The sequence below is a fragment of the Nilaparvata lugens genome, chromosome 6 (genome assembly GCF_014356525.2).
Source record: "Nilaparvata lugens isolate BPH chromosome 6, ASM1435652v1, whole genome shotgun sequence".
Taxonomy (NCBI): Eukaryota; Metazoa; Arthropoda; class Insecta; order Hemiptera; family Delphacidae; genus Nilaparvata; species Nilaparvata lugens.
In genome coordinates, this window is record NC_052509.1 from 33648694 (window position 1) to 33720782 (window position 72089).

Below are 72089 nucleotides of genomic sequence, written 5' to 3' on the forward strand. Positions count from 1 at the left end.
ATCTCTAATCCCTTCCAGCATATTGCAATTTCAAAGCAAAATCCTAACCTATCTTTCCACCTTTGAAATACCAAAAAGCATAATTCTACCTGGACCCTAGCCCCTTCTAGCATATTGCAATTTTAAAGCAAAAACCGAACCTATCCTTATAAAAAATTATTAAATATAACCTAAATAAAAACCAATCCCCAACTCTTTCACATTTGTTGAACGATAGACAAGGATAGCAACACCATTGCAAATCGTACACTACCATTATAACGTGGACCTCACTATAGATACTCAAAGAATACTTTTGAAAAACTATGTTATAACTGTGACTGTTGCTGGCCGTTACTCTGTTTCTGAGACAAAGAGAAGCTGCTCTCAGCCACTCTATAGTTTACTATATTCTAGCTCGTTGCTTCAACTTCAAAATACATAACCTCAAACAAAAATAAACATATTGAATTTTAATTTCTTCATAAATTCAGTTCAATTGGGGTTTAGTCTTTTTTACTTAGTAATTCATTCAGAATACTAACTTATACATGTAAATGTTTTTACAAAACTAATTTTACAATGACTGGTGGAGACTGTTTGAATTTATTGATAGAATTCGGGTAAGATTATTTACTGTATTTTACAATGTTTGATGTCAAATTTTAAATTATGATGTGATGAAACGTCAGGGCTTTAGACTTCTATCATAGTACTGTTCTGATAATATTCTCCAAAAGACGGGTAAAAACATGTAGGTATAAAGTTGTGACAATTTTCATAGTCACTATCATTTTCTGACGATTTTGTCATTATTTTTCCAAATCCAGCTCAAGCACTAGTAGAGTCCAACGTTTTTTTTTTGAAAAATCATGAATGGCTGGAAGCAAACAAATTGGGATCCAACGTCGACATACCGGTAGCGTAGTAGGCTGATCAAATATGCCTACACAAAAACACTCGAACGCGTCATGGATTCACAACCTGATTCCAGGAGCTGTTGAAATAATAATATTAATAAACTTTCTGCCCATAAAGTGACCATGCAGGGCATGCTCACAAGAGACAAGTCAGGAGAAAAACATGAAAGGCAAAAACCACCAGCGGACATCACAGTGCCAAAATTAGTCAAAAATATCTACTCACCAGTGCACTGTCACATTCAAAGAATTCGTTAAGTGAGTAGAAAGGATTCTCCTGCAAGAAGTGCTTCAACCTTCGCTTTAGGGCAGCCACAGGTAGACTCCTCACTGAAATGGGCAGCTTATTTATAATCTTTCATGGCAGGTAGACCACACTGGATTGCGTCCTCCCCAACCTGCAGTATGGGAGATCCAGCCTTAATCTGTTTCGAGTGCCGTACTCATGGGAGTCTCCCCTGACAGGCTGGACCTCCAGGTCACCAAATGCATTCACAGCAGATCTGAAAATATACTGGCCATAAACAGTTAGAAGACCCTCTTGTATAAACAGTGGGCGGCAATGGGCAAGGTGTCCAGCATTGCACAAGATTCCAAGTGCCCTCTTCTGCAAAAGCAGGACCCTCCTCACATGGGTAGAACTGCCCCAAAGCGTGATACCATAAGCCATCACACTCTGGAAGAAAGCAAAATAGCACATGCGTAGATAGGCCGCGGGAACGCACCTCTTCAGACCCTTCAGTAGGAACAGGATCCTGCTCAGCCTGCAACAGACACCTTGAATATGCTTCTCCCAGGAAAGTCTCCTATCCAACATAAAACCCAGGAGCTTTACTGGAGGACAATCATGCTGCTTACCATTCTTGAGGCTGAAAACAATCGTCTGTGTCTTTCCTGAATTTAGGATACACCTGTTTGCAGAGAACCAGTCAGCCGCTACCTCCATGGACGCCTGCATTAGTGTGCTCACATCATCCAGACTCCTGCCAACATACAGGAGGGAGGTGTCATCCGCATAACACCACCATTCTGTCCCTAGAAAGAGCTACGTCATTGATCATGAGCAAGAAAAGCAGAGGACCCAGAATTGAGCCCTGCGGCAATCCACACACCTCACCCGTGACAGGGCCCCGTTCGCCAAAACGGCCTGTCTGCGGCCCTCCAGGTAGGAACGGAGAAGCTGCAGGGGACCACCAGTAATACCATACATGGAAAGCTTTGTTAGTAAAATCTCATGGTTGAGGGTATCAAAAGCCTTGCTGAGATCACAGAGGGTCAACCCAGCAAAGTCACCGCTCTCAAAGCTTTCAAAAATTTTTTGAAACCAAACTGGGTGGCGGCAAACAGACCGTTCAGCTCATAGAACTCATACAATTGGCTAGCCATAACAATTTCCAGAATCTTACTCAGTATAGGCAATATTGAGATGGGCCTTTAATTATTGGGGTCCATTTTGCAACCCTTTTTGAGAATTGGCACAACTTCTGCCAGTTTCAGCTCCTCAGGAAAAATATTTTGAGCCAGACACTCGTTTATACACTGAGTCAAGGGAACTAAAATAAGCTTAATAATACCTTTTAAAAACCTACTCGACATAAAGTAAATGTCTTTGCTTGTAGAACTTCTGATCCCAGATGCAATCCGCAGGATGTCCTCGCCTGTCACGCTGCGCCAGATCAGTGTAGCTGGTGGCGGCTGCCTGGACTCCAGAAGAAGCTGCACAGGTGATGCTGATGTTGTCTGCGATGCAATTCTGTCTCCAATCTGCTGGATGGAGTCAATCCAGTGGTCATTGAGAGTATCCGCAGTCAGTGGAACACTTCTTGGAGCTGCAGAAGCCGTCTCAGTGCGAATGACCCTCCATGCCGCCAAACATCTATTTGCTGCTCCATTTATAAGGCTTGCATTATAGGAAAGCTTTGCCCTAACAGCCTCCCTACGATATTGATCTCTCAAATTCAGATAAGTTGCTTTGGAGAGTGTGGAGCCATCAACACGAAATCTATCATAGGACATTAGAACCAAGTCCCTGAGGTTTAGCAGGTCCTGGCTTAACCAGGGTGATGCACATTTTTTCTTCTTTGGCTGCGTCCTAAGTGAGAAGCACTCGTTAAACTCATTCAGTAGAAGATAGAAGAAAAAGAAATTTGAGCCTGCATTCTGGAGGCTCAACTAATCCTTGAACTTTCTGTTCAACTAATCCTTGAACAGAACCTCTCGAAATTGTTGCTCGAAATATGCCGTGTCATTGTTGGACTAAAGGCTGATAGATTGGCTGGTAAGTCACACAGACTGGAGGGGGTGGATACCTTGCAACTGATTGCCTCATGATCACTGAGAGCATAATGTCTTACTTCAGAGAAAACACCTTCACCTTGTTTTAAACTTGATGCTACATTGTCCAAACATTCCTCCAACCTTGTAGGGCAATGAACTGTGAGATATAAGTTGAGTGATCTCAGTAAATTTTCAAATTCAAGTGTCTTGTTGTCTTCCACCAGTGTATTAATATTGAAGTCCCCTCCAAGTATATAGTCAAAGCTTGGGTTTAGGGTTTCCAGAAAAGCAAATAACCCAAGCAAAGCATCATGAAAGCCGCCAAGGTTACCAGATGGTGGTCTGTACACCACAATAATATTAAGTCTTTCATGCAATAACACAATACATGCAAATTCATACACTCCCTCCATGCAGAAGCGCTCCACATTTATATAATCAGCATTAATGCCCTCTTCAATAAAAATTGCTACACCTCCATTCTTGAGCACAGCTCGAGAGAAATCTGCCACAAGATGGAATCCATGTATTCTTATCATATTTAAGTCTCCTTTTCTCAGCCAGTGCTCTGAGAGACATAAGATATTGTATCCATCCATTTGAGATATAGCTTCTATTTCACAAATCTTATTGCTGAGACACTGAATGTTGCAAAAAAGCATTTCAAGAGGCCTACTCCGGTTTGTAGTCATGCTCACATTCTACAGTGCTGACCGTTTCGGCTTGCCTAAAAAAGGCCTTTGAGCTTTGTTTTTATCACTAGTGTTGTTATTACGTCTGTCAGGAACAAAGCTTTTTACCAACACACCCTCAGACCAGAAATCAGAATTTGAAACACATGCAAAAAATCGTTCAGCTATTGTGACCTTGAAAGAGGAATAAGTTTCATACCTTGATTTCAGCTTCACACACTCAAACTCTGATCTCTCAATTCCTGATGCTTTCAAATATGTAATCAGATCCTCTTCCTTCACCTCCGGATGCAGTCGAGATATAAATAGTTACTTCCTTTTATCTACCGTTCTGAGCACATTTCTTTTAACAGGTTGCGTTGGCTGCTTATTGACCCTTGCCACTCCACTAGTTGTAATCGCAGCAACTTGACTAAAAAGTAGCTGTGATGAAGTCTTTTCAGTGGATACTGGTACGCAAGTAGTAGGAGTCAAAACTTTCTCAGCAGTTGGTTTGTCACTTGGTAAAATTTTTGATGAATTGTCACAAGTTATTGCATTCCTAACCTTCAAATTACACGTATCGCAGTACCACATAATCTTGCTGCCAAGATCCTGTATCTTTCGGTAATCGATTGAAGATATCTTTACACATTTTATATGGTACCAATTGGCGCAAAACCCATCACAAATAATAGCATTATTACTATTTTTTTACTACTTTTGAGCACACACCACAATTCGATTCGTTAACTTCATCCGCTGTCATCTTGATCTTCTCACTCTTGATCATCTCACAGTGAAAGATTCACTCCTTCCACAGCATCAAGACGCTACCATGAGTATCATAAGCATTTGATCAACCATCTAAGTTTTTACCTGCTAGGTCTATTTAGACCAGTTAGAACAAATTCTCTCGTAATTTGTACACACTTTAAAAAAATACTTGGCAAGAGTAAGAGTGTGGAAGCAATATAAGGCGTTGCAACCGTTATCTGCTGCCTAGTCGTGAGTTTAAATCCCAACGGTGAGCATTGATTTCTAGAACTTCTTATTTACGATAACTTCACCACAGTCTGAGGATTGGGGAATTGTCCAACAAGGATCGGGGAGATTTGATGATCTTATCAATCACCCATACACCAAGTCCATTACCCACTGACAAGCGAAAATATTATGTAGGCTTTACTCGCAATAAAAAATTGATTACGGCTCTCTTCCTAACCTAACCTAACCCTTTTTTATTATTATTATTCTTTGCCAGCAGCCTGTGCTGTGGACTGCAGCTGAGGTTCATGCATCCTTTAATTGCAAAGCTTTTGAAATTTAAGAGATGTTGCATCATCAACTCCAGATGTTACCTTGAAAACTGTTGACCACTTTTCAATATACGGCGGTATTTCAATCTACACTTAATTGTTAATATAATTTTTTGGCAAGTCAAATTTGGGTTCATCCAATGTGAAGTGTGACTTCATAGTCAATAAACGAGAAATGTTGAACACCGATGGCTCCACCCTACTCCGGCATTAAATATGTTAAATAGGTTGCCAAGAGATCTAACAGCCATTTATACTCAGGTTATCATAGTGAAGCTTCCGTTTTGTCCCAAGGGAATTCCTCCTTAGGAGGCTCTTAAGCTTTTCAAAGATAACGAACATGTAGCGTGGTTTCCAGAGCATTGGAGATGTGATCACTTTTAATCTTTGAGCAAACTTCCATCATTTTTCCCTTATGCAATAAGGCTCTACTTGTCCTAATGAATGTAATGTGTTTCCCTGATTACCACAATCACTTCATGGACTTAACTATCAAATAACTATCCATTCTTGCCAAGCAGGTCGTATCATCATCTAGAATATTTAAAAAGATAGCTTACAATTATCAAATTATTCTCATATTATGCAAACTACTATATTCATACCTAGCGCATACCTAGTGAGGGGCACTGGGCAATTATATTTAACTATATAATCTCCCGTCATGCTTTGGATATATACTCACTTGTTTGTGTCTTACTTTCTTATGACTCGTCTTCTGCAGTCCAATGACCGCGGAATTTTTTTTTTTTTGACTGTACACAAATGTGTGGATTTCATTTTTGACTGTACACAAATGTGTGTATTTTGTATTCAATCGATGTATTTCTAACCGAGCCTTAACATGTTTTTCCCAAGTATTGTTTTCGACTACTCATTGCAGAGATGCCATACACATAATAATAACCGCGGAATTGTCAACATTTATTTCCTTCTTTAGGGATTTACGAAAGATCTTCCGGCAACCGTTAACAGTCATCCTGCAATGCGGACGAAACACTTCCAAGCCAGACACCCATCTCAAATGACAACAACCCCAAGCTGTGAGAAACCATTCTGCACTGCGGCGCTAGGTTTGAGGTTTTTGGCAGCAGGTTGAGAGAGTACGCTCCAGCAAAGGCTGGAAAATCCTCCAATTATTATTTTGAAAATGTGAGAACCGTATGAATAATAGTGTTTTAGGGGATTACAGTTCCACAATTCACTATTCATATCAAATCAACAATGCTCGATATTCCTGTTCAACAAAACAAGTAGCACATGTCACAATTTAATAAAGAACATTATTATAATATTATTCAGTCGTATTGGAAAAAATATTTGCCTCAGTATGTACACAGAGAACTCTCCATTTTGTCTTAATTATAATAAATTTCAATATGACAAATGCCTATTAAAGTAATATATATCATTCTAGACCCAACACATTCAATTATGATATTTCCTAGATTGAGGAACTGTCTATTTAAAAAAAATAATCTCGAATATTTCTCTGTTTTCAGTGGTGGAGCAGAACTTTTATTTAATAAAATCAAGAAGCACAACGTTTCACTACCAAAAAATGACGTTCCCTGTGAGTATATTTGTATTTTTCTATAATAAAAACTATATCATCGCAAGCTTGAAAAAGAACTTGAACATGGCTTGGATGGAATCGAAAGAAATTTCCAATATACCAAATTTAGTTTAGTTTAATTTTCGTCATATAACACTACAGAATCAAGCAAAGCTTGGAAGTATATGACACGTCAAAAGAATTGAGTATAGTATTAAAAAAAAGTAATTATAAAAAAGAAGAAAATCAGAGCATCCAAAGGAGTTAAAAATAGGCTTGCAAAAAAAATGCTTACAGTTGAAGCTTTCCTCTAAACTATACGGAGATGCATCGATCAATTTAGCTTTTATTGCATACGTAAACCTTTTTGAGCTCTCAATACATTTTATTTCAGTAGGAAGAGAGTTATAAGCTCTTAGTCCGCTATAATGTGGCACTCTCTCCACATCAAATGCAATAAGTCAACCGAATGAGAAAACAAATAAGCTATACTGTTTTTATGTCTTTACCACTGTCCAAGGATCGGGGAATTGTTCATGTTTTCTATTGATATTCTTATCAGTGTCGTCAGTAGTCGGTTAGGCAGATTAGCCGTGGGTGTATCTTGCACCACTACCCTCAAGGTGGTGGTATTTGTGGTCCTCAATAAACTCCGTCACTGACTAGTATGGTCTTGAAGTGAGATACTTTTTCAGTTTCTTGTAGAATGTTGATCGGGAGTTTTTCAAAATGCTTGGGCTATCTGGCAGAATAAAAAAGGAAAATGAGCCTACATAAATTGGTGTGCGTTCGAATTTGTTGAGCCTGTCCTTTGGTAGGCCAATGTTTATCTTTGTTGTTTTATTGTATCCATGTTGACCATTTCTCAAATTTTAGTCTGAATGTTTAGAGTTCTCTATTGAACTTCTGTGAGATTTGCTTTTCTTATCATCAGTCTGTAATCAATTTTTTTCTCAACGCCTTTATTCAAAGACATATTAACTGCATGTATTTTCATATTGCCGATACAGCATTGATAAAACTGTAGACGTTTATTTAGCACTTTGTCTCAAAAAACTGTTCTAGCTGAAAAATTAATAATCCATGCCACATGTAGGCCTAAAAATTGCATCAGGAGAACGAAGTTTCAAAACTATGTTTTTTCTAAACAGATGTTTTTGAGATAATTTCTTTGATGCAGCTGTTTCACATTCGCCATATTGTTATACAGAGTTTGTGAAAATGAAAATATTTTATAATTATCAAAACAATAATACTATTATTATATCTATACTAGTAGTTCTTTGAACAGTAGACCTCACGCAGTATTCTCATCCACAAGTAGGCCTACCTGATTGAAACTATAGACCTTATGGAAATACAGCAATAGACTGGCTTCTCCACACATTTGTGTAATCACTTGTCAGCTGATTTATGATGAAAAATTCTATAGTCTGATTTTTACTCTAATATTGGCTTATGAAGAAAGTTCCTTTTTCCTTTTATAATATCCTTGAAATTCAAAATTTCCAAAAACCTTGTAGATAGGACTACGCGCAATTGAAAAAGGAACATACCTGTCAAATTTCATGAAAATCTATTACCTCGTTTCGCCGTAAGTGTGCAACATATAAACATTTAAACATTCAAACATTTAAACATTAAGAGAAATGCCAAATCGTCGACTTCAATCTTAGACCTCACTTAGCTCGGTCAATAAATAAAAATCGAGCCTCAAATTTTGACATTCAATAACTTTTTTATGTGTGCACCGAATTTGATGATTTTTTTTAGTTGTGTTTGTTATGTTCAGGAGCAGGTCTATGGCCTATCAAATCAAGATCTATAAAATACAGGTCATGACACTATTGTTGTGAGCAGCCATTTTATGGGGTCCTAGTTCACCAATGTTCAAATTTATCAGCTGTTATCATTATGGATTGAACAACATAATGTGTTATTTTGTAATATTGTTCAAAATGAATTGTTTCGACAGATAATTAATAAATTGGATTCCAACTAGGAACTGAATTGTTGATTTTTAGATTCAATTGATCGGGAACTTGAAACTCGTTTTGAAATTGGCCTCGCATATTTCTGTCTTGTCCCAATGCCTTTTGAATCATAATCCTTGATTTACAAGAATAAGAAAAGTTTTTAAAAATAAATAAATGAATAATTAAAACATTTTATTATTGAAATTTCATAATTAAAAAATTGAAAACCTGAATTCACATATTATCTGAACTAGAATATTGTTTTTAAAATGCATAATTTTGTTAGGAGCAAATTGAATTGGATTGGATTTTCAAATGTACCGCCATAAAGACTCCATAAAATGGCTCCTTACAACAATAGTGTCATGACCTGTATTTTATAGACCTTGATCAAATTTATGATCCGACTTCAGGACTCTTTCCTACAGTCTTTCAAAGTTTACATGTAATCCTTATGGGAGAATATTATTTGTGAGCTGGCCACACACAGAAATAAAAATCAGCTGTTATAATCATTGCATCATCCAACAGCTGTCGGTGGATCTGTTTTTCTATTTTCTTTCTACTGATTTACAAAATTTTAATTCTAATAATAAAGCCGCTGTACGAACGACGTCGAAACTTGGGTCGTAGGCCTATAACTCAAATGCTGTGAATTTTGAATATGTAGCCTACAGGAAAATCAGCAGCATGTACCATCCAATTCCCAGCAAGCTGCATTCAACTTTATCTAAAAATACAAACTGCTGCAATACAAACTAAACAAAATACAAACTAACTAAGCACATAAGAAGTCCATATTAAGATATGAATGTAAATACTGATTGTTGGATAATTTTCATAAAAATATAGTGCATCAGATTAAGCTAAGACTAAGAACACCTGACGAGGCACGGCTTGGTGATACAACAAAGTGTTGATCTTATGGAGATTGCCTTATCCTTAGACCAGGTATAGAATAGACATGCTGGGAAGTCTAGCCTCTGAAGCCAACATCTACTGCCATATCTCCATATCATGATGTCAGCATCGGATAAAAAACTTTTCTGTAGATTTTGTTTACATTGTTTTCCATAGCTGATAGTGTCTATTTCAGATGGAAGTAAATTATTATTCATGAAAATGGTAAACTCCCTCTGAAATAGAAATAGAAAACAAAGTAAACAAACTCTGCAGAATAGTTATTTGTGCAACTAGTGTGCAAAGTGACAGTTTGCTGCATCGAAAGAAACGTTTACGCCCGAGCCGTAGGCTCGGGCGGAATGGCTTCTTGAGTGCAGCAGAGGAACTTTGTGCACGTATTTCACATTAAATTTTTCCTACAGTTACCATTGAATATGAAAAGTGGGTAATTATGGGTAAAATGATGGCTGAAATCCATCAAATGTTTGTGTGTGTGATGCTGTTATTAATAACAACCTTAATTCATTTAAAAATTAATAATACAATTAAAGTTGAAAATTCTCAGCCAAAGTTCTCATTTTTATCCATTCAAGAATCAGAAAAAATACAGTTAGAACAAAAAATTCACATTCAAAATACACGCCAATGGCTGATGGCATCAAGATGGCTGAACCAACAAGCGCGCGACCTAGCGGGAAGACCTAAGTTTGTTTCATCCATCCAGCTAAAAACTTCAGAAACAGGATTCAGAAATTTAGACTTTTCCTCAAATTACCAAGAAAAATGCTCAAAGTAAACTGAAAAATATTTATAAAAATAACATAGACAACAGAGAATATTTATTGTAGTATTCTTATGTTTTTTTTATTTATATGGATATTGAACGGTAATCATTTAACCTCAAAATTCGAATTTTATAATGTATATTTGCTACTTTTCTCATTGCTTGCAGTTGAAATAATAATTATCAATAGAAAAGAACTATTATTTATTATTAAATGATGAGAATTGATAAACGATGATTATTTAATTATGATTCAGATGAACATTATTCTTGTTTTGGATTTCTAGATTGGGATTTTATCATAAATGTAGGGTAGCCATTGAAATGATTCTTATCTAAATCTATCCACAGTCATTGTTACCAACTTAATTTTTGTTTTCGTGCACTAATCCTCCATATAACCCACAAACTATTTTGTGTTGCCATGTTCCAAATCTGGAGTGCAGAAAAAAAATTTCCCACACTAGAGCAGAAAAGTGATTCTTTGCGTTCTGTAATCAGTGCAGGAATGGCCACTTTTCAAGGTAACTGTAGGAAAATGTATTTTATCCGATGCTGACGTCACGATATGGCGATATGGCAGTAGATGTTGGCTTCATCGACTTCCAGTACTAATATACAGGGTGATTCTTAATTATGTTAAAATAATTTAATACGTGATAGTAGAGCTAAAAATAAGAAAAAAAAGTTCTTATAAACATATATATCCATAAACGATGATTCATTAGCGAGCTGTAGGCCTACAGGGTGAAAGATTTCGCCCGGAATCCAGTTACTCTGATGAAATACACCGATGCTGAATTGTTTGGGGACTAGTTTTTGAAAAACTTATGCTAGATTCATATGGAAAAATATCTGAAAAATTGCATAAAACATAAAACTAGTCTGGAAGCTGTAGTGTGAGTAGTTTTTGAGAAAAAAGTTGAAATATGCAAAAAATCCAAGTAGAAAAACACAGACTTCTACGTTTGATGCTCAATAACTTTCTTTAATGACCAGTGAACAAATAATTTTTCGGAATAAAAATTGTAGAGAATTTAATTCTGAAAAGAATGATGTAAGCTGTGTGAACTAAATTTGAATAATAGTTGAATGAAATGTATTCTTATGTAGTACATTACACCACAAAAATTTGCTGTTTTATGAAGAGAGAACTAATAACTCATAGGTTGTAGCTGATTGCAAATAAAACATGGATGTAAATAACAGCTGTTCCAAAAACAGCTGATTTATTTTGTTTGAAATAAATAATTTTAAAGATATTATCAGCTGAAAATTATTGAAATTGAAATTGAAATTTATTCATAACACTGACAATTTACAAACAAAAGTAAATGAACTTAACAAATCAGTACAATAATTTTGAAAAAATAAAAACTAAAATACATAATATAATATTATCTTCTAATTCTATTTATATAAATGAAAATAATTAAAAACTAACAAAAACATTATGTAGCGTCAGAGTTATGATTAAGGTACTTCATAAGCTATTAGCTGAGTTGAAGTTACCTACTCTGAAAATTAAACTATTTGACCTTTGCAAGAGACAGAAGCCTCGAAAAAAAATTAACAGAAAATCTTTGTCTATTCAGTGAACATTAGGATTCAGTGGATTCAGTGAACAGGAGTGAACATTACAGAAGTTATTTATAGAAACCAAAAGGTATAATACAATCCTAGGAAAATAAATTAAGAAGAATTTGAGGACATATACATTTTTATATTAATGTATGAACTAAAGTCATAATATATTAATGAAAAAAATAGATAAATAAAAATCCTGAGACAGAAAAATTGTTAGAACCCTAGGAAGCAATAGTAGAAATTCCCAAAAGAATGTAAAAAAATAACTCATGTGAAAAAGAACTCCTCAATCTCATCAAAATCAAAATTAAATAAAAAGTGCTTCAATTTCTTCAAAAATGTTATCAGTGAGCCTGTGGATGTAATATGTAGAGGTAACTTATTAAAGGAATTTGGAGCACTGTAATCGTAAAACCGTTTGAAGGCTTCACATGAAGGGTTTGCAAGAACAACCAAATTTCTGTCTCTCAATCTGTTTGAGAAAACTAAGGCATACCCTGTAATCTGACCACTTCTTAAAAAGAATATTCTCAAGACCCTGAAAATATATAAATGCCTTAAAGGCAATATATCCAAGGCCTGGAAGTAGGGAAATGAATGAGCTCTCCTATGTAATGATGTCATCATTCTAATCAATCTTTTTTGTGCAATAAGTATAGAGTTTAAATTAGTTTTATATGCACCCCCCCCAACAGCTTAGCCCATATTGAAGCTTGCTATTTGCAATAGCGAAATAAACAGATCTCAGAATTTTTCTAGGGCAAATGAATTTCAATAAATAAAACTTACGAAGCATCATATTCATGTGCTTTTTGAGTGATTGGATGTGAACCTTCCAATTGCAGTTCTCATCAAGCTCTAAACCAAGATATTTGATATTTTGCACTTGATCTATCCTTACACAAGATGTACAGAATTCATTATGATTAGATAGGCAGACACCACACTTGAATAGTAAGGGAACCTGCAAGATGGGCTTTGATCTCAAAGAGAAACGAACAAATTTGGTTTTAGTACTCAGAGCCAACCTATGCACTGAGAACCAAATTTTTATCCAATCTAAGTCACTTTGCATCTTAGAAGTTGCCGTATCAATTTCTTTTTCACAATATAGCAGAGCCGTATCATCCGCAAAACAAGTAACTGTTCCACTCAGATTACTTGCGCATAATTTATTTATATACACCAGGAATAAAATTGGTCCTAATACCGAGCCCTGGGGTACCCCACATGGGATGGTCAAATAAGAGCTCAGAACATTCTTAACCCGAACACACTGGCTTCTGCCCACCAAGAAACTTTTGAACCAGTTTAAAGCAATGCCTCTTATTCCAGCCTCCCTCAATCTATGCAAAAGAATGTTATGGTCCACAGAGTCAAGAGCTTTAGTTATATCAATGAACAGGCCCAAGACATTTAAGTTTTTGTTTAGCCCATTGAAAATTCCTGAACAGAAAGATAACAATGCATCCTCTGTACATTTCTTCTCAATAAAGCCATATTGGTTCTCACTCAGAAAATTATTTAAATTGAAGAATTTTTGAATTCTTGCTTTAACTATTTTTTCTATAATTTTCGAGAACACAGATAATAGTGAAATAGGCCTATAATTATTCAAATCCATGCAATCACCTTTTTAAATAATGGGATGACTACCGCCCTCTTCAAGCATGCGGGAAATTCACCACTTTCAAAACTTAGATTGATCAAATGAGCTAGCACAGGACTTATGAATTCACTGGAAAGTTTAACGATAAACGCTGATATACCATCAATTCCAGATGCTTTATTTTGATTCAATTGAGAAATTATTCGTTTTACCTCATCTACACAAGTTGGGAAAAAGAAAAAGGAGTTTTGCACAGAAAGTGGAGGAAACATTTTATTAAAATCAGAAGGGTTCATATTGCTAGAGTCATCGATTTGATCGATAAGCTTTTCTACAATTGTGACGAAAAATTTATTAAACTCCTCAGCCACTTCAAGCGGTTGCTGAACAGTCAAATGTGGATTGTCAAATGTCCTAATTGAATCAAGGGCATTTTTCTTATTATTCGCTGTACCCAAAACTTTATTAATTGTATCCCATTGTTTTCGTGGGTTATTTTTATTCATATCAAACAAATTATGGTATATAACAATATATTTACTACTCTCAATGGTGGCTTTATTTACTATTTCGTGAAAAGTTTTTAAAAATATATCAAATTATTTTCAGAAATATTTTAGCTCACTGTTGAACAAAACAACAAACTGTAAGTTAGGCCTACTGTAACTGCGCTGTGTTTTTTGTTTAATCTATTAACCAGTTATTTGTAACCATTTTGTAGCCTACTGAAGCAAGACTTTTGTATCAAGAGAACTTTCCTAACCGAGTATATCCAAGTTCAAGGTTTTTTGCCACTATTCATCAACGTCTGTCTGAAACAGGTTCTTTGATGTCCAAAGGCACATTTATGGAGGCAGACCCCGATCTACTAAGACTGTTGAGTTAGAAGAACAAGCTCTTAATGAAATTTATGAACATCCAGAGAAGAACACGTGAGAATTGTCAGTGCAGTTTAATGTCAATCAATCTATTATTTGGAGGATACTAAAAGAGCAACAATTACATCCATACCACCTCCAGAAAGTTCATACTCTATTGCCACAAGACTGTATTCCCCGTGCTGGTATTTGCCGATGGTTTTTACAAGATTATTTAACAAGTTTTTCTAAAATGATTTGGTGATTTTTTAATTTTTCATGAAATCGTATGTAGCCTTCCTTTATTGAAATTTGAACATTAATTCTGATTAATCTAGAAGGAAAATTGAAATTTGGGCTTCCAGGTGCATGAGATTGATATTTTTAGAATCTATGTGCAAAATTTAGAGTTCTAAATCATTCTCGTTTTTCCGGTATGCAATCCACAAGTTTACATGTTTTGATGCGAACAAACGAACACAAACAGCCCTACTCTCTCTTATTATATAGATTGGTGCTTGCAATATTGTAGCTCTGATTTTCTGATATATTTTGGAAACATGAGAGAAGTCCATGACCAATTTTTGCATGCAAAATTTCCTTGTGCTAGATACAGAGTGCCCTAAAAAACTCGTATTTTCGGTTCATTTCCCAGTTTTCAGCTATTTCCGCCAAATCCAGTCATCGGACAGAAAAATCATCACCCTCTCTTTTTTTAAATTATAAAATTCTGAATGAAATGAAATTATTCAGAGCTTTCTATCTTCAGTACTGAGTTAAAATTTTTCAAAAATTATTAAAATTTCAAGAAAAAAATCAATTCTGATGAATTTTAGTGTTTAATCAGCAATATCCACTGATTTTCACAATAATTCAAATACATAATTCAAAATCCTGATGGGCGTAATCTTGTGCTCTACAGCCCCTACAACCTGAGATCAGGTAGAGCGCTCTATCTCATATAGATTTCCAGGTATACCTACTAACAATTCTCCTTGTATTTTGAAAAATACCTCATTTTTAGCTTCAACCATCATCACCATCTTCATTTTCCTCACATTGAAATTTCGCACAATGATATAAGTTCATAAGATTATGTTCTATGAGGATCACATAGACGCAATTAATTTAGTCCAGAGGCGCACATAAGGATACCTCAAGGATGAAAATTTCAAACTGATCTAAATTTTGATAATGATCGGATCTCCTCGTACTACAGCTCATTCTTCCCTCAACCGGCTCGTCAAGGCGGTTCAAAAGCATGTATCATAAGTCAAATTCATAAGAAAGATGGGCAATTTATTGTTGAGTGTACTTCAACCCTTATTTCCATACACAAAATAATATTGCCAAACTGCAAATGACCATAAATACTAATTTTAGGTACACTATTTTTTGACCGAACGAAGTGAGATCTAAGATTCAAGTCGATGATTTGGCATTTCTCTTAATGTTTAAATGTTTATATGTTGCACACTTACGGCGAAACGCGGTAATAGATTTTCATGAAATTTGACAGGTATGTTCCTTTTTAAATTGCGCGTCAACGTATATACAAGGTTTTTGGAAATTTTGCATTTCAAGGATAATATAAAAGGAAAAAGGAGCCTCCTTCATACGCCAATATTAGAGTAAAAATCAGTCTATAGAATTATTCATCATAAATCAGCTGACAAGTGATTACACAGATGTGTGGAGAAGCCAATCTTTTACTGTATTTGTATAAGGTCTATATTTTCAATCAAAGACATTAATTAAAGATGTATGCATATTTAAGCTGTGTTTACACCAAAGCTATTAACAAAATGGTTATCTTAATCCTTATAGATTCTATTAGATTGAACGGAAGTTGACAAACACATATGTTCATCATGTGTATGATAAGTTATGTTCAATCTAATATAATCTAAAAGGATTGAGTTATTAACATTTTTTTAATAAATTTGGTCTAATCGCAGCTTTAAGGTATTTGGTTTCAATATTTTGTTTTGCAGTCATGGTATTATTATGCGTGCCCATCAGTATCAATATTCTCACATTCGAAAAAACTAATTTAATAGGTGAATAAAAATAAACAAATGAACTAAATAATGCTGGAGAAATTATAATATTTTTGATTCTAAAAAATTAATATTTATTTTCATCAGATAGAAAGATCATCACGGAACTGGATGAATTATATCATATGGAATACAAATTCAAACGTGAACTGAGTTTGTTAACATTTAAAATAGTTGACATCTGGTACTTGTGGATGAGAATACTGCTTGAGGTCTACTGTTCACAAAACTACTAGTATAAAACTAAGCAATCGATCATTTCCAAACTTATCGACTGTCGGCTGACACACAGAATTGCTGATTGAATTTCTTCGATTGCTAAAAATCAGCTGTTGATGAGAATAAATTAATGGATCATAGAACAATAAGTGCCAAGCCACATGAGGCGTTTTCCAGACGAGTGGGCAGGGCAGGAAGCTCTCCGATTGGCTGATTATCAGCTGATTCCCGAATGCCAACTCATTCAGCCAATCGGAGAGCTCCCTGCCCTGCCCACTCGTCTGAAAAATGCCTCATGTAACTTGGCCCTAATTCTGAGTGTCGGATCTAGGATGATAAATGTCGGCTAACAATCGTTGAGTGTGAAAACGACTAATTTTGTTAAGACTGGAGTAACTCAAACTCACGATTACCTAAACTTGCAAAAACCGAGCTTTAGATTGTATTTATTCAATGTGAACTCTGTTTATTTTTCAATAAAAAGTATTGATTGATTGATTCAAATTCATGACAATTGGGTGGCACTGTCACTTCATCTTGAAGATTGAAAATGTATGATTGATCATTGTTCAACACTTATTTTGATTTTAGGGACCATTAAAAAGCTTTTGGTGTGGATAAGAGATAATTTACTTGCTGAGAAACCAGAAATGTTCATCCAAGATGATAGTGTGTGAGTATTTTTGAAATATTCTCCCTCTAATTTGTTATATTCAATATTATTCAAAGTACAGTACATATAATTATATTGCAAATATATGTATTCATATAGTATATACAACAGTGACACCCTGGAGAACTCGCGCAAGAACTGTTGTATTGTAATCTTTGAAACCCGCAACTTTTAATTATACAGAGTTGATTAAAATTATGGAACAGCTAAATATTTATTTTACAGTAGGTTTCATTGGGTATCCTATTTGAAATGAAAAATCACTCTGTCTCTTCAAAATTTTTCCCACATATGAATCCAAATTCATTTTTTCAAATGAAAAGTTGGTCATGTGATACACGATTCCGATACAGAGTTCCAAGAAAAAATGAATGGCAGAAAGCGCACATTGATATTTCAACCCTTATCAGTTGTAATTGCATGCAATGAATTCTTCTGCTGACTAAATGATAAATCAAAACAATTTTTTTTCTTATGTACTTTCAATTTTATTTTTTACTAGCAGGTAACCCGTGCTTTGCAAGGGTCTATTTTAAAACTTGACGTAATGAAATCTAGAAGAATTGAAAATAGGCCTATCAGAATCCTTGGTTGATTAAGAATTTATATGCAACATTTTAAGTAAATCAGTCCAGTAGTTCAGATGTGATGATGCGTCAAACATAATTTTCCTATCCTTCACACGTGTATACGTGTTTAAGGCAGTTTTATTCTATAATAAAGGAAATGAATGAGAATAAAATTTGAAAGGTAAAATTTGAGATATCGATGTGCGGTTTTCACCATACCTTTTCTCTGGAAATCCTGTATCGGAATCATGTATCATATGCCCACCTTTCAATTAAAAAAAAAGAAGTTGGATTCAAAATGGCGGAAAAATTTGGTTGTGACGGAAAACCTGTTTTTATCATTCGAAAAGGATCCCTAATCATACAGTCTATCTTCTAATTTCTTTTTTAAGAGAAATGTTCAGCTGCTTCCATACAACAAATGGAAGCATGCCAAATAATTGAAAACTTGATGTAATCAAATCTTGAAGAATTGAAAATAGGTCTATAACCATCCTCGGTTAAGCAAGAATCTTTTTCAAGTTAATCAGTCCAGTAGTTCAGACGTGATGATGCGTCAAACATAATTTTCTTATACTTTACACGTGTATACGTGCATAATCCAGTTCTTTCATTTATTATTCAATTCAATTTCTTTATTCCAATATAAAGCACTGTACAAATTAAAATAGAATAATCATGGAATAATTATTTCCCCGCATGGACTGCTGATCTGTGCGCGGGGAAAGAGTACCCAATCTATACAGGTAACACTAGTGTAAAAACTACAATCAATTACTTAAGATTAGATAAGAAATAAAATATTAAATCAAGTTTAGCCTATAAAAAATATGTTCGATAGTCAGACTGTATCAACGACGATTCACATAGCACAAATACTCGACTCAGAATACTTCATCTTCTGGTGAGCTATCTGAACTAACGATTTACAACATTAAATAGAAAGTAGAATCTAAAAGCAGAAGATAAATAATAATTATCTATATAATAAAAGAGAGTAGGGTTATGTTTGTTCGCATCAAAACATGTTAAATTGTGGATTGCATACCGGAAAAGTGGTAATTATTTAGATCTCCAAATTTTGCACATAGATTCTAAAAATATCAAAATTGTGCACCTCGAAGCCCAAATTTCAATTTTCTTTCTTGATTTTTCAGAATTAATGTTTAAATTTGATTCATGAAACATCATACGGCATACCTACATTGTTGTAATGTGTTTGTATAAAGGAAGCTCATAGAGAAATTGAGATGCTGGTAACAATGTGTTGCAATATGTGTTTCGATACAGGAAGCTCATGTTTTGATACCAGAGTTTTGATACAAATGCTGGCAGCTTATAGCGATTGTGATAATATTATATTATTGTGAGTTGTTAAGTTTTGAATAACATTTTATTGATTCTCAATCTTTCAAATTCTCAAAAAGCTGTTTTTGTCATTTTTAAATACGATATTGAACACTAAAAATCATCTACCATACAACACTCCGCCGCCGGTACGAGCGGTGAGTTAAATTATGTAAGAGTTTTGATTTTAAATGAAATCAATACAACAATATAGTCAACATACTATATTGTTCCGCTGACAAATTCCTAAATCGGTTAAATATTGACAACTTTTTCTTAACATAAGAGATGTATTTCAAGTATGATGAAGGTTAGGTATGGTACCGTATGTAGCCTACTGAAATCCCTGTATCAGAAACGAAAATTTGTTGAACCCAATTGAAGAGCTATATTATTCAGATTTTTGAACAAACATTTTAAATAAAACGTGTCGGATTATTTTGAGCAAAGTGCTATAAATAATCATTTTCTAGCTATTTTGGGGGCGAATTCAATTGCAGTCCAAAATTTAACAGCATATTTGACACAAAGCAATTGGCACATATCATCCACAAACCTCACTAGATTGTGATTTTGTGTTTCAAGTCCTTCATGCCTCACCTGAGTTTCTTTTATTTATTATAATTACTAGCAGGTAACCTGTGCTTCGCAAGGGTCTATTTTAAAACTTTTCAAACTGAAAACTTGACGTAATAAAATATTCGAAATTTGAAAATAGGCCTATAACCATCTTCGGTTAATGAAGAATCTTTATGCAAAATTTCAAATTGATGCGTCAAACATAATTTTCCTACATAATTTCCCGTACGTAAATGAGCCAGCTCTTTCCATTATTGTAGTATAGATGATGGATAGATAGATGATCTTTGAATGAGAATAACTTTTGAACGGTTTGAGAAATCGGTGTGGTGTCACCAATCATTTTCTCTTGTATTTCTGTATCGAAATACTTGATTTCACACACATGATTTCATGACACAATCTAGTGAGGTTTGTGGATGATATGTGCCAATTGCTTTGTGTCACCTATATGGCGATTCCAGCAGCGCCGCGGCGGCCGCCGGCCGGCCGACCGGCCGAAGATAAAGAGCTGAGGAAAAATGGACAAGGTGTAGAAAGATTCTAAAGTCACCATCAATTCGGCTGTGTTTATCAATCATTTTAAAGCATCAGACATTATTAAAGAAGACAAGTTTTTGTGTGAGGATGGTTCTTATGTGACTGTTCCAAGAAAAAAGTAAAACTATGTGATGGTGCCTTCCCTACAATTTTTCCAAATCAACCTTCTTACAACACAATGAAATCGTGTGTAAAGGTATTGGGCAATATATTTCTGAAAAATTACTGCAACATGTAGAATAATAATCAGTTGCCACAGCAAGCAAAGTCGCGAAAATTGAGAACATTGAATTCTTAGGCTAGAATAAAATAACGATAATTATAAGCTATGTACATGTGAATTGCACTTGAATGCTATGTGCATGAGAATAAATGAAGTCCAGTTACCCTATCAAATAATTACTTCTTTAATAAACCTTAATTAAATTAATTAAACTAAACCTTATTAAAATTCTTAAAAATGATTTTGAACCTATAAGTTATTAGAGAGAGCTGGAACCTAGCTGATGGCAGTAAGTTAGTCCACCAAACATGGCGACCATCTTGTTTGTATGCTCAGGTCCGGTATTTAGGAGGTCCTAGTATAGGCATGGATTATTATTTTTTCAGCTAGAACAGTTTTTTGAAACAAAGTGCTAAATAAACGTCTAAAGTTTCATCAATGCTGTATTGGCAATATGAAGAAGCATGCAGTTAATATGTCTTTGAATAAAGGTGTTGACATATTTACATGAAGAAATTATTCCCTTCCATTTTTATTTAATTAAAATTTCAAAATTATTCGAGCCCTGATAGAATGACTGACTCACTGTACAGTTAGTCGAAAATTTTAATATTGGAATGAGGGGTATTTTGGCAAGCTGAGCAAAAAAATAAGGTCCTATGCACCTTTTCGTTATATCTTCAAATGAAAAATGAGTTTTGTGGGTTGTCAAAACTCCCTCTGAAAGCGAAACTATTAAACTTATTCTATCTTTTAGTAAAATAACAATAATCATCTATCCTCTTCTATAATATTCGTCAGACCAGCTCTTTTCCGATTTCCAGGTCCTAGATATCCGCCAGCTTTACTTGAAATCCATCCTCACATTTATAAAAACAAATTAAACTAATATCTTTACAAACTTACAACATGATAATCCAACCAGACACCGGATAAATTACGGATATAACTTTCCCAGATCAACCTTAACATCACTAAACAGTAACCCCTTTCTACTTGCCGATTTGATTTATCGAAACCTCCCACAAACAATCATAGATGCAGAAGAACTTGGTGCTGCCGCCTACAAAAAGAGAGTAGGTTTTTGGCTCCGCTCAATCGGCCGGGTGGCCGCCGCGGCGCTGCTGGAATCGCCATATAGGTGACACAAAGCAATTGGCACATATCATCCACAAACCTCACTAGATTGTGATTTTGTGTTTCAAGCCCTTCATGCCTCACCTGAGTTTCTTTTATTTATTATAATTACTAGCAGGTAACCCGTGCTTCGCAAGGGTCTATTTTAAAACTTTTCAAACTGAAAACTTGACGTAATAAAATATTCGAAATTTGAAAATAGGCCTATAACCATCTTCGGTTAATGAAGAATCTTTATGCAAAATTTCAAATTGATGCGTCAAACATAATATTCCTACATAATTTCCCGTACGTAAATGAGCCAGCTCTTTCCATTATTGTGATGCTATAAATTATAATGGCATTTCCTGCAATATTATAAATCTATATTTTGTTCTTTATTGTCGTTTCCTTATTCCTCTACTAATTATTGTATCATTTTTAGATTTTCATCACCATTGAAGAATGATAATAAAAATTTCCTCAGTTCAATTTAACTGAAATCGTATTGACTTCTATCTAAATTCGGGCCTTTCTCGTTGATAATTTCTTTTTGGGTACCGTACCTACTGTTCATGTTCTAATCTTCTAATTTCTTTTTGGGTACCGTACCGTACCTACTGTTCATGTTCTAATCTTCAATAGAAACAAAACCTGTAAATGCGCTAGAGATAATACCGTATGTTGAGCTGTAAATATTAATAGCTTACTGAAAATGTAATAATGCTGATTACAAAATATCAGTTTATGAAAAGGTAGGTAGTAGAAAAATGGAACTATAGCAAGCCTACTACATAATTATGAACAATAAAAAGTAAATTCGTATGGCTTTTGTTGGTGGGGAGTCCCTTGCGGGAAGATCCCACCGCCTGAATATATAATTTAAGCCATCAATGGGCCTTACGACTGTCATACTTCAGCCGGGACCGACAGTTTAACGTGCCCATCCGATAACACGGGAGTGATCTGGTTTAAAAACTTTTGGTATTGAGAGGGTTTGAACCCGGGATCTCTATGCTGCTACGCAGGCACTCTATCCACTAGACCACGGATTACTCCATTATGAACAATGACAATCCATGAGACAATACTTAAGATTTTCTTAAAATATCAACTACCATACCTATTAATAATTAATTAACTTGATTGCAAAATTTTACATTAAATAATTATTTGATGAAATCCAAGTTCAATCGTAATGAAAACAACTTCCTTCAAAAAAATAATTTATAATAATACGTTTCGAGAAAATTGAGAACAAAAAAATTGAAACTTCTTCAAGACTCGAACCGAGGATCTTTTGCTTTGAGGGAAGATAGTAACCTGTTATTAACAAAAGTTACCGACTCTCGATGGATGACATAAATATTGTTAATAACAAGGAATTTCCTGTTGAAAACACGAGTTATCAACTTTTTTCAAGAGAATTTTTTTTCGATTCAGTCAAGTTGACAACTTTTTATTAATAACTCATGTTATCAACTCCGGTGTAAACGCAACTCAACATGATGTTATTAACTTTTGTAATTAACATCAGTTGATAACCAAAATGTTAAAAACTTGTGTTATTAACTCCGGTGTAAACGCAGCTTAAGAGATGTTGAAAGATGATGTTTTATTTTATTTTTATCTTGTTCAATGTAAACGTTCAATAAATAAAGTGTTAATTACAAAAGCACATTTACAACATTGGTGTCGAAAGTAGGATTGGATCCTTGAAAAGAATTGTGCTAAAAGTTTGTTACAGTGAGTTTTGTACAAAAGTTTTGTTACAACAAAAAGTTTTGCATGAAAATGCGTGCAAGATGAAAAAATGATAATGGAAGCACTCAACGAGTTGGTAATTCAAAGAAGGTATGCTAGAATATGTATCTAATATGGGACAAAACTTGCAACAGGAAATCGAGAAAAGTTTTAAAACCGTTTGAGATTGTTTATTTTAGTGTTGATGGCGAAAAAAAAAGATGCTAGATGACTTTTAGAAGAATTAGGACCATTGGTTTGCTCTGGACTTTGACAAGCCTTTTAGGTTGGCTATGAGATATATGTATAACATTGTTAGTGTGCCACAAGCTATAGAGATTTACTTACAGGGGAATCTGATCACGTGAAGAGGTTTACAAGATAAAAGTTACAGGTACAGGCGATTGGAGTTAATGCTCTTGAAACCTGGTCTGACTGATTTGAAAATTTTTATAAATTTTAAAACAAGATTTTATGGATTTAAATTACTTTCTGTTGAAGAATGATTCTATTCAAATACATTAATTGAGAATGATCTGACTGATTGTGAAATGATCTTAAATATTAAAAGTTATTCAATGACAATTCCAAGATAAGAAGGGTATATCTATCTCTCGACCTAGAGTATCAGATAAATAGTTGGAAGCAACAGACCGTCGGAAGCAGCATTGTTTGGTGCTTCAAGGAAGTCACACATATGGTGTGTGGTTACAACATGCATTAGGGTATGCATAAGTGAGAAGAACAGGAGCAAGTGAGGATGTCACTAGCTTGAATGGAACTCCTCAGTCCTCAGCATGTAGCTGAGTGGAAGCACAGCTGTCCGGAACTGCAGAAGCATGGCTGTCTGGCAGGGAGGAAGTGTATCAGTCCTGAGGTTTAGCTGAGCAGAGTATTGTTCAATTTAGAGGTTTGAGAAATTGTTGGGGGGATGCGATGGATCCCACAAGGACTTGGTTGAGGATCACATGCTGCTATACCTAATTGTTCAAGATTCATTGGAAATCAGGAGAATCCAAATTATTTGTTATTTGGCCAAGAATTGAATTTGGCAATTGAAAAAATGTTTGCTCAAAGTTAGAAGGAGCAAGGGAAAACCTGTACTGCATTGTGAGGAGGATAATTGTGTACAGGATTAAGAAAACTGAAGAGAAAACCAAACCAAAGGTTGTACACATTAATCGTCTAGCACCTTATCAGGGAAATCTGGATATTGGAGACCAATATCCCTAAGGAAGGGATAGTGATGTAGGCTAGCCCTACGTGGATATCATGTGAGCACGGTTGTCAAGGTGACTGTTTTAGCAACAAACTGTTTACAAGTAAATAACTAGTTGGAGTTTTATGAGAGATGTTAAAAGATGATGTTTTTTTTATTTTCATCTTGTTCAATGTAAACTTTTAATAAATAAAGTGTTAATTACAAAAGCACATCAACATTTACTCATATCTTTTTTTTCAATCTGTATTTTTCTCAATTTAGTTCAATATAATATCAATTTTTCATAATTTAGTTTATCGATTTTAAATTCAGCGAATTACGCCAGGCCCTCACAAACACAGGCTTTTGCCTACATGTGAGTCTCTCATAACGTAAGGGTATATATAAATGTACTGTAACTGTACTGTATTATTTGTAAATTGTGAGAATAAAAATTTGATTTGATTTGATTTGACATTTACAACAATATAATAAGAGAGAGTAGAATTGTATTTGTTCGTTTGTTCGCATCAAAACATGTCATCTTGTGGATTGCATACTGGAAAAACAGGAATGATTTAGATCTCTAAATTTTGCACATAAATTCTAAAAATATCTATCTCGTGCACCTCGAAGCCCAAATTTAAATTTTCCTTCTAGATTTTCCAGAAATTAATGTTCAAATTTCATTATTGGTACATTCAATTTCATTAAAAATAACCAAATCATATGATCAAAATTAAAAAAGGAACATCTGTTCTATTATGGCTTTCTACCTGATACCACTTAGCCTCAATAATATTTTTATTATAAATATAATAATAGTATTGTTTTGATAATAAATAGTTTCATTTTCATAAACTCTGTATAATAATATGGTGAATGTGAAACAGCTGCATCAAAGAAATTATCTCAAAAACATCTGTTTAGAAAAAACATAGTTTTGAAACTTCGTTTTCCTGATGCAATGTATAAGCAGGACCAAAGACCTTAAAGAGGACCAAAGACCCTAAAGATGCATCTTTAAGGTCTTTGGGCAGGACCTCCTAAATACCGGACCTGCGCCTGTGTGGAAATTTAGGTAAAATGGCGCCGATATTTGGTGGGGTCTCAAATCAGCTGACACTGATATGTTGTCATCAGTTTTTAGTATTAAGTTGTAGTTAAGTGAAGTTTGTTTACAAATGTCATGGGCTTTATAATATTTACGAGTTTTATAATTGATCAATTATCATTTTATAATTATTTAATATGCAATAGTAATTCAAATTAGATTTTTTTAGTATTCAAATTGTTTAGTAAGTGTTCAATAAATTCAAGTTGTGAATAGTAAAGTTTTAAGAATTCAAAATGTATAGTGAGTGTTGAGTGTATTCAGTGTTCAAAGTGTTTTAATCAACAATAATTTTATAATAATCAACCGCAGCCTAAATTAATTTTTGTTTATCATCGGTAACTCAACATTTAGCTTTATAACAACATGCTACAATGAGTAGGCCTATGAACAGTTTTAATTGAACATGCCTGGAAATTGTTGTTTCGCTGAGTGTAAATCGAATTATATTATAGAAAAACCCCTTAGTGACAATATTTACCAGGCCCGGCCCCAGGGGTGGGCGGACCGGGCGGCCGCCCAGGGCGGCAGGTTTTGGGGGCGACAAATTTAAAGGAACGGAAAATTTTAAAATACAAATAAATTATAAATTCATAATATCAAATGTGAATGGTAAAATTATATAAGAAGCTTTTCAACCTCGAGCTAATGAAGACTTTTCTAAGATCAACAATGTCCCAGGAACGTGAGTGGTCTAGCGAACATAAAATGGTTCAGTCCCCAGATCTTGAAGAATTGGTGAAGGAATTTCCCCATGCAAATGTCAGACTTTAAATGTCAGAATAACTTTCTCAAAAATTAATATTTTCAGAAAATTTTTGTTTTATTAAATCAAAAATACCATGAAGAATAATTTATCCTTTGAATTTCATGGATTCATCTCGTACCGAATTTGAAATGTTCTGTCCCAAAAATTTAAACTTTAGGCGCTCATGTCTCAGAAAGTTATGATTGAAAAAAAAATGTTTTCCTAAGAAAACTTTTTCATTTTGATAGCTTGATCCTTAAGCGATCCTTGATCGTGTCTTCGCGCGCCTCTCCACTAGGAAATACTGAAATGAAGTGCAACTAACGGGTGATTCTCATAGAGCATAATCTCATGAGCTTATATCATTGTGTGAAATATCACTGTGAGGACAATATAGATGGTGATGATGGTTGAAGCTAAAAATGAGGTGTTTTTCACAATACAATGAGCATTGTTGTCAGGTGTACCTGGAAATCTATATGAGATAGAGCGCTCTACCTAGTCTCAGATTTTAGAGCACAAAATTACGCTCAGAGGGATTTTGAATTTACATCTAGATTGTAATCGGGATATATTGTTGATCAAATACTAAATATGATCAAAATTGATTTTTTTTCTTAAAATATCACTCATATTTGAAAAATCATAACTCAGTACTCATTGGAGATAGAGAGTTCCGAATGATCTCATTTCATTCAGAATTTTATGATCGTAAAAAAGGCAGGAGCAATTTTTTCTGTCCGATCACTGATTTTACCGGAAATAGCTGAAAACTGGAAAATGGACCTAAAATACGAGGTTTTTGGGCCACTCTGTATCAGCACAAGGGAATTTTACATGAAGAATTTGGTTCTGAACCTCTCTAATGTATCCAAATAAAATATTAAAAATCAGAACTACGATATAAATTGCAAGAAAACCCCCATTTTTATGTCTATAATTGACTGGACTCCACTGTTCCCCAATATTTATATTTGTCAAATATTTGTTTAAATAATGCCAATAAATATTGTTAAAAATAATTTTTTAGAGTTTACTGAGACTCTGTGGTGTCGCATCACAGCGGATACACAATAGTAACGCTGGTTACACACTGGGCGGTTTCTGCCGCGGCGGCGAAACTGTCGTCGCCGCCTCGAAAAAAAGTCGAGCTTACACATTCAGCGGAAAAAATACCGCCAAACATCGAGCGGCAAAATTACCGCCACATATGATCAGTAGCCAAAATAATTCTTGTAGTTCTTCATCGCAAATGTGTAGTGACTTCTCTGTTTTATGAGTGTTCAGTTAATTGTATTTTACACATTTTTCAAAAGTATATATTATCAAGTGTTTAACTCAAAATGGAAAGACAACAACTTTTACCAATTTTGTTGTACCGTCAAAGGAAAAGAAGACAGCAGAGAAATAGCCTTGTTTGGATTCATTGAAATGAACGTTTTTATTAACTCGTCAGCGATATACAACATATTACAGTTTTTTCCTTGTCATCCAGAGTTTCAAAATCCCCCCTAATCTCCATACACACTTCCTTCCACGCATTCCTTGTTGCATCTCGATCCTTAAATATGTCGAGGGTTTTGTCCCACAAAACTGGCCTCTGTTACAATTGATATTATTAACAACTCATTGTCTATTAACTTACTTATTTTCTCACACTCGTCAACCACAAGCACTTAAAACAATGAATAAATGTTATAAACAACTTACAAACTTTACAATAAGACACAAATTAAAAGGCTGATTTTCAAAGACCTCTGACTTGGAGCAACTGGGAAAGACGACTGATCAGCGGCGACGGTAGACAACCGCCAAATGTGTTAACGCCCATTTGGTTACGTACGCCACTGCGTAGACAAGAGCGGCAAAAACACCGCTAGCCGCAGTGGCAGTGGACGGCTACACAGCTGCCGCCAACGGCAATATAGCCGCGCGGCCTTTCTGCCGCCCAGTGGGTAAGCTTCCATTCAAGTCCATAGACTACTGCTCGAACGGCGGCAACGGCGAAATTACCGCCCCGGCAGAAACCGCCCAATGTGTAACCGGCGTTAGGCGATCGCTCAAGGAGGGGTGGAACCCGGGATTAACAATTAAAGACGGGATAATTGCGGGGGGGGGCGGCAGTTGCCGATCTCGCCCAGGGCGGCAAAGTCCCTAGGGCCGTGCCTGATATTTACTTTTCCCTACAACTACAGCTGTTCCCTAATAACTACAGCTGCAGACAAAACACGTGACTAAGTTATTAACTTCTGTTGATCACAAAACTAGCAGCCAATAGAAAATGTTACTAACTTATGTTGAAAACTTTTGTTTTAAACTCTGGTTTAAACGCATTATAATTTATCCACATTAGATCAGATGAAGATCATTATTTTAATGATCACACACATGTTTCAATTCAAATTTGAAGACAATTTTTTGCTTTTTATTCCGGCTGTTAAATCATTTATGAATAGTCTCGTTAAATGAAATCATATAGAAGTCAATTATATTGATAACAAGATCTTGTTAATAACAAGGAATTTTCTGTTAGAAACAAGAGTTATTAACTTTTGTCAAGAGAAATTTTTGACGATTCAGTCAAGTTAATAACTTTTTGTGATAACTCGTGTTATTAACTCCGGTGTAAATGCAGCTTTATAATACTCCAACTAGTTATTTACTTGTAAACAGTTTGTTGCTAAAACAGTCACCTTGACAACCGTGCTCACATGATGTCCACCTAGGGCTAGCCCAAGGCGAATAGAGAAAGAGACCTTTCTTTATCCGCCTTGGGGCTAGCCTACATCAAGGGTGGCTACCAGCAGACCCAATTTATTTTTCACCTAATCTACAATTTCACCCAATATTTTGGGATCGTGAAAAAGCACTGAACTCTATACTAACCACTTCATCTAATAGCCTTTATACCCAAACACCAACTCACCCTATACGACCAATTCATCGACCAAACTGTGCTGCACTCTAGTGGCTTAGTTCATGAAGTAACAGACTGAAATCCACCACTTTGAAAATGACATATTTCGGTGACGTCACTGTTATTGTAGATCAACTATAATCAGATTATAATAATAGATTCTATTTATCAGTTTTATCACTATTCTTTTCTTAATAATGGGAAAAGTATTTCAAAATCATAAATAAAGTTGTTTTGAAATAAACTATGGGGGACAGTTCCGTATCTGTGTACTATTGATATTTAAAAATGGAATGATGATAACAATGATGATACAATTTTTCCTTTATCTCAATTAAAAAAATATCAGAAACTTTCAACTTCCAAACATTATCAAACAGAACATTTTAGGTTCTGAACAGATGTGTAATTTGATATTTTGATGTACTATTGATAATTATTTCAGTTTCGATAATATGTAGGCCTACACCAGAGACACTATTATAATATATGATATTCATATATTATTTAAAGACCCCTGGGTTGGAGAACTCGCTCAAGAACTGTTGTATTGTAATCTTTAAAACCAGAACCAAAGACCAGATATGGATGTGTACCCATTGATCTAAATGAAGTTTGAGTAATTTGGATCAGCACACAGGCAGACCAAAGTTTTGACAATTTTAGATGATAAACACAGAGAAAAAAATACACTGCATTTGCTTTGGGGAAGGCACATCTGTTAAAATCTTGTCAACCATTTATGATTATGTGTCAGTGAGTGCTTTCCCCAATACATGGGTGCAATTTCATAAAAGGATGTTTACAATCAGTCACACTGATTTCAATTTATTTTTTAACGTTTTGAGTTTCATAGTTATTCTCATTAACTCTGTACATTTCCATACATAACTGATAGTCTGATTGTATATTTCCTGTTGCTTCCACTGCAAACATAATGATGATAAAACTGCTGTTCGAATTAGAATTAACATTTTCATATTTCACATAGATAGGCTATTATTACCATTATTCATCTAATATGGAAGGGGGGATGCCTGCACTTTATAAACAATGGAATTCGGAAAAGATTGGAAATAAATACAACAATTTTGCCAAATTCCTGTTATTTTTATTAGCAGAAAAATATTATTCACGTGCAAATAACCAACTATCATCATGTAAAATCTTATAAAAATTCTGTTGGCCTAACACTGGAATAGAATAGAATAGAAAAAGCGTTTATTGAATAAATAAGCTACCTTAAGCGAACCTCAAAGAGGCTGCTTGACAAGGTACTATTATACAAAACATGTAAATTCAAATATGATTATACATATATCAGTGAACTTTATTCTTACTTAACAGTTAAATTCACTTATCAGTTTATTACACTGTTAAATTTACTTACAGAATTTACTTAACAGTTAAAATTATCATGATATTAATTAATTAATTGTTGGCTCAGCTCTCAAAAATCTAAAGAGTGTTATAATATAAAGTCAACCTGGACTTACATACAAAAAATGGAACAGAATGAATTACAACAATACAATACATTAATAATAAGTTACATTATGTTAGATCTAAAGTGTAATATATTATTCAACCAAATCTTTAAATTCCTTTTCAACAGGCGCATATTAACAAACTCAGCACAATTATCGGGTAAATCATTGAAAGTTCATGGTACAATGTAGATTAAGGTGTTTCTGGCTAAATTATTCAAAGTAAATGGTACAACATACCTCTAATTCCTTAAATAATATCGATTAACTTTCATAACTAAATATTTTTTGCAGAAGTAATTTTCTAAAATCAAAGTAAACAGAAATATACCTTTTATATTCAAAACCTTGCATCTGTTCAAAAGGTTATCATATGAAATATCTCCCTGAAAATTGCTGACCAAACGTAAAATCTTTCTCAGTACCGAAGATATTCTCCTAAGATAAACATTGCTAGCAAGTCCCCACCCTTGCAATCCAAAGGCTATATATATCATCCTCTTCACTTTATTAGGTATTAAATCTTTAATATAATACATTTTGGCCAATACCTGTTTGAGTCTATTACAAACATTTTTTATATGGATATCCAAACGAAAATGACTGTCAACTGTTACTCCTAAATACTTATAATTTATACAATTCGATATAAACTGACAATCTCTTGTACATATGAAAATATCTTGCTCCTGCAGTTGGAAACATTCACAGCAATGGTGCTTAATTTTGGGTTCCCTAATTCTTTTCATGTAGGATGAGTTTATATGTAGCACCTTGGTTTTGGTTACATTTATATTTAAACAATAATTATTATGAGACCATTCAGCTAGAGTATTGGTATCATGTTGTAACCGGGTTTCGGCCACATCTAACGATTTATGAGAGAAAATCAACAAAATCATCATTTGCAACAATTGCATCATCTGCAAACATAAAAATCTTACAGTGAATCAAATATCTAGGTAAGTCATTTGTGTAAAGTAAAAACAGCAAAGGTCCCAGGACTGATCCTTGAGGCACTTCCACATTTGAAGTCCTCTATTGACTCAAATAGTTCCCAATTTTAACAACAAATTTTCTATTCTCCAGATAACTTTCAAATAACCTGAGTACAGGTCCTCTTATACCAACACTAGATAGCTTTTGTAATAAAATTTTATGATCTATAGTGTCGAATGCTTTTGAAAAATCTATAAGAAGACAAAGGTTATGAACATTATCCTTCAAGTTACCATATATATAATTAGAAAAATTTGACAACAATTCATTTGTATCTAACCCTTTCATAAAACTATATTGAAAATCATTGATGATATTATGCTTATGCAGGAATAAATTCATCCTCTCGGCAATATATTTTTCGATTTTTTTTTTTTTTTCAAAAATTGCTAATATGGCAATTGGCCCAAAATTCTTAGAATTAGAGATTCACCATTTTTATGGATGGGTCGAACAACAGAAGCTTTCATAAGGTCAGGTATACTTTGGATGTGTTAATTTTATTCATAAGCAATTGTAAAAATGAAACCATGTCATCCTTCAAGAACAATATATCTTTTAAGCTTATATTATCAAAACCAGGTGATTTATTTCCATCAATTTTTGCCAGTTCTCTACTCACAAATTGCGCTGATACTAAAGGTAAATAGAAACTACAATAATTGATAGAGAAATCTTCTACATCACCTAACGAAAACTTAAATCCGCAAGAATGAATAATATCTTGAACATTAAAATAGAAACTCTGAGCGAACTCATTTGCTATATCTTGTGTTTTAGTGTTTTTATACGAGACATATGCTTCATAATTATATTTTCTATCGACTTACTCCTAACGGTTCCCAACAGGCCATTAACAAACGCCCATATTTTTCTCATATTACTCCTATGACCTTCGAATCTACGCTTGAAATAGAATTTATGATACAATAAATTTTAAAAAAATAAAGGAGCACTACTGTGTTCAACTTCATATAAGTTAATTAATTTGTGAAGAACTTGTAGATTGCCTGGAACTCTTTAATAGAAACAAGAAATCTAAAGACATTTCAAAAACTATATCGCCTATGTGTGTATATTCATTCCCAACAATTATTTAATAATAATAAAGAATCTTCACAAATATTTGTAAACGTTATCAAGGGGAAAAAGTGGTTAGATTCTCGCTCAAATTTAATTTTATAGGATTTCTAGCAAAACTTGTAATAAATTACAGGAGTTAGTGAGGAGAAATAACAGAACGTTCTAAAAAAACTCTACAATAAAAGAACGTTCTGCCTTTTGTCATCCGTAATAATTCACAAATGGTGATGATATTCAACTCTAGTTCTGTAATGATAGAAAAAAATAGATACGGTATGAATAGATTCTATTTTAAAATTTTTGTGTTGATAAACAGCCTATAAATAGAGACTGATGCGATATGAGATGAGAACTTGCAACTGAGCTTGAATTTGTAGAATCTTTTACAATTTATAGTAGTCTTGAACTACTTTTCTTATTTTATTACAAAAGCATTGGAAATGTTAAGAATTGGAAAATGCACTCATAAATGTAAAATGCATATATATATATATATATATATATATATATATATATATATATATAATATATATATATATATTATATATATATATATATATTTATGCAAATATAGAAACACTTTACAGTTTTATAATATTAATTGAAACAGGAAACACACAACATGGATAGATTAAACACTGGGGCGATTGCTGAGATCGGGATTATCTCTTGCGCTCAGCTAAAAACTGGTTTTTGCAATTTAGAAACTTAAATTATTGTTTGGAAATTTTCGACGAGCTGTGCTGTCTTCTTCAACCATGTAGGGACTCTGGGAGTCCCTAATAAACTGGGAGTCTAAATAACCTAACAATTAATAAATCTGGGAGTCAAACAATAATATTTAAGTTTCTTAGTGTTTTTAATCTATCTATGTCATGTGTTTCCTGTTTTATTACCATAATTTAGTATTTTCATATTGGAATTTATATCTGTAAAATTATGGCCTGAATCTATCAAGTGTTCAGCAAATGCCAACTTTTGTGTATAATTTTTAGATTTTAGTGCTTGGATATGTTCTCGGAACCTGATATGGAAATTTCTACCCTTTTGTCCAATATAGAATTTGTTGCAATCACTACATTCAAGTTCATAGATTCCAGATTTTTTAAACTCATCTTGCTGTACATTTAAATTTGATTTATTTTTTATAAGCTCGAATGCATTATTTGTTGTCCTATAACCTAAAATGAATTTATGTTTTGTAAAGGTTTTTCTTATAGCTTTATTAAATATTGTGTTATATGAAACACAAATATATTCTTTATTTCCTACATTTCCTTGATTATTTTGAGTTCTATTCTGTATTACTTTTTCTTTTTGTTTGTAAATCATTCTATCAATAGTTTTGGTATTATATCCATTTGTTATTGCCATATATTTTATTATTTTCTTCTCTTTTCTGTAATTATCTTTTGACATGGGAATATTTATTAGCCTGTATATCATTGAATTGAAAGTTGAAATTTTTTGTTGCCAAGGATGATTTGAATCTCTAGGAATTATACAATCTGTATGTGTAGGTTTTCTATAAATGCTGAAATCATGTTTGTTATCTTTCATACTAATCGTTAAATCAAGAAAATTTATTTCATGTTCTTAAGCTTCCATCGTAAATTTTATAGAAGGTGATATTGAATGTAAATATAATTAAAAATCTTCATGTGTTTTATCTTCATTATTATACAGACATATTTTATCATCAACATATCTGTGCCAATAAATTATATTTTTCTTCATAGGATTATTAAATAATAATAAATAATAGAGATAAAATAATAAAATTAATCCAATTACACACCAATAACCCCATTTTTGATAGAATCATGCGAATTTAAATCAACAATTTATAGTTTTAGTTCATATAATCATATGAATACACTAACATTTGATCAAAATAAGAATCTTCCAGCAGTATTTATTTATTTACTTCTTATCACTTGAAAATGGCATCAATGTCCGAAACATGTTGTGTTAAGTAATTCAAAAAGGGTACTGAGATTTTTATTCTTCTTTCTATTGCATGAGAAAAGTTTCATGGAAGAGGGCTTCACAAAATGCGTTTCTCCGGTGTGCATCCCGCCTTAGTAAACTCTAAATTGCAGTAAGGGGTTACATTATGGGGAGGTACTTATTATTCATCTGTGAAACCACTGTTTCACAGAAACAGTGTGTTTACACAAAAAATCTGGTGTGGCGCACTCACACAACTTTCCTTGCTGTTATGAAATTTGATCACCTTATGCTAGTGTTCACGCGCATCTCAAGTCTACTATTCAAAGATCTAAGCCAGCTGGTGACAGGACAATAACGCTAGAGACACATGAGGTCTGCTATCTCTTCATAGTGAATGATTTGATAGAATCAACAGTTGCCAAAAGTTTGCAATTGAAGAAACCCTGTTTTTGACAACATTTTCGCTATTTCAGCCACCATCTTGAATTGCATCAGATCGAAACTGTTTGTGTCGGATCCTTATAGTGTAAGGACCTTAAGTTCCAAATTTCAAGTCATTCCGTTAATTGGGAGATGAGATATCGTGTACACAGACGCACATACACTCATACACACACACCACACACACACACACACACACACACACACACACACACACACACACACACACACACACATACAGACCAATACCCAAAAACAACTTTTTTGGACTCAGGGGACCTTGAAATGTATAGAAATTTGGGAATTGGCGTACCTTAATTTTTTCGGAAAGCATTACTTTCCTTACCTATGGTAATAGGGCAAAGAAAGTAAAAAGTTAGTTACAGTAATGCTGTTCAAAGGAAGTCGAGAACATGCTCAACCCCTTTTTTCTCAACTGATTGTGTTTTGTTCAAGACATATTTGAAAAGTGGTAATTAATTTGGTGATTAATATAAATTCTCAAAGATTGCGGAATACCCGTGACCCGTAAAAACTGTGATACCAAGACCATACACAGAGGCATATGAAAAATCATTTGACTCGCTCTTATTTTTGTCAAAATTATAAGTTTGGTAGCTCCAACACAATAATTAAGATTATTTTAATTACAGAGGTACCATACATTATTGTTTCTTGTACCATACAGTATAATAATTATGTACTGTAGTAATATATGATTGTGTAACATAGAATTACTAATAGTTCTGTGAACAGTAGACCTCACGCAGTTTTTCTCATCCACAATCTGATGTCACCTGTTTCTAGTTGATTCAGTTGAATCACAATTCACAGTTGAATCATAATTTACTCTTAAAAACTGTTGTTTGTTCTCTCCAAGATCAAACTCACTTAATAAGTTAATAAAGTCAGTTCACGTTTGAATTTGATCCCATATGATAATTTATCCAGTTTCGTGATAATCTTCCATCTGATAAAAATATTTCTAAACTATTTTAGAATAATTTTTTTTTAATCAAGAATATTATAATTTCTTTGGCATTATTCAATTCATTTAAACATTTTTCATTTCATTTTCAATCACCTATTGAATTTGTTTTTCAAATGTGAGAATATTGGTACTGCATCATGAAAAATATTGAAACCCTACCTTATAGAAATAGACACGGCCATCTGAGGTGTGTTTCAACCTTTTCTTCTATGGTATAGAGCTGATGAATGGCTAGATACAGGTTCCTTCAACAATGCCACAATCAGTGGCGTATCCTGTGGGAGGGGGATATGGGTATGAGTCCTCACTCCCCAAATGGAATTTAATATTTTTTTGTGGTCGGATCAGCCACAAACATTAGCTTGATATTGTATAAGTCGAAAAATATATAAGGGATGAGGGAATAGTACAATGATAATAATAATTATTATGAGCTAAACAGAGAGGTCTAGTGAGTTGGGACACAGAGATAGCAGAAAACTACAGATATCACTTCAAAATTAGTTATCGTTGTTACGGTACTTTTACTATCTATTATTTTGTCATCTTTTACCTCTGTAGCTTATATCGTTCTAGTTGACTATTAGTTTATTTAGTTCCTTGTTTGTGTTTGCAAAATGAGACAGCCGTAGCTGCAGCTCATATCCTTGAACAACAGCAGCTTTTTCCAGGGCTCCCTCAAAATTCCCCAGTTATGATCACCGGGCGTAGTTTTCACCTGCACAGGGGAACATATACTACCTATATTTGGAAAAACTGTTTCATGTTTGAAGAGGTAAGAAGAAATGCTAAAAATGTAGAGAAAATAAATTGCAAATCTGAAATAGACTACTAAAAAATTGATGAATTTTGTAAGTTGATTTTGCAAATGCACAATTAAATTTGTTGAATATTCAGACTTGGATACTACACGAAATTCACTCTAAATACTCTTGATTATTATCAATTAGAGCACTAGTATAAGTGTAACATTCAATTGCATTGCAATTGACTCTCCTTTGCCAAGTACTTTATCTAGCTCCATCCACATACTGCATGCTGTAACTGGTAGAGTTTGAGGCGGCGCTATCTCCACTACATCACTTCTTAATAGATCTACAGAAGTGGTCTGACAAGTCGATCCCTTGTTTTTCGGTGCGTGAACGGGCAGACATTGAAGGAAGCTAACTGCAAATGTCTGACTGCTATATTCCTAATAAAAAATTAAGACTAGCTTAGCTAGGATGGTTGACTCAAATAGCTGGAAACTATTTGACTAATGTCATTGCTATGCATATAGTTAGTTGACCGAGCGAAGTGAGTGATTTATGAATTAATATTATGAATTATCTCATCCAATCAGTGTTATTATACCTTTCAGATTTATCATTAAATTTTCAATATTTACAATTATATGTTTTTGTATCAGTAATTTGAATAAATAAATCAGTAGCTTCAATTATTTGTCGTGAACGACTACATAACAGGATATTCTCTCAAATGAAAAACTGAGTAGCTAACAACTTATTAATATTTTTTATTATTTCCTAGAAATGAGATGACACAAAAACAAAATTTCAAGAAAATTTTATTTGAAATGAGGTAAATAACAAATTATGTTCTCAGACCAATCACAAATAAAGGCCCGCCGCAAAGTAGACCCACGCTAATCAACGAAAAGCAACACACGCCTTGGGATGTTTTTAAACCATTGCTAAGCTTCTCCAGACATGTGTGTAATACATGCAATGAATAATCCACTTGTCAGCTGATTGATTATGAATAATTCTATGGTAATGGCCTACAAAACATGCCACGGTGTGGGCTGCTTTTAGTGGATTAGCGTGGGCCTACTTTGCGGGGGGCCAAAGTCAGGGAAGAATATACATTTCATGCTAGAATAAGTTACTGTGATATTGAAAATATTGAGAGTTCGATATGATATTGTTCCTGTTTCATTTTTCAGGCTATTGAACTGCGTGAACTAGATAACTTGATCTGAAATAGACTTTGATTTTGACGAATTTTAATATAGTGAGAGAGTAACTTCTTTTCAAGAGGAATCTACCTCACAATAGCTTTATCAGCGTCTTTGCAACCATTGCAATGAGAAACCCTATATACTCGACTACTTGTATACAATATTATCTATCATATAAAAAAAATCAATTCCATTGAAAAATATTCTATAAGAACAAGAATACAATCTGTAGTAAGTGTTAACCGAATGGACATGCTGATTAGTAATTTTTGAATTGGTTAGGTATTTGTTCTACAGATGGATGAACAATAAATGATATATGAACGAAGAGCTGTGCGGATGCCCTGCAGTTTTTCTGAAATAGAAAATAACAAATAAATTAACTATGATTTATAGGTTTTAAACCAATTCCAGACAACAGTATTTTACTGGCAGAAAGTACACTGTAGCTTCAGCAATGTTGAAATAGGATAATGCAATGGAGTTTTAAAATGAGGTTATTTATATAATTCCACCTAATAAAATAGAATAAATTCGTAGCAATCGGTCCAATTGCCATGTTCTGGCACAGTTTATTTATCACAAGAAGTACCATCACTTGTGAAAATGATCAACCGCAAAACTGTTCCTATCTCCAATTAATTTATACAACACATTTCAATGATCCAATTTCCATGACCAGCTTGGCTACGAGTCCCTTCCAAGTAGTTGTTGTTTGCACCTAACCTATCACTCCTTTTAACAAAACTGTTGTGGCCCAGTTGACTATCAATATTCTGTAGCCTCCATAAACAATTCTCAAATTTATCATAAGAGTCAAAATCATGAGTGCTCATTGCAGACTGGATTGAATAAGGTAGCTTACTTATAAGAATCTCAACCAAGTTGTTATTTTCTAATGGAGTATCCAGTAATCCATTCAGGTATTTTAAGTGTGCTGCGAATCCAGTCATACTTAAACCCTGGTTCTTATCATACCGGCAAGTGAGAATGTGTGACAGCAATGTTCTCTGCTTCGCTGGTGACCAGAATGTAGAAAGAAATTTTTGTATAAACTCATTCAATGAATGGAATTCGGACACTCTGCTCCGAAAATAAATTAGTGGTCCCCCAAGCTTACTGACAGTTGAATTTTCCAAGCAAGCCAAGGAATATTAGCCATTGAGTTGACAAGTTCTATCTGTTCTATAAATGAGCGTGCTTGTAAACCAGATGGCGAATTATGAAATATTGGTAGACTTGACATAAGTTGGTTTATGTTTACACTACTACTGCCTGAATTATAAGTTACCATACTATTTTTTATTCGGTTACATTCCACCTGTGTTTCAGCTAGTTGCTTTTTTAACTCAAGAATAGCATCAGAGTCGTTGCACTCGGTATTAATTTGAGAAAGGTCTACCTTCAATTGATTTATCTGAGAGGTATGCTTTGTTTGTAGCTTTTCAACCTTATCCAACCTAACATCAGACTTTGTGAATTTTTCTCCCATCCTGTTCTCCAACTCTGCACATTTATTATTAGTTTCCTTCTGTTGTTTCAGAACTTTATTATTGGTTTCTACTTTCGCGCTGTTTATCTGGTCTAGCGTGAATGTAGTGATCTCAGTAGCTTTAGTTGTAATCTCACCTTGTAGATTCTCAATGTTTTCCAACAATTGTTTTTGTAAATCTTCCTTTCTCACCATCACCTGTCCATTCAATGTCAATGACAACTGATTCATCTCTTGTTTTAATATGAAATTTCACTTTTAAATTCAGCTTTAATTCCAGATTTCTGTTGTTTGAACTCCAAACTAATACTGCTCATCTTATCTTTCTTTATCTGCAAAATTTGTGTTATCATTTCGGCTTTCAAATCTGCATTTTGTTGTTTCATGGCATCTAGGAGAATATTGTAAGAGCCGGGTATTGCAAGGACATCGTTGATATGCGGCGAGTTGATCTTATCCTCTTTACGGGCGCGGGCATCTGCTCCGGTGTGGCCTTCCTCGATTTCGGCGACGGTTTCGGTGTGGACTTCCTCGATGTTGGCGACGGTCCCGGCTGGGGATGACAGTCTTGAATCGAGTAGGAGTCGGCTCTCTCCAAAATGTGTTGATGACAGGCTCTCTCCAGCCCCCAGATTGAAGTCGATGGAGGTAGTGCTGAGGACCGGGCGTGGAAGATGTTCTGGTGAATATGTCTCGTCCTCCGACGTGACCGCAGTGGTGTGATGTTCATCGGCCATGTTAGTTGTTTCAAAATCAGTGAATAAGTGAAGATATAAAAGGTCGATGATCTTGTAGTGAATTGTTGAAAAACGAAATGGTGGGGTGTCATGCAAAATGTACGTTTGGATTATACTTGCAGGTTAGTTGGGAAATAATAATTATAATCAATAACCACAGCATGAAACTAGAAAATTATCCGCGACAATTATTGGTAGGTTATTTGCGGCCAACTTATGCACATTGTGTGCTAAACAAACAAATAACATAAATAATAAACGTACATTAACAATATAAATTTTTGCTTCAAGTTTAATAAAGCTTGAATAGTGCTAATTCGGGTATGTTCATTTATAATTGAACAAGAACAACCTATGAAAACCTTTTTGAAAAATCTGCTCATTAAAGGATGACAGTAAAATAAAAATCAGGAGTAATCTTGGGCTATACACTACATGCATAAAACTTGTTCAACCTTGGTTATAACTTATTTAAAATAACACAAGTAAGCAATGTAAGCAGTAGGCTTAAAGTTTGCTGGATATACACCCATTTTCTGAATTAAAAATATATTAATTACTGCCTCCAGATTTCAGATCCTCCTGTAAAGAATAATAAATAATGTAGGCTTGAAGTTCGCTGAATACAGACTAATTCCTGGAAATAAAAATTAATTTCTGTCTCAAGATTGTAGTTCCTCCTGTAAAGAATAATATTTTCAAGTAATGTAGGCTCCACTGTCTTCCTTGAGTCCCTGTTCGGGTGCCACGTGTGGTGGTTATACCTGTCTCCTGTCGGTGACGGCACTTATCCAAGGGTTAACTCCTGTTTTGGGAAGTACCCTTGTCACACGAAATAGGAAAAAATGTCTAGAGTATACTAGATTATTTTCCTGACAATTAATCAAAGGATTAATTGTACTATATTTCCTCAGGATCAAGTAACTCGATGATGGGTTACTATTGACCTCTGAAATGAAAATGATATTAGAAAATAAATAAGCTATAAGCAAGGTCGAACACAGGGTCACTAAGGAACAACATGTGATGACAAGTTGCATTTATTTAAATTTACTAAATCATATAAGAATATTGTTTGTTCAATAATTAATAAATGAAGTTGATAATGAAGGGTTAAGCCCATAAACAATATAATTTGAATTTTAAAGAGTTCTTTCAAGTTTATAAATTTATTAAGGATGAGCATGTAGTGCTTTCACCCAAGGGTTGCCCGACTCAAGTTTGGACAGTGTAACGTCAGAATTCTTACAAACGATATACCAGTTTGTCTATGGAAAATTGAGACGAAGATGTTTTGAATGGGCCCATAATATATGCGCACTCACTCATGAAGATTTGTTCACTACATGGCTGGCATCTTTCGTCAGGCTGCATGGCATCATATTAGGCTTCATTATTTGACTCACGATTTTAATAATTGATAACTCCTTTTTAACTGAGACTTGGCAATCAAATTGAATTCTAATGTTACGGGAATTCTACATTAATTGAATTCAGCACTCTTACATAAATTTAACAATGAAACATTTAAAACGACAAAAAATAACAAATAGGAGTTAGAAATGACTCTCCAATGGAATGCTCAGTTAATCTCTCTCTTTCTTCCTTCTTCTCCGAAATTAAGAAGCTAGGTTTGGGGAAGAAAAGGTCACATGACCAGTTAATGACCAATCACTGGTCAGAAAAACAAATCTACCAATAGGATGGCTACAAATGAAGAAATGTGCACAGGTGTGCCATATAGAATAAATAAATAATTTTACAAATAAAAACTAGAAAACAAGCAAAACAAATATAGGGGATTAATGAGCAGATTTTTCAGCAGGTCAGAGTGTACAATAAACAATATAATAAAATTGAAAATCGAAGCAAGCAGTCAACAACCAGAAACAGACATGCCGGTTATCAGCTGGCTGATAAGGTAGCCGGCTCAGTTTGCATCGAGAAACTAACCCTTATTGTAAACAAACATTCATTATGCTGTTATAGGTTATTCGAAAACCATTTACAACTGTTTGTGAATCTGGATCTCAATAGATGATTAAATAATAGATTTTGTTGTTATTTCAACAGCCAATAAAGGTGGGTAGTGTAATTTTTAGCTTATTATTATAGAAAGTTGCTTATCAAAGCTGTTTGGCGAATCTCACCGCGACAACAGTTATAAGCTTAAAGCTTACAGGTTATGTTTATGGTACTTGAACCATACAACGTACGGTACATCTACATTCTACAAAAAACAAAAAGGGATTGCAATCTGCAACAGCAGTGACGTCACCGAAATTTATCATTTTCAAAAAGGTGGATTTCAGTCTGTTACTCCATGAACTAAGCCACTAGAGTGCAGCACAGTTTGGTCGATAAATTGGTCATATAAAGGCTATTAGATGAAGGTATAAAGGCTATTAGATGAGGTGTCGGTTGGGTGAAGTGGTTTCACGTCTTTTTCATGATTCCGAAATATTGGGTGAAAAATAAATTGGGTCTGTTGGTTGACCCCCTACATCAATATAGATATCCTGAAAAGGGACGAAGGAGTGAGTCAATTTTGTTGTCCAACGAACTGTTCCTGTAAAAAGGTTCAAAGAATACGTGTTCAAAATTTGAACCTGATTGATCAATTCTTTCTAAAATTATTGTAGAAAATACAAACAGATGGACAACGACTTTGGCCTTCAGGGAGTCAAATGTGAGAACCCGCTGACGCTCGTTCAATTATATACAGTACAATATTCAAGATCCGTAATGGAATAAATCCCATTTATTAGATTATACTACTATAATAATCCCATGCTCATTTCCACATCCATTCCTTCTTATACAAAAAAGAAAATCTATATATTATATTCGATTCACAGCTTCATTGTAACAGAAATCCTCAATAATAGAATAGAATGATTGCCTTTATTTCTCCTAGAGAGCGAGGGCAGTCGGTCCTCTCTTAAACTCAACCATCTATTACATAACTGATATAATAAAGTACAATAAATAGTATAATTAAAAACAATAATAATCCAAGCCAGATTAAGAAAACAAACATTATCTATTCATTAAAATAATTAAAAAAGTTGACTTGAAAATGATACTTAACAATGCTGAATAAAATAATTTTGTGATACTTCATCACTGTAGTATGAAAAGAAAAACTAAGATATACAATAGCTTTATGGTTCCAAAGAGTTATAACTTATTCCTCCAATTAATTGAAACTTTTCATTTTTTGAAGGAGACCAGGCATATTAGTACTTGTGAACGACTCTGACTGGGAGCTATTGGTGAGTACTTTTGCTTTTGAAAATAATTTCTTAGTTGAAGCTTGAATTTGCGGTGCTCCTCTTTTGTTCGAGATTTTTCTTCTCTAGATCACTACTTTCTACCCACTGTTGCCTAAAGATAAAACATACCATGGCTATGGTTTGTTAGGAAACACAGTGTTTAATTTAATAAAAAAGAAGAAGTCAAGTTTTTCTGATATCATTATATTTTTTCCTTGAACCCATCCTGTGGCCTTCAAAGGAATTAAAAAACAAAGCATTACAGTATAAATTTCATTACAAGATTTTCCAATATTTGTCACAGATACTTTTTGCACAACAAGATGTGAGCTTTGAATAGACTTAAACAAATAATTATTCTTATTATTTAAATAACAAATTAGATTGATCTCACCAAACCCCTGTAATGCAGGCTTCCTTCAGCACAAGTATTAAATAAATCAATCTCCGGCCAAATATGAATTCCTTATCCCTTATCCGCCTTTAAGAGGCTCAATTTACTTATTATCATTATTTATTTATTATAATTAGATTGAACTTCATTTTAGCACTCTTAACACTCGAAACCATTTAGCATCAAGACAAGTCGAGAAGAGACGAGCTGCGTCCTTTTTCCTAACCCCCCACCTTTTTCTTTTGGCGCGAACGGCTGCCCACTTGATAACTATTTATTCTATCTCCAACTTTCTCTTTTATTACTATTATTTATAGTCAAAAAATATATAACAATAAAAAAAATATCAACAGAGAAAATATAATCAATAAAAAAGTATTTATAAACAAAAGGAGATACAAAATATATACAGAGCAAATGCTGTATTTTATTCTTGGCAGTAAAATTTGAATTTATACTGTTCTCTCGGTATGATTTATTATAGCTATTCATATTTATTTGAAGAGTAATATTTTGTAATATTACAAACTTCAATAAAATATAACCCTCTCCAACTACATTATATTGGATACTTGTAATAGAGTTACAGTAATTTAGTCAGGATTCATTTTCATGGGAGCCATATATGTATAATTCCTCCTCTTTCACGAAAATATAGTGAACAAAAAAGACTCATAAAGTTCAGAGTAATTCGAAAAAATAATTTTAATTCTAATTTCAAGTAAAAAAAAACTTCTACAAAACCAGAAAATCTGTAGATGTTTAATTGTGGAAATCTTACTGTGAAAGGCAAAACTTTTTTAAATAAGAAATTTTTGTTGCAGGGACAACTAGAATATAAACTTCAAAATAATGATAACGTTATGTTTATTTCAACTCTTCATGGTGGATGAATGACTTTTATAATAATACAATAATTTGACTGTGATTAATAATTCTATTTATTATTCATCATTTCGATAGAGAAATAAAAGGGAAACTTCCCAATCCTATTGTATTATTTATTTTCCACATTCCTTCTTACTGTATGTACATTTACAGTTTTGTTTACAGAAACGTTTCCATACCTTCAAATATCCATACATTCCATTTTACTCTTTCAAAATTGAAAATGATCAATATCTTTTCATATTCTAAGTATAATACTTTTTCCAGTTTGTTTAAGAGTACCCATCGTATACATAAAGTGAAATAAAAAACGACTCTCAATCGTCATCATTGGTATCAATCAATTAATTTTTTTGAATATTCATGCTTGTACATTGATAAATGAATTAACAAGATATTTACAACACCAGTATTTATTTTATTAAAACTAGGTATTCAATTATAAATTGAAGAAAAATATATGAAGATAATACACAATGGAGGAATAACGTAAGTTTGATAATTGGAGTACCTCTGGCTACGAATGAATTTTGTCCGCTGATACACCTTCGGAGCTCGGAAAACTGTTCATTGAAGACTGAACGTTGGTGCAAATCGGAAGTGGAACGGCCGTAATTAGCAGCTTGCCAGTGATGATGGAATTGAAATAGCCGTTTGGAATCAGCCTAAATATAAGCACAAATAAGCAAAGTATGCGTCAACAGTCCTTCCAACATAAACAAAAATACACCTATATTGACGTTAATATTCTATTTTTCCCTTGTATAAGATTTATTGGAGTAATAAGAAAAGTTTGATTGCATTAACTTGTCCATGCTGCTTATTCAGAGTGTCCCACCAAGGTTGTAACAGCTGTTGACCATAGATTCTACTCGACATTTCTGACAAAAACTGTTCAGTAAACTTTTTTCCTATCGACCTTAGTTTCTAGATATATCGATTTTTCGATATTTTCAGAATATGCCTACTTTTGTCAGAGAGAAATCAGGTGATTTCACCCTAGGAACACCACTTGATGTTTGCTGTTTGTGAATTTCCTCATTTTGAAGGTGTTCATTCCAGATATAAGCAGTTTTGAACACTTTATGATGGAACTTACCTTTTCGAATTTATACTCATTCGAAAGCTTATGAAATGGAGAAGTTTTTGAAATATTGAAACCACTATAATCGCCCGGAGAAAACCCGAGAAAAAACTGTTTGAAATTTCACTTTGAATTTGAAGAATAGCATTTTTTCAAGTCTAAGCCCTAATAAAAAACTACAAAATATCTTACAACAAATAAAACTACATTAATCTTTTTTGAAATGTTTCTCTCTTTCCAAAAATACCCTTGAAATTGAAATTCGACCAGTAGTTATCGAGTTATTGAGTATTTAATGACCAGAAGTAGGCATATTCTGAAAATATCGAAAAATCGATATATCTCGAAAACTGTGAAGGTCGATAGGAAAAACGTTTACTGAACAGTTTTTGTCAGAAATGTCGAGTAGAATCTATGGTTAACAGTTGTTACAACCTTGGTGAGACATCCTGTATATATATAGAGCATCATCCAAGAGGGTTGTAGCGATGCGACGGAAACTGGATAATATATGTTTACATTAGGATTTTTTTTAGGTTTTCTTGTTAGGCATTAATAATAATTCCTGTCTAGTCAATGAGTGTCTAGGACAACTGACTTCAATATTTTTCGAATAATTTTTATTTATGTTTTATGGTGTATTATTAATATACTAGGCCTATCGTTCTAAGCTATAATAATGTGAGTTCTGATCCACAATACCTATAGCATTTCCCTTCTATATTTACGTAGTAATTTGTACATGAATGTCACGGGAATAAAACTCGAAGTGATGTTACTCCATGCACAGAAGTCCCATAAATAATTCATGGCTCTCATCTCCTATAAGATACCTATCTCCTGATTTAGCTGGAGGCTTGCAGAAATGCTATCGCTGTAGAAACGTGTTTTTGTGCAAGTATGGCTGGTCTCCTTTTCACCTCCACACGAGCATTTTAACTCTTCTGCCATTGGAGAAAACACAGTTTAGTCGAGCAGCCAATAGGAGAACGACGTTCTCACCTGTAATTACCTGCAATCAGGTCCACATGCGATGCATCTCATATCCCAACCTATCATTACGATCTCGTAAACCCGGCGCAAATCGCCTCGAAAATTGCCGCTCTCTCGAAAATGGCGGTTGATAATCGTCTTGATCGGGGACTTTTATGGCGGTGTCCAGTGATTAACGGGGTCTGGCTGCGATTCGAAATTTTCCGCGACCCGATTGCTTGGGTATATAAAAGAGCTCGCTATGATTGCGCAGTTTGGCTTTCATGCACCTGCGTTTGCTATTTTTAATGTTAACGGCAAAATATTTTAATGTTTCAAATCAAATAATTTTATTGCTAAACATTTTGAATGCAACTGTTCAAGTACAGTACCAAGAATATAACTTAGTAGCAGAACCAGTTAAGGGTTAATAATAAGCTAGATGGAAGTTGATTGAGTATGAGATTGATCAAGTTGATTGGGCACTTATGGATAGCTATAAAGTAAATATTATTATTTGAGTGAAGTCTACAGAAGTATTCGGTGAGAAACTATCACCGATATAGTTTATAGGACATACTCTACAGAGTACAGAGAGTATGTTTCTTTATAAATCCTGCAGAAAATTCAAGTTGAGATTCCTTATTGGAGTTGAGAGGATAATTATGATGTAGATAGAAACATAATTTCTACCTGTATAATAAAATAATTATAATACTTGTATGAAACTGATCGTCATTGTTCAGTTCTTGTTCAAGTTCAGTGTCTAGAATAGGCCTATAAAATGTTGAGTGGTCCAAAATGCTACTACCTATCATAAAGCTTTGGTTTTATAACATCATGAGTGACCTTTAGGGCAACTCTTTATATTCATGATCATCTAAGATCAACGCCAGGTATTTTATATATTGTCCAACTGCTGTCGCTCGTAGGTTATTTCATTTTTCTCGTTTTTCTCGAGTAACGTGAAATGCAATTTTTCTATCAATATATTTTCATGCAGAGATGCAGTGTGTCACAAAGCCTATTCCATAAAATTTCTAGATTCACTCAAATAACTGATCATTTGTTGATATTCCTGAAGTAATATTAAGTTTATACCTGAAATATTATGAAAGTCACACCGTATATTAAAATTTATTCTAACACAGAACATTCTTATATTACATATTTGAAGCACCTTTATCAAATCGTTTACTTTATAATCCATAATATTCATATTCTCCTTGGAATGAACTGTTCTGGAAACATTTTTTTTCTTAGAAAACTAAAATCCAGGTTTTGTATTAAAATAGTCAGACTTTAGTCATGACCCATTCGGGTCTAAGTAGGCTCTAGATATTATTAAACAAGCGTTAGCAAGTTCTCACCTTTGACTCACTCAAGGCCAAAGTCGTCAGGGCCGCCCCGTGGTTAATAGGCGCCCGGGCGAGATTTTGATTTGCGCCCCCCCCCAAATATAGCGCTGGGAGGTAGTATTTAAAAGTAAAGCTACATTGCTCTTCCAGGAGGAGAACTTCCATTATGGGCTGCATCCTCTCCTTGATAATCATGCTATAGATTTTGTAAGCAGTGTTTAGCAAGCTGATTTCTCTATAGTTGTCAGAGGAACTTCTTAGTCCAGTTAACACAGACATAAAAAAGGAGGTGCGCTTGCAATTTATATTGTACTTATGATTTTTAAATATATTTTTTGGATACATGAGAGAAGACCGGAACAAATAGTCCAGAACCTCGTATTTTCAGCTAATTTTCCAGTTTTCAGCTTTTTCTGCCAAATCCAGTAATCTGACGGAAAAATTAGCTCCAGCCATTGCTTTAGATTATAAAATGAGATCATTCGCAACTATGTATCTCCAATAAGTACTGAGTCATGATTTTTTAAAAAATGAGTGAAATTCAAAGAAAAAATCAACCTGTATCCTGATCTTAGATTTTAGAGCGCAAAAATACGCCCAGAGAGACTTTGAATTATACATTTAACTAATTGGTAAAAATCGGAAGATATTGTTGATAAAAAATTAAAACTCATCAGAATTAATTTTGTCTTTAAATTTACTCATTTTTGAAAAATCATAACTCAGTACTTATTGGAGATGGATATAGATAGTTGTGAATGATCTCATTTTATTCAGAATTTTATAATCTAAAACAAAGGCTGGAGCAAATTTTCACAACCGATTACTGGATTTGGCAGAAAAAGCTGAAAACTGGAAAATGAACTGAAAATACGAGGCTTTTGTGCCACTCTGTATCTAGCACAAGAAAATTTTGCATGAAGAAACTGGTTCTGGACTTTTCTCATGTATCCAAATAATATTATATTGAAAATCTGGTGAGGCGCGCACTCACACAACTTTCCTTGCCGTTATGAAAATTGATCACTTTACGCTAGTGTTCTCGCGCATCCCAAGTCTACTATTCAAATACATGAGACAGCTGGTGATAGGACAATAACGCTGGAGACACACGAGGTCTGCTACTTCGTAGTGAATGATTTAATAGAACCAACAGTTGCCAACAGTTTGCAATTTAATAATCACATTTTCTCGAATTTCAAGCTTATTTTCAATTTTAGGTGAACATGTTACTGGACATTAATTGTAGAGATTTTCATGCTCAATCTTTTCCACTCGAAAAAGAGTTTAAATTGTATATGAAGGCTGATAATTGAGAATCTAGAATCAATAGATGGGGCGCAGCTCCTGAAATTTTTACAGATATAGGACTTGTTGCAGTTGATAGAGCTTATCAATGACTATTTCAGGTATGAATTTGATCAAAATCGTTGGAGCCGTTTTCGAGGAAATTGCGAAAACCCCTGTTTTTGACAACATTTCCGCCATTTTAGCCGCCATCTTGGATTGCATTTGATCGAAATTGTTTGTGTCGGATCCTTATAGTGTAAGGACCTTACGTTCCAAATTTCAAGTCATTCCTCTGGGAGATGAGATATCGTGTACACAGACGCACATACACACACACACACACACACACACACACACACACACACACACACACACTATCACGTACACCCTGAGCAGCTTCAGAGGTGGGTGATTGATACCCAGGTGTTGCTCCTGGATGACTTCGCTCAGTCGTAAATGTGGGCGGGGAAAGGAGGCAAGTCGAAGTTCCTCTTCCTTCTTCTTTGTGCCTCAGCTGGCGTGAACAGCACCTCCTGGTGCTTCTGATGGCGTGAAGGTTGCTCTCTTCTCTGATGACACCACTTTGATGTAATTTTGTATCGGCCTTACGGCCTCGGTTCCGCTCCAGTGGAGTAGGAAAAGGAAGGACAGAAAGGATAGGGACGGCAGACACGGTCCGCTGTGCCCTGGGGAGAAGGAAGAATAGGGACGGCAGACAACGGTCCGCTGTGCCCTGGGGAGAAGGAAGAATAGGACGGCAGACAACGGTCCGCTGTGCCCTGGGGAGAAGGAAGAATAGGGACGGCAGACACGGTCCGCTGTGCCCTGAGGGGATGGAAAGAATAGGGACGGCAGACAACGGTCCGCTGTGCCCTGGGGAGAAGAAGAATAGGGACGGCAGACAACGGTCCGCTGTGCCCTGGGGAAATGGGAGGACAGGGACGGCAGACAACGGTCCGCTGTGCCTGGGGAGATGGGAGGACAGGGACGGCAGACAACGGTCCGCTGTGCCCTGGGAGAATGGAAGGTCAGGGACGGCAGACACGGTCCGCTGTGCCCTGGGGAAATGAGAGGACAGGGACGGCAGACAACGGTCCGCTGTGCCCTAGGGAGATGGGAGGTCAGGGACGGCAGACAACGGTCCGCTGTGCCCTGGGGAAATGGGAGGACAGGGACGGCAGACAACGGTCCGCTGTGCCCTAGGGAGATGGAGGTCAGGGACGGCAGACAACGGTCCGCTGTGCCCTGGGGAAATGGAGGACAGGGACGGCAGACAACGGTCCGCTGTGCCCTAGGAGATGGGAGGTCAGGGACGGCAGACAACGGTCCGCTGTGCCCTGGGGGAATGGAAGGTCAGGGACGGCAGACAACGGTCCGCTGTGCCCTGGGGAAATGGGAGGATAGGGACGGCAGACAACGGTCCGCTGTGCCCTAGGGTGATGGGAGGTCAGGGACGGCAGACAACGGTCCGCTGTGCCCTGGGGAAATGGGAGGACAGGACGGCAGACAACGGTCCGCTGTGCCCTAGGGTGATGGGAGGTCAGGGACGGCAGACAACGGTCCGCTGTGCCCTAGGTAGATGGGAGGACAGGGACGGCAGACAACGGTCCGCTGTGCCCTGGGGAAATGGGAGGACAGGGACGTCAGACAACGGTCCGCTGTGCCCTAGGGTGATGGGAGGTCAGGGACGGCAGACAACGGTCCGCTGTGCCCTAGGTAGATGGGAGGACAGGACGGCAGACAACGGTCCGCTGTGCCCTAAGGAGATGGGAGGTTAGGGACGTACGGCAGCCAAGGGGCCGCTGTACCAGGGCAGGAGGTCGGGGACGTACGGCAGCCAACGGGCCGCTGTACCAGGAGCAGGAAGGTTTGTGAGCGGAATGCTGTGGTCTGGGGCTCGTCCGGCCTTTAAATACTCCCCAAAAGTGGAGGGGATGGAGTTGAGCCGCCGCCAGAGGCGGTGGAAATCGTCTTGATGCGCGGAAGATGGTGCGCCATCGGTACCTCCCTTATCTCCGCGGTCGGCTAGCGTTGCTGATAGCCGAGCGTCTTTCTTCAATATTATTAATTATTTAACAATATTTTCTGTCACAATTTTACTTTGTGACACCCCACTCCTACTTGGGGGGGGGGGGGGTTCGGAGCCCTCTATGGCACCACCTTAAAAGGCGTGAGCCATCTAGGCATCACCTTAAGAGGTGTACACCTCCCAGGCATCACCTTTAGAGGTGTATGCCACTCACTATGAGCATCATCTACACCCGGTCTATGGGCACATATTTACGCTGTCCATCCGGTAATTGGATTTTTATACGTGGCTTGCCAGCCCGTTTGCGCTTACCAGGTGTCGAGACTCGTTTGCAGAACACTGGATCCTTCCTCCTTGCGGGACCTGGTATGGGTTCCTGGGACAGTGGGACTACTTCATTGATAGTCGCACACTTCATTGGCTCTCCTACGTCCATATCCATTGAGGGTGGCACGGACTCCTCCACATCCATGACAGTAGGGGGTGGTGTTGTCTCGTTCACATCCATGACCGTGGGGGGTGATATTAACTTTTCCACATCACTCTTGGAGTTACCACTTGTGTTGGTGGCTGGGGCATGAATTGTGGCCCGCCGTTCAGAGTCATTCATCTCATTCCTGTGATACATCACTATGTTGCCCGAAGATGCTTGTTCTGGAATATATGACAATTCCGCCCTGGCATCAATCAAAGCATTGGGTTCGACTCTGTTGAAACCAAACTGCGTGAATATCCTTTTGTCGCGATCCTTGTTGTCCTGAGATTCGGATTGTACAGCTGATATTGTTGGGACTGCTGTTGTCTTAGTCCCCAACAAGAGAGATCGCAACATTATTAGCGGACTTGGAGGATTCAGTCGGGGAGGATCCCACTCTACCTCTCTCGTGAATGTGTGAATATTCACCCTGTTTTCGCGCATAAATTCCATGCCTAATAGCAACTCTTGTCCAAGTCCATCCAGTATAGACGCCACTAGTGGAACTGTGATTTGTCCTATAGTGACATTAGTTGTCAGCTTCCCATTTAATGGGGTAGATCGTCCATCAGCTAATATTGCGTGGTGATGAGTTGGTACCTTCCTTATCATCCCTATTTTTTGGAGAACTTCATAACCTCATTACTCATATAATTAGCTTCAGCGCCACTATCTAGCAATGCCCGACACTTTTTACCTCCGATTGTCACAGTAATGAATAGTCTGTTGTCCCTTGATGACTCTTCAATCACAGGAATCCTGTGTGCCATTCGCATCACTGCTGTCTTGTTCGGAGTTTTATTCTCCTTCTGCACATCACAGACATATATCAGTGCTCTATTTCCGCTCCTTTTACATGGTGGAATATCGGGACAGTGTGATCTCCAGTGCCCCGGTCTCTTGTATTGCCCACACATGGGTTCAGACTCACTAAGAGATGGTCTGTTACTAGTAGGGGTTATAACTGTCTCAACCTTGAGCCTTGTAATCTTTTTCGTGTCCTCAATCATGTGAACTCTCGAATTCTGTCTATTCTGTTTCTCCTCTGCTTTTATTTGTTCATACTCCCTCGCGAATTTTTCCAATTCGTTGATACTATGAACATCTGATTGCCGAATATACAATTTGTACCGTGGGAGGAGATTCTTATACACTCTCTGTAATTTATTCTCGTCTGTAAAACCTCCTCGACGCCTCATGAGTGTCAGTACATCTTCGAGAAATTCGTCAAATGATTCACCTTCCCTTTGCTTCCTTGCCTGAATTAGATTCTCGAGGTCCTCCTCATAGGTAAGTGGGTAGTAGCGTGATCTGAAATCTGTCACAAAATTGTCCCATGATTTCCACTGGTCACGACGATTACGCATCCATAGAGTAGCTTTACCAACTAGTAATTCAGGAAGGGCAACTAGTAGTTGGTTGCCAGTAAGCCCATAGGCTTGTTGTAGCTCATCTAGCCTTTCTAGAAAGCTGGGAGCATCTGATTGGCCATCAAAAGACAGTCTCCAGCTTCTTACTTTGTCACATACCGCCCCTGGGTCCATGAGGGGGTTTGTGTGAATGTTGGTTCCAACTTTAGCATGAGTACCTGTTGCTGAGTGTGCAGATTCCTCACTGCTTCTGCTCATTATTCCGGGTCTTGGGCTGGGATAACGTACAGCCATCTTCTTATGTTGTTCTACTAACAACTTTCTCAACTCAGCAAGTGTTCCAGATGACACTATGCCCCAATCTTGTAGAAGATTGAACGCTTCTTCCTTTTTCAATTTATAGATCCAGGAAACTCTGGGGTCGGCTATCAACTCTGGGTTTACGTCCTCAACTGACTGATCCTCTGTCAGCTCCTGATGTCGAGCATCTGAATCAGACTCTCCCTGTTCACTCATGATTCTTACTTCGTTGCCTCGTGCCCCAAGTGCGGGCGCCAATCTATCACGTACACCCTGAGCAGCTTCAGAGGTGGGTGATTGATACCCAGGTGTTGCTCCTGGATGACTTCGCTCAGTCGTAATGTGGGCGGGGAAAGGAGGCAAGTCGAAGTTCCTCTTCCTTCTTCTTTGTGCCTCAGCTGGCGTGAACAGCACCTCCTGGTGCTTCTGATGGCGTGAAGGTTGCTCTCTTCTCTGATGACACCACTTTGATGTAATTTTGTATCGGCCTTACGGCCTCGGTTCCGCTCCAGTGGAGTAGGAAAAGGAAGGACAGAAAGGATAGGGACGGCAGACAACGGTCCGCTGTGCCCTGGGGAGAAGGAAGAATAGGGACGGCAGACAACGGTCCGCTGTGCCCTGGGGAGAAGGAAGAATAGGGACGGCAGACAACGGTCCGCTGTGCCCTGGGGAGAAGGAAGAATAGGGACGGCAGACAACGGTCCGCTGTGCCCTGAGGGGATGGAAAGAATAGGGACGGCAGACAACGGTCTGCTGTGCCCTGGGGAGAAGGAAGAATAGGGACGGCAGACAACGGTCCGCTGTGCCCTGGGGAAATGGGAGGACAGGGACGGCAGACAACGGTCCGCTGTGCCCTGGGGAGATGGGAGGACAGGGACGGCAGACAACGGTCCGCTGTGCCCTGGGAGAATGGAAGGTCAGGGACGGCAAACAACGGTCCGCTGTGCCCTGGGGAAATGAGAGGACAGGGACGGCAGACAACGGTCCGCTGTGCCCTAGGGAGATGGAGGTCAGGGACGGCAGACAACGGTCCGCTGTGCCCTGGGGAAATGGGAGGACAGGGACGGCAGACAACGGTCCGCTGTGCCCTAGGAGATGGGAGGTCAGGGACGGCAGACAACGGTCCGCTGTGCCCTGGGGAAATGGGAGGACAGGGATGGCAGACACGGTCCGCTGTGCCCTAGGGAAATGGGAGGTCAGGGACGGCAGACAACGGTCCGCTGTGCCCTGGGGGAATGGAAGGTCAGAATTTTATAATCTAAAACAAAGGCTGGAGCAAATTTTCACAACCGATTACTGGATTTGGCAGAAAAAGCTGAAAACTGGAAAATGAACTGAAAATACGAGGCTTTTGTGCCACTCTGTATCTAGCACAAGAAAATTTTGCATGAAGAAACTGGTTCTGGACTTTTCTCATGTATCCAAATAATATTATATTGAAAATCTGGTGAGGCGCGCACTCACACAACTTTCCTTGCCGTTATGAAAATTGATCACTTTACGCTAGTGTTCTCGCGCATCCCAAGTCTACTATTCAAATACATGAGACAGCTGGTGATAGGACAATAACGCTGGAGACACACGAGGTCTGCTACTTCGTAGTGAATGATTTAATAGAACCAACAGTTGCCAACAGTTTGCAATTTAATAATCACATTTTCTCGAATTTCAAGCTTATTTTCAATTTTAGGTGAACATGTTACTGGACATTAATTGTAGAGATTTTCATGCTCAATCTTTTCCACTCGAAAAAGAGTTTAAATTGTATATGAAGGCTGATAATTGAGAATCTAGAATCAATAGATGGGGCGCAGCTCCTGAAATTTTTACAGATATAGGACTTGTTGCAGTTGATAGAGCTTATCAATGACTATTTCAGGTATGAATTTGATCAAAATCGTTGGAGCCGTTTTCGAGGAAATTGCGAAAACCCCTGTTTTTGACAACATTTCCGCCATTTTAGCCGCCATCTTGGATTGCATTTGATCGAAATTGTTTGTGTCGGATCCTTATAGTGTAAGGACCTTACGTTCCAAATTTCAAGTCATTCCTCTGGGAGATGAGATATCGTGTACACAGACGCACATACACTCATATACACACACACACACACACACACACACACACACACACACACACACACACACACACACACACACACACACACACACACACACAGACCAATACCCAAAAACCACTTTTTCGGACTCAGGGGACCTTGAAACGTATAGAAATTTTGAAATTGGGGTACCTTAATTTTTTCGGAAAGCAATACTTTCCTTTCCTATGGTAATAGGGCAAGGAAAGTAAAAAATCAGAAGTTTTATCACCCAGCATTGGACAATGAAGCGACCAATGACGACTTGCAGGTTGCAGGGGCAGTGGGCGCGCACAGGCTCACTCAATGACTGGAAAAATATACACCTATGCTATGTGTAGAGTGACTGTATTTACCAAAATTTTTATTGTTTATGCCAAAATTAACACCACACATATAAGTAATGAGTTATACATAGAAATGGATTGATAGAATGGAATGTCATTCGTAATTTTCCAGGATATAAAAATAACATTGAAATATCATAAGAAAAAAAATTGTTATGATTTAACATCAGCTGAGGCTATTTGGAGCTATCACACAGACAGTCCTAAATGCGCTGACCATGATTTCAGCTGGTTAATATAGGTCTACAACATACCGGTAATTTACAACTTTTACATCAACAAACTGATACGGGTTGAGATATCAATGTACGGTTTTCACCATTCATTTGACCTCTGTATCGAAATCATGTATCACACGACCACCTTCTCATCAATTTGGACACGACGAAAAATGAATTTGGATTCATATGAGGGACAAAGATGTTGAAGCGACAGAGTAATTTTCAAGAGTAATCAATTTTTAATTTCAAACAGGATCCCCAATGAAACGTACTGTCAAATTATTCTTGTAAAAGAAATATTTAGCTGTTTCCATAATTTTCACTCTCTATAATTATTGAAAGTTGCGCGGATTTAAAAAATTACAATACAAAAGTTCATGAGCGAGTTCTCCAACCCAGGGGGCTACTAGTTATTATCATTATTATAGTTGATTTTCATTGTTTGGATTACATAGCACTGATATACGGTCCTTTTGAAGTACAATGTTTTGGACAACAAAAATTCAGTTCTCCATCACTGCTGCAGTCCTAGGTTTGAATCCCATTCAGTCTGACATTTATCATTCCTCACTTCTTTGCCTACCGCATACAAGCCAAGAGCACCGTGAATATTTCAAAATATTGACAACAGATCAGAATATTTTTAATCTGTTAATTTATTTTTGACCGAACGAAATGAGGTCTAAGATTCAAGTCGACGGTTTGGCATTTCTCTTTATGTTTATATGTTTATATTTATGTTTTTATGTTCCGCATTTACAGCGAAACGCAGCAATAGATTTTCATGAAATTTGACAGGTTCCTTTTTGTTCCTTTTTGAATTTCGTATACATAAGGTTTTTTAATATTTTGCATTTTAAGGATAATACAAAAGGAAAAGAAATTTCCTTCAAACACCAATATTACCGTAAAAATCAGAATATAGAATTATTCATCATAAATCAGCTGTCTAGTCGACTATAATACTACCCGTTCAAAAACATTGAAAATGTTATGGACTATAATACTATCCGTTTAAAAACATCGAACATCTTGAAAATGTATCTTTCCATCAACGTTAGTAGACAGTTTTGTCTACTAACTTTGTCTTTCCATACGCTGAGGCCATGATTCTAGTTTGGAGTTTGGAGTTATTGATAGAAAACTTGATATGGTATTTTTATATTTTTCTTTTTTAATCTGATGATTAAAATTGCAACAAATATTATTGAAAAGAAAATGATTTCTAAAATCATGAAAAGTGAGAAATGAATTTTGTAGGAAATCAGCATTATGGTAGTTTATTTTGTTAATTTCAACACACCGATTTTTCGCCAACACAGAATGTTCTCTGATGGGTTGATTGGATTGGCGTATCGACGGCAGCCAGACCTGATAACAGCGCTCACACTCACATTCCTGGACGACACGTCACGGTACGATAGGACAGAAAGCTCTATGTTTATTTAGGATTTTTTCTAGACATTTTAAATTGATAATTAATTATTTATTCATTTTTGAGAAAACATAATAACAGGTCAATGTAACTTACTGAGCGCGAGGTCTACTGTTCACAGAACTACTAGTCTATTTTGTTGGGGCGAATGTGGTTAGATAGATGATTCGAACAGCGAATTCTCCTGGTAGGCGGAAGAAAAAAATGATAGGTGGTCAGGAGACAGCTGAGCGCACACAGACCGTCCTACTCTCATAACAGTTGGCTGGCGCCCTCGCGATCATCTAAATTATTGCGCATAACCGTTTGCACACACTGTTGGTTTTATTATGTATTTATTGTGTGCGGTGTTAAAGACCGCTGATCTTTCTTTTTCAAAGGCCAAAGAAACTTTTACCGCCGCCGTAAGAGGCGTGGCTATCCCCCATAAAACATATAAAATATAAAACATGACCAACATCCTCTTAATTGGAATTGTATACACATTTTCTGTTCTCCATCCGGCTCCGAACAAAAAGTTACAGGTAGATGCTTCGAACAGCAACATTACAGTTGTTATTAATAATTATTTTTCAAACGCTATCTTTGACAAAATCTCAATTCATCCGACAAGATACACAGCATGTATGGTCATTTAAAAATGCTAATTTACTTGGCGTAATCTTGCTGATAATAATAAATTTACTGTCATCTAATTCAGTGGTTTTGAATTCGTGTTGAGAAAGTTTAACATTTTCCCAGCTACATGTTGCATGAAGGCAGTACCTATATTAACTGACAACAGTCGTTTCTACTGTTTCAACTTAATTTTCTTGATTCAATTTATTGTATTTTTTTCAAATAGAGAATAATTCACAATGCTGTGAATAAGGGCGGTGTATGAGCGGAAAGATAGTTTGGCATGAATAAAATTTATATTTAAACCCCAATTCTCATCTATTAATTCCATTTCTTATCATGAAAATCATTTTGTAATCGATCTGCACTGCTTCACACATTTCAATTCAATGAAAATATTAAAAAAAAAATGTTCGGCTTTTCATTCAAATTGATTACTGTAATTTCATCGAATCAAATCTTAATAATCATACTAAGTTTTAGGGAAAATCATATTTCCTTCTTCTAATGTTGGGCAAAATAATATAATATATCTCATGTCGGTAATAGAATGCGACTATATAGGTACTTACTTTTTACTTTAATAACTTTTTTAAAATATATGGAACATTTCGCTTCAATCCATAAAACAAGGAAGTAAAATCAAAATTTGAATAGAATGCGACTATATAGGTACTTACTTTTTACTTTAATAACTTTTTTAAAATATATGTAACATTTCGCTTCAATCCATAAAACAAGGAAGTAAAATCAAAATTTGATGACTGTCTCTTATTGGGAAGAGCTAAAAACCTTTGATTTTGATTTGAGGTAGCCTAATAAAAGATTGAAGTAGCAAGTATTGAAACTATGTGATCTTATCTTATAAAAATTACATTTTTAATATTTCGTTTACAATGGCTAATAATAATTTTATGGATTAATTATGTACAGTAGCCTATATTTTGAAATTAATATTCTAGTTTTCTCTTCAAGTTTTTGATACTCCAGTGAATATGCCAACTTCATGGACTGAAATTCAAGTAAAATCAGTAAGTAGCTAGTGATAGTGGTAGAAAGCATAGCTAAGTGCATGAAAATAAAATATGAATTGATTTGAGCTTGAAATGTTGTAATGTAGGGCTATGTAATGGATCAATAATTGTAAAATTAAAATTGTACATTTTCCTTTTTCAAATTATTACTGCTTTTTAGTAGCCTAGTTATTCAACTAGCTTTTCAGTACAAAGCTACTTTGGCAGGGTGCCCAAGCCCAAGGACGCACACCGCCCTTGAATATCCCTAAATATTGCAAATATGGTCGTCGTCAGTCGTTATACTAGTAGTTCTGTGAACAGTAGACCTCGCGCTCAGTAAGTTACATTGACCTGTTATTATGTTTTCTCAAAAATGAATAAATAATTTATCAATTTAAAATGTCTAGAAAAAATCCTGAATAAACATAGAGCTTTCTGTCCTATCGTACCGTGACGTGTCGTCCCGGAATGTGAGTGTGAGCGCTGTTATCAGGTCTGGCTGCCGTCAATACGCCAATCCAATCAACCCATTAGAGAACATTCTGTGTTGGCGAAAAATCGGTGTGTTGAAATTAACAAAATAAACTACCATAATGCTGATTTCCTACAAAATTCATTTCTCACTTTTCATGATTTTAGAAATCATTTTCTTTTCAATAATATTTATTGCAATTTTAATTATCAGATTAAAAAAGAAAAAATATGTTTTCTATCATCCAAATTCCAAACTAGAATCATGGCTTCAGTTTATGGAAAGACAAAGTTAGTAGACAACTTTCTATGATGGAAAGATACATTTTCAAGATGTTCTATGTTTTTGAACGGGTATATTATAGTCCACTATAAATAGCTGATTTATGATGAATAATTCTTAAGTCTGATTTGTACGGTAATATTGGCGTTCAAGAAGGAGAGTCCTTTTCCTTTTGTATTATCCTTGAAGTGCAAAATTCCAAAAAACCGTATGTATACGTCCACTCGAAATTCAAAAAGAAACATACCTGTCAAATTTCATGAAAATCTATTGCTGCGTTCCGCTGTAAATGTGGAACATAAAATAATACAGTATAAACAAAGATATAAAAATAAAGAGAAATGCAAAACCGTCGACTTGAATCTTAGACCTCACTTAGCTCGGTCAATTATACAATGCTGGAATGCTGACCTTTTTTTAGAACACCCCCCTCAAGAATAATGGTTGTTTTTGAACCCCCCACTACCCCCCAGAAACTTCAGTTGCCCTCCTGTGGTTAGAAACTTTCTGTCTGATAACCCTTTAATCTTTACTTTAGAGAAAATGGGACTAAATATCATGTCTAATCCATGCAAATGTATACGATAGTAGCTAATTATCAAAGATTTATTCTGTGAACAGCACATCACTCTTGAATAGTTCAAGAGTGAACTTATCAACCTTCAAATCTGTAAGTAGGTTTTTGAAAGATTGTTACTATGTTACTCTCAAATCCTCTAGTCTATAATATTCCTGCTCTTGAACTGAGTAACTCGTGATTCATCAGTCAAATGTTCTACAGTTTCTGGAAAAAATTACTTGGCTATTCTATTTCTTTTTCAATTGCAAAAGATTCAACGATGCATTCTTTAATTCAATCTCTGGTGCTTTTGGTCACAATATTTTGCGTATAGTCGCGGTGCTGCATTCAAGTTAAAAATTCTTGTAATTCAGTAGCTCGAAACTACTAGGTACACTACAAAATCATTGTGCATGGAATAATTTCAAGTGAGGTGAGTACATAATGATTATATAGGTACATAATTTAAAAAATTGCTGAGAGTTTGAATTGGAGGAACTGTTATAAGCTTGCCATTCTGTTTAAAATGTTTTTTTAAGAGTTTGAATTGGAGGAACTGACTTTAACTAATATAAGCTTACGATTCTGTTTAAAAATGTTTTGAAGACTGCACACAGCGATTTATTCGTGAATGTCTAGTTGATAAAAGCTGAATTCACACATATCAGTACTGTATCATCAGTGTACATGTCCGGTAGGCTACTAACAGTCAAGACATTATTCCAATAAAGCTGCCATATCTCAATTAATATTCTTTCAATCTTAATATTCGTTCGAATATGAGGTGTCAATCGATTTGAACTCTTGTAAATTTTTGTAGATCAATGGTTATTTGGTTATTCAAGAAATAGAATTACAATCGACGGCCATTTTTTCATGAATTCAAATTTTTTCGTAGCTCTGCTTAGGCTAGTTGTTATAAACGATTGTACAAAATTTCACTCCTGTATGTTCGACCATTAAGGGCCGGTTTCCGCGAGCTCGGCTTGCCGAAACGGGGCATAGTAGGAAGTCCTGGTCGTAGTCGTATTCATATCATTCACGTTCAAATTGAATTTCGAAAAACTAGAAAATTGAACACAGAATAAAATAAAGAGAAAATGGTGTACAGTTTCAGCTATTTTGAATTATTTGGGAATTTTTAATTTCGTCAAGGAAAAACTTTTTACTTTCCTTGCCCTATTACCATAGTAGGTAGGTACCTTCCGAAAAAAATTAAGGTACCCCAATTTCTAAATTTCTATACGTTTCAAGGTCCCCTGAGTCCACAAAATTGTTTTTTTTTGGTATTGGTCTGTGTGTGTGTGTGTGTGTGTGTGTGTGTGTGTGTGTGTGTGTGTGGTGTGTGTGTGTGTGCGTGCGTGCGTCCGTGCGTGTGTGTGTGTGTGTTGTGTGTGTGTGTGTGTGTCTGTGTACACGATATCTCATCTCCTAATTAACGGAATGACTTGAAATTTGGAACTTAAGGTCCTTCCCCTATGAGGATCCGACACGAACAATTTCGAACAAATCCAATTCAAGATGGCGGCTAAAATGGCGAAAATGTTGTCAAAAACAGGGTTTTTCACGATTTTCTCGAAAACGGCTCCAACGATCTTGATTAAAGTTATACCCAAAATAGTCATCGATAAGCTCTATCAACTGCCACAAGTCCCATATCTGTAAAAATTTCAGGAGCTCCGCCCCATCTATGCAAAGTTTGATTCTAGATTCTCAATTATCAGGCTTCAGATACAATTTAAACGAAAAATTTCGAGTGGAAAAGATTGGGCATGAGAATCTCTACAATTAATGTTCAGTAACATTTTCACGTAAAATTAAAAATAAGCTCGAAATTCGAGAAAATGTGATTATCCTATTGCATACTGTTGGCAACTGTTGATTCTATTAAATGATTCACTATGAAGAGATAGCAGACCTCGTGTGTCTCCAGCGTTATTACCCTGTCACCAGCTGGGTCAAATCTTTGAATAGTAGACTTGAGATGCGCGGGAATTCTAGCGTCAGGTGATCAATTTTCCTAACGGCAAGGAAAGTTGTGTGAGTGCGCCACACCAAATTTTTCAATTTATTATAGAAATGAAAAAGTAAAGATTGTTATAAAAACTGCGACTACGCCCTGTTTCGGAAAGCCAATTTTCCGACTCCAGCTGTTTAAAGTCTAGAACTTAGCTAATTCCCGAGCTTGGAAACTGGCCCTAAGTAATTTAGGAAATAGTATATTTCGCACCTAGGGTCGAAAATGTACGTTTTCCGGCTCGAGATCGCGGTTTTCAAGTTCGAGACGAAGTCGAGAACTTGAAGCGTTCGAGAGCCGGAAAAACATTTTTGCCCGTGTTGCCAACGCTATTTTTCACCACACCAAAAAAAAACTTCCCAATATAAGAAATTGAAAAATAAATAAAATTCAAATAGCCTATTTTGATAGTTTGAATCTTGGTTATGACAACTTTTACTGTCAATTAATTTCAATATTACTAATTAATAATCTACAATAGTGACCATATTTTTATACTATTAATATTTCGAATAATTGTTTGAATTTTTATAGCTCGCGCTTTGTGCCCGGTGCAATATCTCATGGATAGATGGATGAATAGAATTTTCATTACTAGTTTGAAATAATGTGATGAAAAAATTAATATAATTGCATATTTCACAGTTTTGTCTCAAAATATATCTAAAAAATTGATTGAAATCTAAATTACGGTAACTAATATAAAAAATAGCTAATAAAAGTTGAAATTCATCGACAAAAAAATGTCATTGACCTAGTTTCGAACCTAGATCATGTTTGTTATTCACTGACCTTTGAGTTCTGATGTATTACGCCTTTACGCTCTCGGCCATTGCGTATTGTTGAACGTAGGGGCCTGATTGATAACACTTATGTAGGCTACTATAATATAGTATATAGCGGCAAATTTGAAGCCGGTTTGCCAGCATTTTCACAACAAAATATTGCTCTGAAAATTGTTAAATCATAGAGAAAACATTCGAAGATTCAATCTTGAGTGGGCCTAATGTTTTCTCTATATGGTATAATATTGAAGAAAAATTATCTAAAAGTTTTAATAATGAATTACGGAAAAATTACTAGGAATTTTTCAGTCAAGGCTGAGTTTCACCAGTAGGCTTACCTTAAACTTCAGATCTGTGCTGTATTTTCTTATTATTATTGTTGATTGTATTGCATTAAGAAGTGGAATTCGATAATAAAAAAGAAACAATTATTACTCCAGCTCACTTTTAAATATTGATACAATTATTGTACTTTGATTTCAAATTCAATTCTTCACTTTTAAATACTTGCGATACGTAGCCTACCTTTCTGACAATGGAGAATGCAGCCAACATTATATTGTTGAGGCTATGGAGATATCATCTTATTCTATTGTTTGATATCAAAAACACAATAATAAATATTAAATTATGAAACAGTAATTTATAAAATATATTATAGACATAATACCGCGATTCACGATACATAATTATATAGATTATTACAGTCGTTATGAGATTATCTCTCTATGATTTTTGTGAGATAGGACACGATCAGCTGTTATTCAAGGTCATTTTACAGCCCTAGGGCCGTAAAGTTTTACCGGCCTGGTCGGAAAACAATCACTTTCGGCATCCATATGACGCACGTAAACCAGCTGTGAAAAAAATGACGGCTGTATGAGTAACTCTAAGGAGTTTCGCATTGTTTGAAAATGATATTTAGATAGCCTATGTTTCGTACCCAGGAGCAATGCCCTGGAATATTAGTAGGGAGCTCGGAAACCCTCTGTAGAGTTTCAGTTCAATGAAACATTTGAAAGATATAGGCCTAAGTGGAATTCCATTCATCTTTTATTATTCAACTTATATAAATGTTTTTTTTCCTAGCAGATGTTATGGGCAAATAAAGCACAAACCATTTATGGAACTCTTAATAAATCATCTACTAGAAGTAGAAATCGGTCCCAGCCCTAAAAACTATAATATTATTGCTTTTTGTAGACAAATAATAAGGTTATCAAAAATGTGTCGAACCCTTGAAAAAATCCAAAAAAAGCATCCTATACTATCTTCTATCCAATCATATCCACCTCTTCGCTCTAAAACGTTTTGGAATAGAATTGACGCCTACTTTGAGTGGGCAGATCTAGAAATTCCACTATGCTACACTATTTCAAAGTAAATCGATAGTTTCTGCCCAAACATCCGTCCCAAATAAAGCCTTCTGCAGAAGCTCTGTCAGGTTCCTCAAATTATGGTTGTCAGTTTTATCATTTTCAACGAATTAATAAAAACCAGATGCAATAGCTTGCACCAGGTATAACTTTTTCATCAGTTTGTAACCTATAATGTTCTGCTAAATTATTCTGGAAAGTTTTGATTATCTTGTACATTATTTCAATCATCAGGCTATCCCTTCGAATCTATTTATTTCCCAATACTTATTCCACTGAGCTGTTGTAAATTAAATCACAAATGATCAATAATTTAATACTATATTCATCTTGTGGAATTTAACATAATAACAAGATATAAGATTTTTGAGAACATTGACCATTACCAAAATAAAATCTTTGATATCGTGAGTATTTGAGTTCTGAGACGTTATTGAATTTGGGGGATGATATAGTTTATTTTATTGTGATGGCATGGATGGAACACTTCACTCAAATAATATCGTATAACGTAGGACTACCTAATTATGTTTGAACGTGACCTCATCATCCCCACAAGCAACAGATGCAACGTACATTGTAATATTGTAATTCTTTGTTCATTGTAATTATAGAATGGTGCTTCAATGACGCGAAGTTCATAATAGATTATAGAGTGACACGTCACTCTAATTTGGACGAATAGGGTGAAGGATACACGACATACATTAATTTATTGATAATACGAGTGGCCATTGCATTACTTAGTGGCCAAGAAGACTCAAAGAGTCGGTGGGTTGGTTGCTTGACGCAACTTGTCACAACATTAGTCGTCAACTCTGGAGATATTGTGGTCACAGCCACAACCTTGTGTCACAACACCCCTCTGACACCATCCCTCTCCCACTACCCTCTCCTACCCCTCAGCATCCGGCCCAGGCCTATAATTTCCTGACCCATTAGATATCTCGCCCAGTATTCATGTTGTCTCCAGCACAGCACCCCAAATCAGACCAATAGTGACAGTCTTCCCTCCTCAAAGACTCGGTTTGAATACATCGTTGATTGCCGGTATTAGCCAAAAATTTCACCCTTTAATAACATTCCCCGAAGCGAGTCCTATTCACGCTAGAGGAGCAGCGTTTCAATCTTTTTTAAATTTATTTTAATGAATAGAAATGAATAATTATAATTTCTGAAAACCTGTTTACTTTTATAATAATTGTTATTGATTGGCAAATTATTACAACTGAGTGGCCGCAGTCGACTGGATTAGATAACCCAGAGGCCTGGGTTCGAATCCCAGCTCGGACGAGATATTTTTCTTGGACCACTACCGTGTTTCAGATGACACGTTAAGTCGTCGGTCCCGGCTGCCTATAAAGCTGTCGTTAGGCCATGTCAGGCTCTGAAATTGATCAGTTGCGACCTGCAAGCTCCGACACCAGACCTGAGCCAGCCAGGTGACTCCATATTATTATAATACTGAGCAAAAATTCCTTTGATCACTTTTAAGGTAGACGCACACAGATCGTCATCGGACGGACGGCACTCATCGGACGGATCGGATTATTAGATTTGATACATTGTTTTCAATTGTAGTGCGCATACCTATCCGCATCCGTATAGGTATGCGCACTCCAATTGAAAACAATGCATCAAATCTAATAATCCGATCCGTCCGATGCTTACCTATCCGCATCAGTATAGGTATGCGCACTCCAATTGGAAACAATGCATCAAATCTGATAATCCGATCTGTCCGATGCGTGCCGTCCGTCCGATGACGATCTGTGTGCGTCTACCTCTAATCAGCTATATAAGTAATTGCAGCAATTTCTAGTGTTAAGGAGGATCCCAATAGTAAAGACCATCCATAAATCATGATCAGTGAACCATCAAACTCGATTGCCACTGATCAGTGTCAAGGTACATGTCCGTCCCATACAGTAAAAATATAATTCCCATGAGTTCTAATGAGACTAATCCAACTCAGCCTCCGTAAACAAAGCCATAGTGCATTCTGGTGACGTCAGCACAGGTATTATCTTTCAATAAAATTTTACTATGAGTTGTTTTTCAATTTTTGGTCTGTTGTTAAAATATTCTTGTATTGTAATGCAAGTCATAGTGCATTTGATTATAGAAAATCATGTATGTTTGATGATAGAAAATCACTATATAAAAATAGAATAAGGGTACTAGTGACTTTCTACTTTAACAACTCTATTTTCAAGATATTCATCCATGATACGAATACAAGTAATGATTGAATTAATTATAATTAAGCTATCGAATTAGAGATCCATTATCTCAGAGCCTCTAAATCTATCACACATTAGGAAATGAGTTCTCTTTCCAATCTCATTTAGAACTACTCGTACTCATAGATCTTTGACTAGATTTCATCTTAAATGAAGAGGAATACATGAAATTTGCCTGGATAACAAACCTTAAAGTTGACCTTAGCAAACTAAAGTGCTGATCTGTCTCAACATTCTTCGGTAGATTTCTGCTGAACAATTGCCTTTTGCTTGCAAAAACGAAACCCGCTAAGCAATTTTATATCACTAAGATAAGATTCATAGAACATATTTAATAATATACAGAGATATTGTTACTTTTAGAATATTACTCCAGTAAGGTGGCAATCAACATTTTACACACTTCTTTCAAGCTTCACACTGAAATTGTCACCAACACGTTAACAGACAACATTTTTAGTATTGGGCTGTTGAAAATCCTCAAGAACTTCATGTAACGTCCCTCCAATGTGGCTGTCTGGTGTGCGATATCCTTGAATGGAATAATTGATCCAAATTTTTTTGAGGAAGACAACAGCCGTACAGTAGCTTACATGTTTAGCATATAGCTTACAGTTACATCAGCTTGGTATGTTCAAATGCTGAACAACTTCCTCATTCTTGAACTTGGACGATTTCATGTGGATGAGAATACTCTTTGCAACAAGGTGGAGCAACTAGAAACTAGCCATAAGACCAGAGTATTTATTGACCACATGAAGAATCTTTTTCCAAACCGCCTGTTCAGTAGGAATAGGATTATTGAGTGGTTAAGTTGCCTCCTCGATCGCCCGATCTAAGCTCGTGTGATTCCTAAATCATGAGGATACCTCGAGTCAAAGGTTTTCTAAATTCGTGCAGCAACAATGCAGGACTTGAAAATACGGATAGCACAAGAAATTCGTGCAATAACACCAGAGGTGTTAGTTAGAATTTCCGTTTGAGACTTTATGTGTGCAAAATGATGGTCGCCACCTTACTGCCTTTCTGGATAGCAATTTTTCCTTAAATAACAATTTTTATGTATGAAACCAAATGTTTTATTTGTGCTCTTGCGATTTGTTTAAGTATGTGACTTTAAAATATTATCTGTGAATTTTATTTGAATACTGGAAATAGTGCCGTTTGAGTGCCCCACCTTGTGGAAAAGCTGATCTTGAGACACGCGTATTGTTAGTTTTTGTGACAGTCTTTCATCGGTATTCTTTCACTAATAAAATATATACATTGAGTGATAATATGTTTGGAAATAATTGCACTATTGCTTATGATAACTCTTAATACTGTACAATAGATACTATATATAAAACCCTTGCGCTTTTCCCAGCCACATAAATCAGTTCCTGATTTTTCTCCAGCCACTTTTCCTTTTTTGTATCATGTAACTTCATATATAACGTCACATGTTCACAATTTATATATAACTTATATAAGTATTGTCCAGAACATAAATACTCAACAAAACTATCTGCGATTTTTGTACACAATTCCAGTCTAAGTCTCAATCAAAGAAACATAAGAGCATGTTTCACAAACATGAAACACAAGATACGTGTTGGCATAGAGACGATGTCTTCTGTAGTGAAGCGTTTGAGAGTGAGGAAACAACTACTTGATTTGAGAATAGCGAGTGAAGGAGGGAGAGGGAAAATGAGAGGGTGGTGGGGTGGTGGCCGAACTATGATGATTACAGAGTGATGAGAGGAGAGGACCGGACCAGGAAAGGACAAGTGACAATCAGGGCGACTGTTAACTCAATCACCCACGTCAACCCTCCCTCAATTGCCACCTTGTCTCTTTCTACAACAAATCCACCCTCTACGAATCACCCTCATCTGTCATCCAACTCCCTCCAACTATTTATTCTAGCAAGTAGTGAGTTGTAACATCTTGTCATAACTACAACTTACTTAGGTTGCGTTTATTGCTTTTATTTCTATAATAAATAATAACTCTATAGTAGAAATAGACAAACCTTGAATATGCGAGGCAGGAAACTGATAGAAGAAGGGTAATATGTCATAGAAGAAATTGAAAATGCTAAACTATTTCAAGTATTAACAATGAAAGTGGAAGATACTTCACAACATATGATATGGGAATAGTTATTTAAAAATTCACAAAACATTGAAAATATTCTTTGATAGGAGTGGAGAGAGAAGAATTTGTGATTTTCAAAGAGTTTCTCGAAACAGATCAAATGTCGTTGTACCTAAGCCTAATCTAACAATATTCAGAAAATTCTATCTTTTTTTAGCACCAACATTCTTCAATCACCTACCGATTGATATCAAAGATTGTCAGGTGGAGAATATTTTTTTGAAAAAAACCCGTAAGCATCTTTTAATGGAGGACGACATTAACAAATATTTCTATATTTTAGTATAATTGAATTGTAACCTTGTTATTATAATAAAGATAAGGAAGCTTATTCTAAATATAGTACAATAGTTGAGAGGTTTCGCTGAAATTCAAAATGTTATTAGTTTTTAAGGCCGGCTGATGTTATTCTCGAGAGTTGTGTGTATATATTTAAAAATTATGTTTCCCAAACAGGTTTTTACCTTTGGGCTTTATTGTTTTGAAGGATATTTATATATTTTTGTTTTGTTAAAATTGTATTGACAATAAAGAAGTTTCAAATCAATCAATCAATCTGGTGTGGCGCACTCACACAACTTTCCTTGACGTTACGAAAATTGATCACCTGACGCCAGTGTTTACGCGCATCTCAAGTCTACTTATGAACAAAGATCTGAGCTGGTGACAGGACAAGGTCTGCTATATCTTTATAGTGAATGATTCAATAGAATCAACAGTTGCCAACAGTTTGCAATTGAATAATCAGAATTCTGAAAATTCAAGCTTATTTCCAATTTTAGGTGAAAATGTTACTGGATGATAATTGTAGAGATTTTCATGTTCAATCTTTTTCACTCGAAATTTTTCGTTTAAATTATATCTGAGACCTGATAATTGGAAATCCAAAATCAAATTTTGCATAGATGAGGCGGAGCTCCTGAGATTGTTACAGATATGGGACTTGTGTCAGTTGATAGAGCTTATCAATGACTATTCTAGGTATAAATTTGATCATAATCGTTGGAGCCATTTTCGAGAAAATCGCGATGTTTTTGAAAACATTTTCGCCATTTCAGTCGCCATCTTGAATTGCATTTGATCGAAATTGTTCGTGTCAGATCCTTATAGTGTAAGGACCTTAAGTTCATTTCAAGTCATTCCCGTTAATTGGGAGATGAGATATCGTGTACACAGACGCACATACACACACTATAACGGTACATTTTGGCACAAATAAAATTCATTCATTGAAATGGATTATTAGGTCTCATTCAAGGAATTATATTACTTATATTAACTAATTTTTATTTTTGCTTAAGTTAAAATTTTAAATGTACCTATTTAACGGTCAATATAACTCAGTGAAGTCGCTTCATGACATGAGTTATTAAAGTAATTATTCCCATTGGAAAAGACGACAGCAGCCCACCAGGAAAAAGGCATAGGACACATGAGGTGAATCCATGCCACATCTTCAAATTTGTGAAAAATTGATGCACGTGAGTTACAAAAATAATTTTAGAGGGCCCTCAGTGCAACGAGTTTGTTGAAATTTCATAAAGCTAGCTCATTGAAGGTAACATTTTAAATATCAAGCTTGATTCAAACTTATTTGTGCAAGTAGTTATAAATAAGGAAAAATTCTTATTAAGAACATTGATGGGAATTGAATATCTAAGTATATATCACTATTTAAATTATTGCATATGCTCACCTCATGTATTTGAATATCAGTATTATTTTAAAAAGAATTACCAGAAGCTCAAAGTTCCTGAAATAAATTATTTTATCTAAATTCCACTGATGGTCGAACTCATACCCTGAGGATTAATATTTAAAGTTTATGATATTGTTGGAATACAGAATTATAAATTCTTATTTGACAAGCGAAAGCAAGTCGGACGAGTGAGCTATATAAATCTATATATGCTGATAGAAAAATTATGAAAATTATTAATCGATGCTAGTAAGCATAATAAGAGTTTTAATTGAGCCATCTGTGATATTTTCATGCATATTTTCTCATATTGTTTTTATATTTATTGTTTCATATTTTATTCTTGCTCATTGATTTCATTTGTAATTATACATTCTATTTATTAAATGGTGTACCTTTCATTTTTAATCCTGTCTTCATGCATGACCAATCTTGTACTGGTATTTTTTATTATTATTAACAAATTAATAAAATTATCAACCAACTATATTCTCCAACAAATGAGTTGGATAAATCAGCGATATACAATGTTGATCATTAAATCTTCAGAAATAATACATTCTGAAGATTTATTTAAATGGTTCAACCTAATCACTGAGATCGAATTGACTGAATCACAGGGTCATAAAATTAAGCCGAAGCAGTACTACAAGTCATAGAAAGTATAAGGAATTCTAACTAAAATACCGTCACACTCGGTATTATCTTACACTGCTGA

At 35.5% G+C, this 72089-nt stretch overlaps 2 protein-coding genes across 2 annotated transcripts in view; both read left to right on the forward strand.

Moving 5' to 3' along the window:
• The first annotated feature begins 377 nt into the window (after positions 1-377).
• Positions 378-45285, forward strand: LOC111052591 (ubiquitin-related modifier 1). The gene is made up of 5 exons (XM_022339326.2): positions 378-602; positions 6669-6739; positions 17308-17389; positions 43856-43904; positions 45123-45285. Exons 1-5 carry the CDS (start codon positions 562-564, stop codon positions 45189-45191), a joined length of 312 nt encoding a protein of 103 aa, XP_022195018.1. The 5' UTR covers positions 378-561; the 3' UTR covers positions 45192-45285.
• Positions 45286-61156: 15871 nt separating this feature from the next.
• The window catches only part of LOC111052593 (LIM/homeobox protein Awh), a 247677-nt gene continuing 236744 nt past the window's right edge, over positions 61157-72089 (forward strand). The window contains exon 1 of the mRNA XM_039430661.1: positions 61157-61545. The gene's annotated coding sequence lies outside the window, so the exon portion shown is untranslated. The remainder of the gene's footprint in view (positions 61546-72089) is intronic.

Coding starts and splice junctions, on each gene's coding strand:
- LOC111052591 (XM_022339326.2), top strand. CDS start 562: ATGACTGGTGGAGACTGTTTGAATTTATTGATAGAATTCGG. Junction 603..6,668: donor AATTTATTGATAGAATTCGG/GTAAGATTATTT, acceptor CTCTGTTTTCAG/TGGTGGAGCAGAACTTTTAT. Junction 43,905..45,122: donor ACTCTGACTGGGAGCTATTG/GTGAGTACTTTT, acceptor TTTTTGTTGCAG/GGACAACTAGAATATAAACT.